The sequence below is a fragment of the Marmota monax genome, unplaced genomic scaffold (assembly GCF_021218885.2).
Source record: "Marmota monax isolate L192 unplaced genomic scaffold, Marmota_monax_Labrador192_F-V1.1 WCK01_AAM20220418_F8-fsc00012, whole genome shotgun sequence".
Classification (NCBI taxonomy): Eukaryota; Metazoa; Chordata; class Mammalia; order Rodentia; family Sciuridae; genus Marmota; species Marmota monax.
In genome coordinates this window covers 33,214,580-33,284,177 of record NW_026695227.1, presented here as the reverse complement: position 1 = coordinate 33,284,177, position 69,598 = coordinate 33,214,580, and the positions used below count along the sequence as shown (strand labels likewise).

General features: G+C 50.7%; 3 protein-coding genes across 3 annotated transcripts in view; all 3 read left to right on the top strand.

Moving 5' to 3' along the window:
• The window catches only part of Krt72 (keratin 72), a 12,441-nt gene extending 8,794 nt beyond the window's left edge, over positions 1 to 3,647 (top strand). Inside the window, exons 7-9 of the mRNA XM_046435589.2 lie at positions 1,519 to 1,739; positions 2,340 to 2,374; positions 3,100 to 3,647. Of these exons, the coding sequence (XP_046291545.1) occupies positions 1,519 to 1,739; positions 2,340 to 2,374; positions 3,100 to 3,290 (447 nt within the window). The 3' untranslated portion in view covers positions 3,291 to 3,647. The remainder of the gene's footprint in view (positions 1 to 1,518; positions 1,740 to 2,339; positions 2,375 to 3,099) is intronic.
• Positions 3,648 to 15,818: 12,171 nt separating this feature from the next.
• On the top strand, positions 15,819 to 24,798 carry Krt74 (keratin 74). The gene is made up of 9 exons (XM_046435588.2): positions 15,819 to 16,364; positions 17,008 to 17,222; positions 17,618 to 17,678; positions 18,212 to 18,307; positions 18,798 to 18,962; positions 20,457 to 20,582; positions 22,206 to 22,426; positions 22,877 to 22,911; positions 23,377 to 24,798. Exons 1-9 carry the CDS (start codon positions 15,894 to 15,896, stop codon positions 23,568 to 23,570), a joined length of 1,584 nt encoding a protein of 527 aa, XP_046291544.1. The 5' UTR covers positions 15,819 to 15,893; the 3' UTR covers positions 23,571 to 24,798.
• A 9,458-nt stretch (positions 24,799 to 34,256) lies between these two features.
• Positions 34,257 to 42,851, top strand: LOC124087011 (keratin, type II cytoskeletal 71). Its single transcript, XM_046435587.2, has 9 exons — positions 34,257 to 34,772; positions 37,062 to 37,276; positions 37,923 to 37,983; positions 38,438 to 38,533; positions 38,866 to 39,030; positions 39,210 to 39,335; positions 40,420 to 40,640; positions 41,290 to 41,324; positions 42,078 to 42,851. Exons 1-9 carry the CDS (start codon positions 34,326 to 34,328, stop codon positions 42,287 to 42,289), a joined length of 1,578 nt encoding a protein of 525 aa, XP_046291543.1. The 5' UTR covers positions 34,257 to 34,325; the 3' UTR covers positions 42,290 to 42,851.
• The last annotated feature ends 26,747 nt before the right edge of the window (positions 42,852 to 69,598 follow it).

The following is a 69,598-nucleotide window of genomic DNA, read 5'->3' as shown; positions in this document are numbered from 1 at the left end:
AGTCAGGCAGTGGGTTTAGGCCTGATGCCGTAGGTAAAAGGAAGCCTTTTTAAGGTTTGACATGGCTATTTCTTGTTGGAGGAAGGAGAATCTGCAGTTGATTTTGGAACAAAATGGGGAAGAAATAGCCTCCCACCCTAGACTCAGCCTAAGCCCCTGGTGGGGGTCTTCCTCACGGTGGTTACATGTGGCGGGCACTGCACTCAGTTCCCCATCTCTGGGATAGCACGATTGCAACCACACTTGTGCCACCTCACCTGTGGTTCTGTGGAGACCAGTTGTCCCATTTCCTTGCCCTTCACTTTATCCCTCACCCCTCATCCTGTGCCTGTGCACATGTATGAGCACACGTGTGAACACACACATATACACACACACTATTACTTCTCTGTGTAGTAGGCTCATAATGCTGGGAAGAAGAAATAAGAACTTAGAATTAAGTAAGAACTTATTTAAGTTCTTTGCTTAATCAAGATATATGTAAATGCAAGAAAAAATTGTGATGTTGAAGCTCCCTTGGCATTTGATGATGGTATCTAGCTGATAAAATGTTGTGTGCTCACAGTTGGGTGCACTTATTACCAGAAAGTGACTTTTTAAGATCAGAATGTCACTGTGTTCTGGGGGTCAGGGAAGATGTCTCTGTAGTAAACATGTGATATCCTTTGTGACACTCGGTCCTCATCAAGTCTCCTTTTGAGGGCCTTCAGTCAAGGGTCTTTCCTGCCCTGCTCAAAGAAGCTCAGAGTAACAAATGTAGCATTTGTATCAAAGAATGTCAAGATTTTAGACACTGCATTCATAAGACCTAAGCTTTTGATGTGCCCTGGGTTCATTCTGGGGTTCTTGGTCAACAAAAAAGAGCAAAGGACAGTTTGAATTCAAATGACAGAATTTATTATCATCCCCCAAATCACTAGACCTTCACAGTTCCAAGGATGAGACATGGTTTTCTGTGGTTAGGCAACTAGGTCCTGGGCATCTCCTCAGGCTGTGAGCTACTCACCCAAAATGCCATGGGAGATGGCATTCTGGGGGTTGCCTAACAGAAGAAGGTGGCATTCTAGAAATCCATTTTTCCTCTGGTTCAGTTGTTGTTTTTCTGGACATGAAGTAAACTTGCCTCCACAGAAAGGGGACACTCCACAAAGAAGCCTGATCCTTAGATCCCACCAAACATTAGCTGAGTGACCAGAACATGTCCATACTAAAAGACTCAAGAAGTCCCCGGAGGCTTTTACATGCATGCAGGCACACAGCCCCATCTGCAGTGTCCTCTGGCAGGTCACCTGATTTTACCTAACAGCAGGAGTTTGTCACATTAAAAACAGTACTTCCATCTTCAGATGCGGAGGCATCAACTGGGGTGAGCCAGGGGAAGGATGGATTCACCTCTAGTGATCAACCTGGAGGATCTCAAAGCATTTGCTATCAGTCAGGGCCACAGGAGGGAGCGATGTCCAAGCAAGATGTCAGAACTGGGCTCTGACGTAAAGTGCTAAATCTGCTTGCCACCAGTGCTCCAGTCTGGAGACGGCCATCGCTGACGCGGAGCAGAGGGGTGACTGTGCCCTTAAGGATGCCCGGGCCAAGCTGGATGAGCTGGAGGGCGCCCTGCAGCAGGCCAAGGAGGAGCTGGCCCGGATGATGCGCGATCACCAGGAGCTCCTGAGCATGAAGCTGGCCCTGGACGTGGAGATCGCCACCTACCGCAAGCTGCTGGAGGGCGAGGAGAGCAGGTGAGGGGCAGATACCTTCTGCCTGGGGCAGTGTTCTCTCTTCTTTAGTAGGCAGCCCAAAGGCAAGCGGGTTAGTTCTGTTAAGGTCCAACTGAATAAATCCTACAGCACATGGGCTTGCCACGTGGTACGGAAGGCTTAAGTTAGACAGCAAGAAGGACTGAGTTGTAAAAGTCCCAAAGAGGTCATGGAGCAGGGAGTATCAATGTCAGCAGTGTTAGAACAACAGAACATCTTATGGTCCTTCACCTGGCTTGGAGAGGAGGGACAAGATGGCCTCCAAGGGTCATTCAAGTTCAAGGTCACTTTGGAGAAACCTAGGGCCCAGTAAGGATGTGAGCTCTTTCTTAATTGTCTAAGACTAATGGCATAACTATAGAGGACTGGAGGCAAAGCTGTCTCACAGAAGAGATAATCCTGATGCCTCTGGTGGAGAATGACTCCCTACAACAGAGTTCACTTTAGTCCTCTTGACAGGTCCCCCTGGGATATGGGAAGAGGATGGGATGGGCTTGGAGAGCATGTTCTGAGAGAAGAGGTTAATTCACAGATGGGGCAATTGTTTATGAGAGATTTACCTGTTTTATTCTCCCTTTGCAGGATGATTGGTGAATACCCAAATTCTGTGAGCATCTGTAAGTACCTGCACATCTCAGTACCACCCTTCATCACCTTACTAGAAATCTGGCCTTTTAATCCCATGATATAAGACAGAAATCAGGGAACTGGCTTTAGTAACCACAGGGAAATGATGGATGGAGAATAACAATATTATGAAAAACAGAAGCGCAATCTACCGAAAAATTCGGTGATACCCAACAGTGTCTAATCCAACTGTTGGCTATAAGAACAATGCTTAATGACGACCTTCTTTTCCTATTGAGGTCAGGCCAATGTAGAAGTCCCAGATTTCAGGAAAAGGAGTTAAGGGGGACCTGAAAGCTGAATAATGAAAAAGAGCAGCTGAAACAACCCACTCTATGCTTAAACCCCAGGGAGAGGTGGGGAGGTGCTGCATTCGGAGAGGCAGGGATACTGCCAGCAGCCTCCTTCGGCATCAGCAGCGATCAGAAGGTCTCCCTCAGTGAAGGGCCTGTCATCATTTGGTTCTGTCTGTGGGGAAGTTCCTGAGAAGAGTCCTGGCTGCTAAGAGCTGAAATTCTGGTATTGATAAATTTTCGCAGACCACTAGAAAAAGCTTGATTATATGGGGCTGAGTACATGAAAAATGAAGCCACATATCAGAGCTCATGAAAATCTCTTAGTAAACTAAAGAGAGTGAAAAAGAGAGAGAGCATGCTGAAGGAGTAGTCCAGGGCACAGGGCCAACTGGGCTGGGGTCTTCTCTCTGCCCTTACAGCTGTCATCAGCAGCACCAATGCAGGCGCAGGAGGGGCTGGCTTCAATGTGGGCTTTGGCACCTCGACCAGTTACAGCTACAAACCTGTGGCTATGGAGGTCAAGACTAAAGGCAGCTGTGGCGGCGAGCTCAAGGATCCCCTTGCCAAAACCTCGAGCAGTAGCTGTGCATCCAAAAAGGCTTCCAGATGATGGGCAGGTGGTGGCTGTGTGCGGAAGGCTGCAGAAGCCATTCACCTCCTCCCTGTCCATCCCAGAGTCCCCTTTCCAACCCAGGAAATGCTTTGCCTGTCACCATAATCCCAGTCCTATCTTCTCCCCTGTTGTCTTCAGTGGGGCCATACTCTGATGTGGGGAGGCTAGTTCCCTCTGTCCTGGTGGCTTTTCATTGCTTAACTGCAGAGATAGTGCACACACCCAGGAGGCTGGTTCAAGTGCAAACCCTTTTCAAGTGGCTGTCTTGGGCTGTCACTGCCAAGAAGCTCTCTGTCCCCTGACTGGGATTGTGTCTGTTCCATGCTTCTCCTGCAATAAAGTCTGTTTTCTATTGCTATCACAGAATGGCTGAGTCTGGGTAATTTATATAAAAAAAAAAACAACACAGAGATTTGTTTTGACTTATGGTTCTGGAGGGCCAAGAGAATGGCCCCAGCATCTGTTTGGCTTCTGGTGAGGGCCTCACGCTGCGTCTCTGTGGCAGCCAAGTGGAAAGGGGAAGTGACATGTGCAGGTGGAGCACTTGGGTGAGAGAGACTGAGGGGAGATGCCAGGCTTCTTCACAACAGCCTGCTCTAGAGAGAACTGATCCATTCATGAGGGTGGTGCTCTCTTGATCTAGTCACATTCCAAAGACCCCACCTCCCACAGCTGCTACCATATTGGGGATCAAATTTCAACATGGTGTTGGTGGGGACACACCCTACCAAAGCCCTAGTGCCAGCTGGTTTTCCAAGTGGACTCTGTAACCTGGGATGTTGGCCTCTGCATCGCCCTAGTTTTTCTTGGTCTGATTCTTGCTTTCCTCTGAGTCCCTGGCCTCCTGTGGATCTTTGCTCTCTGGTTTTAGCCAGGCAGGTATTGGGCGATATCTGAACCTGTATATGGTTGAAATACACTGAGTAGGTTCAGTGGTCCCTAGGCACTGTGTCACCTAGTCTACATAATGGCCCTGTGAGACAGGTGATGGCACCTGCTACAGAAAGACATTTTGAGACTGTGTCAGAAGTTGGAACTTTTCTAAAAAAATTCATTTATGTTATTCTTTTTAAAATTCGTTCTTTTTTAGTTATACATGACACTAGAATGTATTCTGACATATTATACAGACATAGAGTACAACTTCCCATTCTTCTGGTTGTGAATGATGTAGAGTTCCACTGCTCATGTATCATATATGAACATAGAAAGGTTATGTCTGATTCATTCTACTGTCCTTCCTATTGCCAGCCCCCTCCCTTCCCTTCATTCCCCTTTCTCTAATCCAAAGAAAGAAGTTGAAACTTCGATGTGGCTTGTCACCCGGGTTTGAAGGCCCCGCAGTCTCCACACTCGCTGCCTGGAGTTGCCAGAGTAGTCTTCATTCTTTTTCCTTCCTCTCCCCCACCCACTCCCAGTCCTGTTCCCCCACAGTGGCCCTGCTTTCCTTCCCTAGGCAAGTTCTTTTTCACCCTCAAGTGTGAGGCCTGTGTGTCTAGACGCTACGGATGCATCTGCATCTGCTGTAGATGTCCCACAGTGGCTCATTTAACAACTGCTTGGTGGTGCAGGCATGGTTCAGGCACTCGGGACATTAGAATCAACAAAATTGGCATAGAACTCACAGTCTAGTGGGGATTGGAAAAAGATACAACTAACCAAGGGACATGTGACAGGATGTCAAGTGTGTGAACTGCTATGAAGAAAAGTTAAGCAGAGTAAGAAGCAGAGAGACTCAAGGGTGTCTTTTTAGAAACGTGTGTTTCTGTGAGATCGTCTGTCTTCGAGCCAGTTAGCACTGTTGACTTGAAGAAAGTTCTTAAGGGACAGCTCATCTTTCAAGGAGGAGCCTCACTAGAGGGTGGCATTTGGGGTACCCACGATGCCTTCTCTTTCCCTACCTTTACATTCTAGCCTTTCCTTAAAAAGCCATGGGTTTCCCACCTGTGGGCCTCTGCAAATAATGATTCCTCCATGATGGGTGTCCACTTATCAGAAGGCTGCTTATCCTTTGTGACCAGGCTGAAATGTCACCTCCCATGTTCACGTGATGCCTGGTCCCTCTGGGTGAAATCCATCAAGCCATTTAGCATGAAATGAGAAGCAACACTCAAGTTTCTGATCCAACAGTTCCCTCCATCCCCCAATTCTCTAGGTGAGAAAACTGGGACCCCAAGGGCTGAATGATGTGTTCACAGCCCTGGGAGCACCCGGGTCTGGACTGATAGTTGCACATGGCAGCACCATCCCTAACCTGTGTTACAGTTGGTGCTTGTTTACCTGGGATCATGGCAGCAGCCCTATTTCTGTCTCCTCATCCATGTCCTCATGTCCCCTAGTTCCAGGATCCTCCAATGTCCATTTGCTGCAGGAATGCGTGGCTGGGTGTAGCCCACGTGTTTTAGTCAGCTTCTTCACTGCTGTGACTAAAAACAGCTAAGGACAATGTTATGGGAGGAAAAGTTTATTTAGGGGATCACAGTTTCAGGTCTCAGTCCATAGAGATCTGGCTCTATTCCTCAGGACTCAAGGTGAGGCAGAAGAATATCATGGTGGTAGAGTGTGGTAGAGGGAAGCAGTTCATATGATGATCAGGAATCAGAGAGAGACTCCACTCACAAAATATATACTTAAGACTCTCATAACCCACTCATTTCTCCTCTAAACCTTCTTGCATGGTCTCACACATGAGCTTTTGGGGGACACCTCATATCCAGACCATAACATCACCTTCACTGGGAAGCAAGAGATCAGTGTATGCTTGGTGTCTTGATATCTTGGCATGCAAATGATGAGACACATATCTATGTTCATAAATTGCTGTTTTATATCCATTTGTGTGTCTGCAGTATGTATAATTTATCAACCAAACTGGGGCCCTTTTGTCCTGGACAGATGCTAAGTTGGATTCTTGGACAATAGACAAGGTCAGTCTGTCAGACAACAAGACTCTGGGTCTGGCATTTTGCCTGAAGAGTTGTACACATGACTTCAAGGTCGGATTCTTCTCCTAGCTGGTGCAAGATGGTGGTCTTGTAAAACAGGATCCTGCTGGCCTTTGTTGAGAGCTTTCTATATGCCAGGAACTCCCCTCACACCACCTAAGTACTTGTTTGGCAACTTGGCTAATTCTCAGAGGGTTAGCTATCGTTCCCTGGGATCATGCAGTGAGGAAATGGCAGAGGAGGAAGCTGAAGCCCAGCCCAATTCTGGAGTCTGGGCTCCCTGCTTGGACACCTATTTACTGTCAGAGAACTCACCAGAGAGGACATCTGCGAACTCGAAAAGAGATAATGGAAGAAAATTAGTACCCGGAATACAATATGCACATATCCACTGCTATTTTGATTACAGTTGTGCCTCACACAATGATGGGGACACTTCTGGAGAAGAGTGTCATTAGCTGATTTTGTGGTCATGCAAAGTCAGATTCTGTCACTTGGTCTGTCACTCAATGTGGTCTCTTGGCACAATAAGAGGTACAGCAAGCATGAGCTAAATGAGGAGGCTGTCAGGAGACTGTGGCATGCTGTTCCAGTGTTTTTTAATAAGTGCAAGTGGCACATTCTAAAAAAAATGATGGAAGGCATAGTTAGCAGATAAAGAATCTAGTAACATAGTGTTTATGACCATCATCAAGCACTCTGCACTGGACACCAACATATGTATGCAATAGGTGTGTTCTGCAATAGTGCAGTGCAGTAGGTTCTTTACACCAGCATCATTATGAACACCTGAGCAATGCCTTATGCTATGACCACTATCAGTTACAAGGAGGTAGGAAATTTTTAGCTCCATTGGAATCTTTTGATTCCACTGCGGTATATATTATCTGCTGTTCACCAAAAATGTTACATAGTGCATGGCTATATTTGTTGTTGTTATTATTATTACTTATTTTTGTTACTGGGAATTGAACCCAGGGCCCTAAACATGCTAGGCAAGCTCTCCACCGCTGAACCACATCCCCAGCCCCAGTTATTAATGTGTATTAGCAGGGCTTTCTCTTTGTGTTTGCTGGCTATGTACTGGCTCATGCCTGAGATGTGTGGATTAGCAGCAGGACTTGCCCAGAGGTCCAGTGAAGCTGTGCTAAGTGGGGGCCAGGATCACTGAAGCACATTTCCATCTAGACACCAGTTGCTGTTCATCACAGTGAGGACAAATCCTGAGGGATGCCTCTATTTTATGTACATCCTGCCCTCTGCTGGAAACTCCAGGTACTGCACCTCCCATCTTTGTGGGCCCTGGAGGAAAGACATGGATGGGCGGGTGCGGGAAAGGTATCCTGGGCAGGTTCCTTCACATGCAGAGTGCAGAGCAGCCAGCTGAAAGAGATGCTGTTTGGCTCCCCAGCATGCCCAGGCTGGCCCTGGCCTCCCTGTTGCCCGGGCCCTGGCTCTTGTTTCCCTCCTCTCCTTCCACAGGTGGGAGGTGGGCAGGGGCTGCTGGGGCTGCTGCCCCCTGAACCTTCTCACCTTTAGTTAGAGAGCTCAGGGTCTTCAGGTAGCACTTTCTCAATGGCTGCCTGAGAATCTTGGTGCTGCTCCAGAGGTCCCAGGAGTGAGAGCCCTGTCACTCAGCAACACACACCTGCTCTCCCAAGGCCATGGACACTGGCTGCATGTGGAGGCCACAGTCCTGGCTGCATGGGGAGCTCTCCAAGAACTCTTTCTGTCTCATGTGGTAGATAAGCTAGATACGGAGGCATTGGAAAGGCACAATCAAGGAGGAGGGAGGCATCAGAACTGAACACAATCTAGGAAGACTTCCTATAGGAGGAGGTAAAAGTCTTATTTAAGACAGGGAACTTCTTAAAATTTTGTAGGTCTCACTGGGCAGCTGTTTTGGGGCTTGAAGTGCCCTTTCCCAGCTGCCTGTACTTTTCTTTCCAGAGTTCCATCACTTCAGCCACCTGCAGAGTGACTGTTGTATAAAGGACCATCATTTTGCAAATCTTAAGTCCTTAACATTCACATTTGGCAAGTGTTCCAGAGGGCTGAGGGTCTCATTTCTTCAAATCACCTTCATCACTTTGTCCTATTGCTCCCCCTGGGGAGGTGTCCTCACTGCCTCCCTGTGTCGATGCAGATCCCTCCTAGGAGGCTCACGTCTACACCTTCCTTCCTGCTTCTAATCCCTCCATTCCCCCAGGAAGGCTGACCCGTTCCTACTAGACCCAGCTCTCAGGGATTCCAGAGGCTTTTTGCTGGAACTCCACATGAAACAGCAAGTTCTAGAGCAAAGGCGCTCCCAGCTCAGGGCCTGGTGGGTCCAGGGCTGGAAGGGGCAGTAGCACTCATTCCTTGTGTAAGGACACAACACTTTGCAGCAGGCCAGGGCGGGGGGTGGGGTGGGGGCTGAATCTTTGGTTAGTTTGTTTCTTTTGCTACTTACAATGAACTTGGGCAACTCAGCCTCCTCATTTGGAAAATGGGAAAAATATGAGTGTTTTCCTCAAGGGACCGACTCAAGGATGAAGTGAGTTAAAACGTGAACAGAGCTCAGCGGGTGACCAGCACGCAGCAGATCCCGGGCTCCATTACATGCAGTGAGAACCTGCCAGGCTGGCTCCCGGCTCCATTCCAGTCCCACTGCATTCTCCTTGGTCCTCTGGAAGGTTCTCCTCCGTGGCTGCTGGGTCCTCTGAGCCCCGTCCTTGGCTCCCTATTAGGACATGGGTCACCCAGCTTCGCTTCACGCCACCCCGGCAGCCCAGTCCTTGCGATCAGTGGTTCTTACTTCCAGGCCACTTGTTCCCTCGTATTTGTCACCCCTTCTCTGCTCTGCAGGCTCCTGGCTCATTTCCCAACCATCCTCCTGACCTCACAGCTGGTGTTGCAGCTTGTAGCCCAGCCATAAACCCCGGCTAGCCCCCTTGGGAACCCACCACACTGGAGAGATAGGGACTCGTCTCCCAGCATCCATGTCTCCTGCCTCCTTCTCTAGAGGGGAGGGGCTTAGCTGTGGTCTCAGCTTGGGTGGGAGGAGCTCACACTCTGACCAGAGCCCAGGTGCCAGTGTCAAGGGCCCCTTGGAACCCACCTGCCCTAACCTCTAATTGCACAGCAGGTTTGCTTCCCTGAGGGTGGGGCAAAGGGCAGGGAACGTCTCCACAGCAATGAGACATTCCCTGTGGCCAGTGGGTAGCCACCCCTTCCATGCCAGGCTGCGGGGAGATGTCTTTCATGAACTCTGGAGGGCTCAGTTCGCCCCCTGCCTCCAGCAACAGGGTGCATCTTCCGCTCTCTCTGTTTATAGCTCCTTCCCCCAGACTATCCTCTCCACTGACCCAGGCTTTATAGGCTTCTCCTTCCCTTAATACCCACTTCTTGTTTTTTCTGTTTCTTTCTTGACATCCTGCTTTTATGTTTTATCCTCCCAACTCCCACCCTAGTGCCTCTGCCTTGCCCAAGGGTGCCTCCCCTTCCCTTGTCCCCTTCCTAACTGCACTCCCGAGGGCCCGGCAGGCTCAGTTAGAGTGTGGACCCAGGGAAAGGCTGTCCATTCCCCATAGCCTAGGTAGGTGCCACCCCAGGCCTGGCCCACTACTCTGGCATCTCCCTAGGGATGGGGTGGGGCTGGGCTTCTCCTTCCTGTTTGGACAGGGATGATAGGAGATCGAGAGCATGTCATTAGTGATGAGGTGGCTTAATTACAGCCCGCTATGCAGTCTGGCTTGTTTACTTTGTAAATGGGCAGAGGAAGAGGCAGATCAAGCATCAAACTTCACAGTCACGATCAAAAGATTAAGGCATTTCCCCAGCCCCTTTGTTCTCTTTCAGAAAGGAATCAGACCATGAGCGGGCTTGGGAGTCAGAAAATACCTTACAAAAACCGTTTCTAGAAATGAAGGGGGTAGAAGAGCCCGAGATATGGAGATGATCGAAATAATATTCCAACAGGGGCCGGGTGGTATTTTGAAAGGAGGGGAGGGAAGAAATTTCATCTTTCCCTGAGCAAGACGGTGCTTGCCTGGACATACCTGCATGCGTTCCTGCTGGGGGGAGCTCCTGATGAGTGGGTGGAGCTGTAGAGAGTTCAGAGAGATTTTCTTTTTTCTTTTCTTTCTTTGTTTAAACAAAACAAAGCAAAACAAAACAGAAGAGAGAAAGAGGGCTCAAGAGGACTTGGTCTACGTAGTGAAGCTAGAGGCCTGGCCTGTGCTAAAGGCCTTCTGTGTAGAAGTGCTGTGGGGAGAAACAGGGAGAAACGGGCCCAGAGGAGCTTGGTGGGGCTCAGGCCAGGACTTACTGAAGACAAAGGACACTCGGACTGGGAAAAGTGAAAACTGGTTCACAGAGCCCCTAAGCCAAAGGCAAGCCAGGCAGAGCAGGGCTTGGATGACAGAGCCCTAATGGGCTGGGGACCATCACTTTCCTCTGGGGGCCCAAAGAGGAGAAGACAGGGGTGAGAAAGATAGAGCTCAGGCTTCCCTGCAGAAGCTTGGGGAGTTTGGGGGTCCAGGGGACTCTGAGGACCCTCTTTGGGCAGGAGGGAGAATTCTGACTAGAGGCTCCACTCACCTGTGCAACATGAGCCTGTTCTGGAGATTCAGCAAGGCTGCTCTGGAGGCAACTTGCAGGTTGTGCCCAGCACTAGGGCATGGTGAAGAGCAAGTGGGGGCTGTGACCCAGCCATGCACCCCGCAAAGGACTGCATCTTTACAGAAGAAGGGGCACCTTTTTTTACATTGGCACCAAGGCACTGAATGAGAAGAGAGGCATGTGCCTGTCCTGAGCTGGGCTGCCACAGAGGAGGACCGAGGGGCTGATGCTGGTTAGGGGAAGCCCTTGACCCAGAGAAGGGTGTCTGCAGAGAGGCAGCTCCCCATGCATACCCCAAGGGTGCTGTAGAAAGGTCCATGAGACCAGTAGTCATGAGGGGATGGCTGCCAGGTTCCAGGTCCCTGACCGTGATCTGTTTCATTTGTCATAAATAGATGCTCATGTGGGAATTTTGACCTTGGTGACTTCCTGTCTGGGATGTCATTCAGCACAGTATCCATAACAGAGTAGGCATCTAGTGGGTGTGAGTGGAAGTAAATTTAAATTGATGCTGAGCCTGGCATGGTGACACAGTCCTATAATCCCAGTGGCTTGGGAAACCGAGGCAGATGGATCCCCTCAGTGACTTAGCAAGCCTCTGTCTCAAAATTAAACAAACAAACAAACAACAACAACAACAACAAAGAACTGGGGATTTAGTTCAGTGGTAAAGTACCCCTGGGTGCAATTTCCAGTACCCAAAAAGAAATATTTTTATTTTTAAATGGGGATAGGGTGCCTCCTCGCATCCCTTCCCTGTCCTTCCTCTCCAATGCCCCAGATCAGATGGCAGCAGTTGTACCCGCTCCCTGGTGCATTTCCTCTCTGCCATGGGGCTGAATACCCCCAGGTTCCTGCGCGGTTCAGGTCAGGAAGATGGAGAGTTTGGGGAGGGACGCAGAGAGGACAGGGAGGAAGGCAGATGGACAGGGTTGTGTGAGCTAGCTAACTCTGGGTGAGGAGGGAACCTCCTCTCACTCCTGCTGGCTGGTCTTGGACAGGCAGTGGGTCCAATTTCTGCACCGAGCTCCTTTTCTAAGGGAAAGCAAAGAATTCCAGGTCATCACTAAGGTCCTGTGGTTCATCCCTGGATTGTGTTGCCCCAAAGTTAGCTCAAGAATCCTTCCAGCTGCTTCTCTTGTTTATGAGTGACCTTTTACCTACAGATTCTAGCCCTTCAACAGTTGTCCTGTGTCAGGGGCAGTCAGAAGGCCAAATGGCCGGAGAAAAATGACCTTCCTTATCCATCTTCACACCAAGCCTTCCTGACTTATGTCCATTTGGCATTGTCACAATGACCCATCTGGGGCTGCTTTCTATTTACCTCTGGTACGATGTGTTTTGTGGAATGTGATTCTTGCCCTCTGGGACTTTTCTAAACAAAAAAAGGGGATTATGGCACAGTGGACACAGCTTCCTCAGGCTCCCTGGACACCTGTTTCCCCCACTGCTCTATTCTTTAACCTAAAGCACAGGCTCTGTGCCGTTGCTTCCCCTGGGGACCCTCACCTGATTCTACACTCTCTGCAGGAGAAGGGAACCACCCACAGCCCACCTGGGCTCCCACTGCTTCAGGGATGCTCCACGTACCTGCCCAGGTTGGCCTACCTCCCACCCCTCACTCCAAACAGCCACACATCTGTCTTGTTCTGGTTTTGTTTGTTTGTTTAGGCTGGTGATGACTTAGGATAATCAAAAAGCACATTTTAGGCGATTTTTTAAAAAATCAGAATTTCAGTAATAGCTCATCGGAGTTACTCGTTTTTGTCTATAATCCAACACAGCTATGCAGAATGAAAACGATAACAATTACAATGGAACAATTTTAATGTGCTTATATTTTGTCTCTTCAGTTTGGTTAACTTCCTAGAGGAGAAAGACAGTATCTTAGACATCTCTCTCCATGTCTAGCATAGAACTGAACACGTAGTCATTCCTACCTATTGAATGAATCAATTTCTTCAGGCCATGGACAAAAATTAGTCCAATGAACTCCAAGAGCAGGGTGTAGTGTGTGGTGAGTGATGAAAGGGTAGCCAACATGGAGAGGGCTGGAACTGTGGAGATCTTCCTGCCTGGGCCAAACGCAGTTCCCTGCAATTGTGCCCCCTGGGCACCTGTTAGAGAGGGCATTTCTGTGTGGCCATGATCACACCACTGCTGTGGGGAAATCCCCTCCACCTCTGCCTAGTCCTTCTCTGTCACCACCACCATCAGTGTCATCCCCATCACCATCATTACGTCCTTGCTGACACTCCCCAGCACAGGGCCTGGCCTACGGGGGGAACTCAGTAACTGCCTCCAGCCCATGGTTTCTGAGCATGGGTGGGTTTAGTTCATGTTCCCACATTTTCATGGGCACCTGGAAATCTGCCTTGGGTTTATCCTAAGTCTTTCTCAATTTGAGGATCCAGACTTTCCTACTTTGTAAAGGCTCTGTTATGGGTCCTCAGTAAGAGGCTTAGCTCTCCCGCACATTGGGGCTCACGCTCAGCCAGGCAGATGGGATGCAAAAATGGGCCCAGGAGACTGCCATGATCAGAACCAGGTTTATTTCCCTTTGGGATCCTGGGGTGAAGGGCCAGCTACTGGGGCTTCTAGAATATGACAGCCCTTCAGGAAGGAGACTTTTTTCCTTCCCTCTGCCCACTCCTATTTTGGCTAAATTTGTCTCAGGACTCTGGAGTGATATCTAATCCTAAGCTACCACCTGTCACAGGCCCCTGATTCTGTGGCAGCCTCTCTTTCCCCTCACATCACACTTGACTCAAAAACCTAAGAGCTGAGTGTGGTGGCACGAGCCTGTAACCCCAGCGGCTCAGGAGGCTGAGGCAGGAGGATTGTGAATTCAAAAGCCAGCCTTGGCAACTAAGCAAGGCCCTAAGCAACTCAGTGAGACCCTGTCTCTAAATAAAATATTTTAAAAAAGGGCTGGGCATGTGGCTCAGTGGTTAAGCATCCCTGGGTTCAATCCCAGGTATCAAAATTCAAGAAAAGAAAAACATTATCAAGAGGGACTCATCCCACACTGCCATGCCTGCTGCTCACACCAGGAAGCCTCTGCCTCTTTGCCTCTGTCACATAGGTTAGGAACATGGGCTTTGACACCAGGTGTACTTGAACTCCAGTCTCAGCTCTGATTGAATAGCTGAGTGACCTTGAGCAAGCTCCTTAATGGCACTAAACATCAGTTTCCTCAACTGTAAATAAATTTAGCAATGTGAGGGCTAAATTATAGATACATGTATCGCCTGGCAGAATCCTGGCATGGAAATGCAGTGAACCATAGGCCTTGGCTCCTCTGTTAACACTATTACTGAGATCATCTTACTGCTGCCCCCACTGCTACTATCGCTGGAAGTCATTCTGTAACCTCTGCTCCTTTAAGGCAGCCCCTGTGATGAGCACTTTGGGGGATACTAAGCCCAGCTTTCAGGAGGCTCCTAAAACCCCATCCAAAGTAGCCACTCCTCCTCTGCAACCTCTGTTCCATAGTTCAGAGTGCCCTTCTGTGACTCTGGCTCTGGTTTAAGTTCTTGGTTCAGATCCCTCTCATTGGCCTGCAGGCTCCTTAGGGACTGGGACCATATGTCAATCACCCCCCTCCCCTTGGCTGAGGAATTTACATGATTTGTTGACATTGTCACATCAGAAAGGAGGCAAAGCCAGCATCTGCCCAGCAGGAAGCAAACATTCAACTGTGAACCCTCAATCAGGCTTAGAAAACCCCAAGCCACCATTTCAATTGTGCCCTCCCTGGCCCGAGGGTCAGGCCCTGCCAGGAAAGCTGGGAGGCAGGTCCACTGCTGCTTCAAGGATTGAAGGGGAAGTCCTCTGAAGCAGGTTCCAGCCTCCATATCTCCCTGCCTTGCTCATCCTTCCTGTCTGCACTCCAACAGTGGGAGCAGCTGTCTGCTATCTTCTGCCTGATGCCAACAGTCAAGGTCCCTGATAGAGTTATAGGTCGTGGTCAGCGTCCTGCAGTAGGACAGCTACCACATACCTAGGTTTGAAATAATTTTTAAACATGCCACTCCATCAGGACTACCTGAGCTATAAAGGGCTGATATTTCCTGTTCTAAAATTGAGTTGCTCCTGACAGTGATCAGGACATTGGCAGAGCAGCCCACCCTGATCCCAACAGTGGAACTTAGGGCTTCCCATAGGGGGCGTTCTACACAGGGAGAGATGAGCTGATGTCCAGCCCCTGCCTGGCTTTCCAGGATAGGACTGATAAGCTTATCCAGGAAAGAAAATTCCACCGGAGGACATGCTGGCTGTCGGAAAAGCTTCTCACTGTTAAAAAAAGCAAATTTGAGGTCACTACAAGCCAGACTGTCCCTGCCTAATACAGAAATCCCCAGACAACATCTCTGCAGGGGCTGAGGCAGCTGCTACCTGCTCCTTTCTACCCTCCTTTCTCAGGTCCACTCCATTGCCAGACAGCTGTGATCCTTAGCATGACCCTGAGAGTGGCTCTGTGGAGCTTCTTTCCAGATCTTTGAGGATGCCTTTCCAAGAAGAATCTCCTTTCCAAATCTTCTTTTCTCTGGCTTAAGAACCTCAGTTCCTCAGCAAGAATGGATACCAGGAAGATGGTTTCCTTTGGGAATAAACCTGGAGTGTCCAGATGAGCACTCTCTGGATAAAACCTCGCTTTCCTCCTGCTCCTTGATGATAGATAAGCAAGAAGGAGGCAGCGCTGGCAAAACAGAGCTGGGAGATCTCGGGAGGGGATAACTCTCCAGGCCCCTAATTAGGGAGCACAGATAAACTCCAAATTAGACCACTCCAGTGTGCAAGGGCAGCATGTTCCACTTGCTATCAGAAGGGCTTTGTTGCTGCAAAGGGCTTGGAGTTCTTTGTTCTGCAAATTGCCCATGGCCCCCCGGCCCTTCGGCAGGGGCAGGGGAGATGGCACAGAGCCGCCCTGTTCCGGGGGCCTGGGCTCGGCAGGGATAAAAGGAGGCAGCGCTCTGGCTGCCCCAGCCTCGTGCTGTCTAGCCCCTGGCAACTGAGTTTCTCCCACTCGGTCGGCTTCCTCTTCCCCACCATGAGTCGGCAACTGAACTTCAAGTCCGGTGGTGACAAGGGCAGCTTCAGCGTGCATTCTGCAGTGGTGCCAAGGAAGACAGTGGGCAACTTGGCCTCTTACCGCACTGTTGGCCAAGGGGCTGGGGCTGGCTTTGGCAGCCGGAGCCTCTACAGTCTTGGAGGGAATCGGCATATTTCTTTCAACGTGGCTGGCAGTGGCGTTCGGGCTGGAGGGTACAGCTTTGGGCATGGCTCTGGGTATGGAGGGGGCCGGGCCAGCGGCTTTGCTGGAAGTATGTTTGGCAGTGTGGCCTTGGGGCCCTCGTGTGCCTCTGTGTGCCTGCCTGGGGGCATCCACCAGGTCACTGTCAACAAGAACCTCCTGGCCCCCCTCAACGTGGAGCTGGACCCTGAAATTCAGAAAGTGCGCGCCCAGGAGCGGGAACAGATCAAGGCTCTGAATGACAAGTTTGCTTCCTTCATTGACAAGGTGGGTCTAACAGGAGGAGGAGAAGGTGGTTCAATGAGGTAGGAGAAATTTCCTTAATGCCTGGGAAAGGGCTGGGCAACACGGATGGAAGGGTGTAGCTGGGCCTCAGGAGGGGCTCCCTCATCATAAGGGACAGAGAACAGATTTGACAGATTTGCAAGGCAGGTAGAACAACGGAATGAATGAATGAGTTGTCTTCTTTGGGGATTATACAGAGAAGGGTGGGAAATTGGGCAGAGGGTAGCCCTACCTTGAGAAAGCAGTGGTGGGCTCCTGGGGACAGCTGGGTAGGTCCCCAGCTCTCCGAAGAACATGAAGGGCTAAGAGAATCAAACGCTGTTCCGAAGGAAGAACTCAGAGCACAGGAAGAAACACTTAGCTGAGATATGAAAAAGTATCTCTTGGGACCAGAGTAGGCAACAGAAGAAAGCTGTGGTGCCTTTGAGTTTTCAGGGACTGGTAGTCCAGAGGTGAGGGAGCGAGAACCTGTAAAGGGTCATTTTTGCAGCAGATGCCAAGGTCAGTGAGTCAGAACTGGAGACAAAGGACTTTACAAAAATCCCCTTAATCTGGAGAGTCAATGGTTCTCAGGGAGCCTGAGAGCATCCCTGTGGTTCCAGGTGGCCATTGGTTTGGGTTCCAGGTGCGGTTCCTGGAACAGCAGAACCAGGTGCTGGAGACCAAGTGGGAGCTGCTGCAGCAGCTGGACCTGAACAACTGTAGGAAGAACCTGGAGCCCATTTATGAGGGCCACATCAGCAGCCTGCGGAAACAGCTGGAGACCCTGTCTGGGGACAGGGTGAGGCTGGACTCGGAGCTGCGGAACATGCGGGACGTGGTGGAGGACTACAAGAAGAGGTGAGCAGGACCTGCCAAAGGTCAGGGGTCATGTACCTAATCTCTGAACCACTTTTTCAGAGGTGAGGGAGTCAATTCCAGGATCAGGAGCTCATGTCCCTTCTCTGGTTATGGGGGAAAGCCCCACCCTGTTTGGTGAGAAGGCCCTAGCTGGTGGATAGAGGGGCCTATGCTTATTGACCCAATAATTTGGAAAGCCCCATAGGCACCTGGGTATTTTCCTAGGGTGCAGCAGAAGCACAGAAGTCAGATAATCCAGGGGATTCTTACACCTACCACTAGCCTCAGTGCTCATCCCAGGGACTCTGCAGCCTGGGCATTTACCTGGCCAGCAGAAGAAGAGACTACTTGGCTGAGAGGGCTGAGCTTCTGCCATCTTCTCTCCCTGCCCGCAGGTATGAGGTGGAGATTAACCGGCGCACTGCAGCGGAGAATGAGTTTGTGGTGCTCAAGAAGGTGAGGAGAGAGGAGCCTGTGGTCTCTTCTGCCCCTATCTTAAGCAACTCTGCTCAGGGCTTCAGCCCAGGCCACCTGGAGAGGGGGCTGGTGTCTTAACATGGTTAGGGTCCTAGTTCTGGCCTCCAGCAAGTTAGAGAGGAAGGACACACACAGGAGACAAGATAGGGACAGAAGGGAGAGAATTCTGGGATGGGAACAGGAAGCCCTGGTTCAGCGTGCCCTTCTGTGTGACCTGAGGGCACTCAGCACCTCTCTGGACTTAGTGTTCTCCATACGCAGCAGAGGAAGTGCAGTCCCCACCCGCTTTGCCAGTTCCCAAAGATGCAGTGAGTCTGAGAAGAAACTGATGCTGAGTGATTCTGTTCATCAACGTGCTTCCCTGTGGGCAAATAATAATAATAATAATAATAATAATAATAAAATAATAATAATAGTAAAGTCAGGTGGCTTTGGGGACAGGGTCAGAGGAAGAGCAGCTTAGGTTAGGGTTAGGGTTGTATTGATCCGTGGCTGTGGCTGTCCCTCTGCAGGATGCAGACGCAGCCTACACGGTCAAAGTGGAGCTTCAGGCCAAAGTGGACTCTCTGGACAAAGACATCAAGTTCCTGAAGTGTCTGTATGACGCGGTGAGGATGCCCCTCCCCAGCTCTGCTCTGTCTCCTTGCAGCTGAGGGCTTCCCCTGACTCTTCCAGGAGAGGAAGGAGGTCACAATAGGGAGGGATGTTTTGGTGGCAAGGTGCAAATTCCTGCACTAGTTGACCATGAAAGTACAGCGTCCTGTCCCTGGAGTGCTGATAGGAGGCTGTGCACATAGGAGGCCGTTGATCTGGGCCATGGTAGTGGTCTTGCCCGCAGGCAGGAGAAATGACCCTGTGAGGTCCTACTAATGCACAGCTTCTTAGGTTGGGTGGAACTGTAGGGAATTCATTCTTCCTCCTGCTGCCTGCTGCTGCGAGCTGTTTTCCTTTGGCTCTTCAGACATCTTCAGCAGACACTACCCCACTTTGTCCCTGTGGAACCCAGTGACCCATTCTCCAGGGAACACAGGCCTAGAAGACTCATGGGACACAGGAAGGAAGCTGGGGCCTTGACTCTGTCCTCATCTCTCATTCTAGGAAATCGCCCAGATCCAGACTCATGCTAGTGAGACCTCTGTCATCCTGTCCATGGACAACAACCGGGACCTGGACCTGGACAGCATCATTGCCGAGGTCCGCGCCCACTATGAAGACATCGCCCTGAAGAGCAAGGCTGAAGCCGAGGCTCTGTACCAGACCAAGGTGGGCACTGGGTGGGTCTCCCTCCTTCCTGGGAAGGGTGATCTCCACCTGTGAATGTGAGAGGTGGCCTTCCCAGGACACTGTAGATTCAATGAAGAAGGGTTATAACCAGTGGGTTCAATGCTGAAAAGTCTCAGCAGACAGTATTATCAAAGATAAATCAGGAAACTGGTATGCATGGACGTACTCACTAGAGAGGGACAAGCAATCCTCAAAAGAGGAGAGAATGATGTGTTCTTATTGTAAAACAAATGCATTTTCAGGGTTGGGGGCATCTGCCATAGAGCAGAAGGAGAGTCACAAACACAGAGTAGCTATAGGCAAGCTGAGGTTGGGTGGGGAGTGAGAGCAGGGGAGGCCCTGAGCTCTTTTCTGATGGGTGTGGGAAGATGTTCAAGAGCAAGTGAAATTCTAGGAGTGTTCCAAATAATGAAATTATGTGCTGGGTAAGACTCTTTGGGGCTGTCTTATGGGAAAATCCTTACTGGAATCTCCTCCAGGGCCCCTGCTCTCATGCTCCTTTTCACACAACCATTAGATCCCACCTCTGCTAGTCAGCTTTCCTTCTCTGTGACAAAATGCCTGAGAAAATCAACTTACAAAAAGGGGAAAAGTTTATTTTGGCTCATGATTTCAGAAGTTTTAGTTTATGGTTACTCGGCCCTATTGCTTTGGGCCTGTGGTGACACAGTACACTGGGTGGGGGTGGGGTGGGGGTAGATAAGGCAAGGAGGCTGCTCATGGAAGCAAGCACAGAGAGGAGGGACAGGGGTCTCCATATCCTGCCAAAAGGCACACCCCCAAAGACCTAACTTCCTTCCACTAGGCCCCACCTTCTAACTCTTCCACACCTCAGTAGCACCAAGCTGAGGACAAAGCCTCTTGGGCCTTTGGGGACATTCCAGATCTAAACTATAGCACAATTCACAGCAAGGATGGGGGTGTCGGCCATCTGCATGTCTTATCCTGTCTCTTGTCCTGTCCATGGCCATGCCATTCCCTGTTTCCCAGAGGACTGGGCACAGGGAAGAGTGAAGCCACTAATTCCACCCATCCTGCACTGTGACCCCCTCAAGGGTACACGGAACCCTGGGCTTCCCTCCTCTCTGCCCCCATGACCAAGAAAATGCCACAGGAGAATGAAAGACTTAGGAGGATGGGGACCTTACCTGTCCCACTCACTGCTGGGTACCTGCGACAGAAGCTGGTCTTTAAGAAAATGCCTGTAGGCCTATGTGATAAATGAGAGAAAGCGAGGGACAGGGCTCTTCTCACGCTGGGAAGTGCTTAATAAATGTGAGTTGCAAGGGATTGCAGATAGGTTCTGCTTAGAGAACGGGGTGAACTTCTTGCTCAGAGCTGTAAGGATGCCCAGGTGCTAGCTTCTTTAGCACCTGCTCTAGAGTCGCCCTGGCTCAGCCTGGTGGGGGGGGTGTTTGCCCAGGACCCCTCCCTGCCTGTCTCATCACTCCCCTCCCATCCCTGGAACACTAGATCCAAGAGCTGCAGCTGGCAGCTGGCAGGCATGGAGATGACCTCAAACACACCAGGAACGAGATGTCAGAGCTAAACCGACTCATCCAGAGGATCCGCTGTGACATTACCAACGTGAAGAAGCAGGTGGGCAGCTACTACCCTGCAAAGACCACTGAGACTTAGTTTCCTTTCTGTGATGGAGATACTGGAGTCAACCTTTAAGAAGAAGCTAGTTCCCTCTCCTGGGCTTAGGAGCCCCTGGGACATTACGGTTCTTCTCCCCCACCCTGCCTTGTGTTGCTGTCATCAGGATTGGGAGGATTTGAGCCTATTCTTCCACTCCCCCCAGTTTACAGATGAGTCAAGAGGGACTGGAGGAATTGACTTGCCATGGGCCCCAGCTACTCAGTATTGGGGTCAGGATTCAAGTCCACGTGTCCGCTTATTCAGAATTTCTCTTGTGTCTAACACACCTGCCCACGAGTACTCAAGTATGCCCCTCTAGGGGTTTCCCATGTGCCTCCTGCTTCCACTGGGCATGGAACATGGGTGGGGAGTATGGGACATGTGTCAGGGCTCTCTGTGGCCATGTCAAGTTCCTGCCCTCAGGGCAGGGCATGGTCCTGGTGAAGGAGGGTCATGGCAACAAATGAATCCCTCCTGGATCCTCTTCCCTGTCCATGGGACCATTTCCATTTTACCCTGGGGGATCCTGTCTTATGTGAGAGTAGCAAATCCTAAATGCTGTTTCATAGGCTGATGACTTTAGAGGCAGAAAGATGCTTCTTGGGGCCTCCAGAAGAGGCCAGGTCAGCTGACAAGTGACAGTTAGCCAACAGGCTAGAGACCATTATCCTCCCTGTGCCCCACAACATGCATGCAATGTAGGGGGCTCAGGGACAGCTTTAAGGCCCACAGCTGGCTGGTTCACAGACTCTGTGAGGACTGCTCCTCCTCCCCTGCTAGTACCTGGCATTACAGTGCCCCGGGTGCTTGGCAGAGACCAGCTTTTGAGGTTTTGGCTGTAAGTTAGGGTCTGCTGTTCTAAGGGAAAGTGACCTCCCCCATTCAGGTCACATGCAGGAGCAGTTAGGCAGACCCTCCCTGCAGAGTGCCGGAGGAATCCAGACACACTCTTGCTGCTAACAGGAAGGAGGGGTCCAGCCACAGTGAGGGCCCTGGGCATGCTGCCTGATCATTAGGGGTGAACTGCTTGGAGACTTAGGCATGATTCTCCTCATCTGTTGTCCTTGAACCTATAGCCATTGGTAGCCTTCAACTCAGGCATTAGACAGCTTTTTCAAGCACTGAGTTTTCTTTCTGTCCTCTGAAATGCACCTGCTCCTGTGGCTTCCCAGGACAACTCCTTTAAACATTCACCCACAATAAAAAGTAGAGGAAACTGGGAGCAGTGGCACACACCTATAATCCCAGTGACTCAGGAGCTGAGGCAAGAAGATTGCAAGCTCCAAGGCAGACTTGGCAAGTTCAAGGCGAGCCTGGACAACTTAGTGGGACCCTGTCTCAAAATAAAAAATAAAAAGGGCTGGGGATGTGGCTCAGTGGTAAAGTGCCCTGGGCTCAATCCTCAGTACTCCCCCCCCACCCCCAACACACACACAAAAGAGGAGCCCCATGTTCTGGTGTTGGCTCTGGCTCTTCCTAGCTGTCACCTTGGGCCTCATCTGTAAAATGAGGGAGTCGGGCTCCTTAACCCTGTGATCTCAACGTTCTTTTATGCTGATCTCCTCTCCCTCTGCCCCTCAGTGCTCTAACCTGGAGACATCCATTGCGGATGCTGAGCAGCGAGGGGACAATGCCCTTAAGGATGCCCGGGCCAAGCTGGACGAGCTGGAGGGAGCCCTGCACCAGGCCAAGGAGGAGCTGGCCCGGATGATGCGTGAATACCAGGAGCTCATGAGCCTGAAGCTATCCCTGGACATTGAGATCGCCACCTACCGCAAGCTGCTGGAGGGCGAAGAGTGCAGGTAAGGGGCACAGGACAGCACTCTGATCCTGAGGGGGGAGGGGCTGTGGACTCTCCATCTGGCTGACGGGCTGCTGGGAGCTAGAAGATGAGAACGATAGTGCTGGTGACATGGCAATTGTGGAGGGGGGGGGGTTGCAGGTGGACTCAGCTACAGGGTCCTGCCGGGGTGTCAGATGTGGGTCAAGTGTGCAGGTGGCTGTGGTGTCTGAACAGAGCCCCTGGGGTCAGGCAGGCCTGGGTGCAGTGACTGGCTGTGCCACATGCCAGCTGTCTGATCCTGGTAAGTCCTTCCCTGTCTCCATTTTCTCATCTGTAAGATAGAGGTTGTAATCTCCACCTGAGTTGTTATAAGGATGGATTAAAATGATTACACATAAGAGCAAGAGCCCATTAAGGCATAGCTGAATCTAGACCCTGAGGTTTTATCCTTTATTTTTCTGTCTTGCAGGATGTCTGGGGAGAATCCATCCTCTGTTAGCATCTGTGAGTATCCTTGGGAAAAGGGGTTGGGCTGGGAAAGCCAGGGACCCTGAGACCCAGAGGTGATGGCACCTTTGCTTATTGTCTCATTTCATCTGGAAGTTTTTGTTACTGCCTTGTGAAGTTTCTCTAGCTTCAGAGCAGGCCTATTCCCTTTTGTCCCCTGACAGCAGTGACTGAAATCATGTCTACCCCTCCCTGCTGGCTCCTCCCTGTGGCACTATCATCTAGAGGAAAGGGTGGGAATAGGGATGTCTAGGAGAGCAGGGTCTTTGTCTATCCTATGTGTCCTCCCTTTACATCTAGCAGGTGACAGGCTCTCAGACATTGTTGTGTGTCTTGACTGAAGACCACTGTCGTGGGATTAAACAGGGAGTCCTCAGAGGAGACAGCAGTTACTGTAGGGGGTCATCCTTGGTTAACTGACACCTGCTCACCCCTCCCCTGCTCTTGGCCCTTCCTCCTCAGCTGTCATCAGTAGCAGCAATTACGGTTACTGTGGTTACCAACCCAGCTCGGTGAGTGCTGACCTTGGGGCCGGTAGTGCCAGCAGCACCAGAAGCAGCCAGACCAAGACCCAAGGGGCACGAGCGGGAGACCTCAAGGAGTCCCAGGGCAAGAGTGCCCCAGCCAGCACCCCAGCCAGGAAGACCACCCGATAAGCCCACTGCCCTGCTCACCTCAGCACCTGGAAGAAAGGATGCCTTGGCCAGAGCCAAAGATGCCTGTCACACCTGAATCCTCTGTCTCCGAGTTCTAGGACTGTCTATAGTTCACTCAGCTACCCACATCACACCTCATCTTACTTTCAAGTGCTTATCAGTGGTCACCCTCGTGTGTCAGTAGGTCCTGTGCAGACCTGGGGACTTCTCATTTTCCCCACTGCCTTCAGCTGGCAGGAGGCTTTGGAAGCCCAAGCCATGATCAGCTCTGAGGCTGATGGGGAATGGGGCTCACAACCTGAAATAGCTTTTAGAGGAATACACAAGCCATTGGCCTGCAGTAGGAAGGAATGGTCATGCAGAGAGGGGTGGGGGGAGGGAGGAAGATAGATTTTCTTCTGCGCTTAGGTCAAGTTCTCCATTGTCCAAGAGGTTTTGCTACTCCTGCCAGCATGGTGGGGTGAACCCCGAGCTGTGCGACCAGAAGGTGAGAAGTAAGGCAGCCTTCCAGTCCCTGCCCTTCTGGAAAGATCTTTATGGCATGACTATTATTTAGTAGAAAATGTATACATTCTCAGACCTCAAGGTGCACCCCTATTCACAAAGCCAAGTGAAGGAGACCTGGGGATTTTCCACCCCTGTGTCCCTGGGCCACTCACTGCCCTTTTAATCCATGGTTACGTCCATAGTCAGCACCTACTGTGCACCAGGCACCCTCCATGCGCTGCCTCTAGTCAGCCCATCCTTGGGGAAGGCACAGTCAACATCCTTGGGACAGACAGGGGCCTGATCCTCTGAGGGCTATAGAATTTGTCCCAGTTACCCACCTACTTGCCGGCTCAGGCCTGGCTGACTCAGGGGTCCATGCTCTTTCCATAGGATGTCACTGCCTCTTTAACAGAGGGAGAGTCAAGTTCATGGTTCTGATCAGGGCTGCAAAACCACGCTGCCTTTTGTCAGGACTGGGGTGTGATCGATCTTTGGTTCTTCCTCTGGGGCTGGGTCCTATGGTGGCTTCTGACTCTCAGTTCCTATTGCCATGAGTCTAGTGAGTGGACTTGATCTTGTCTCTAGGTGGTACCACCCACCCAGAAGTCGTGGTGTGTGACATAAATATTGCTAAGAATGGCATCACCTAGTCCCACTGTGTTTGAATTAAGGACTCTGAATTTCTGCTGTATATTCAATAAACTGCCCTTGAGTGATGTCAAAGGTGCACTCTTGTCAGCTCGTCAGTCTCTCCAAATGTCCTACCCTCTCTGATGATGGTTCCACCTGCCCAGGTTCCGAGCTGCTCAGTAGGTGACCTCAGGCTGCTGGGAGAAACAGGTGCACTGTACAAACCAGAGGAAGGTGGCTTAGTGCCACAGTGTTAAGAGGTGTCCAAATGGGGAGGCTAAGCAAGGAAGTTTCCTAGAAGAGGAGAGATTCATCAGTTCATCGGAAAATGGCCCTAGACTCCTGGAGGAGCTCTTCAAGCATGCCATCACTGCAGGCCTGGATGTGGGTGAGGGCTGGGAAGTCTCAGATTTTCTGAAATCAGTGGTGGGGCTGGGTGTGTTTCCAAGTCTCTCAGCTTTGGCTGGCAGAATTTAGCTTCCTAGTCACCTTTCTAATCAGTCTGTGTTACAAGAATGCTCAGAGGCCTTTGCTCCTACAGGCCTCTGGATGATGGTGCGGGCGTGAGAGGCAGGGGTTTTCTGGGCCCAAGAAGAGGCCTCCATTACCTCCTTGGGCCTTGGCATATTTAGGAATCCCTGAGGGCACAGAGCACAGGAATCTGGTGGGCTTTCTGCCCAAATGCCTCTCTTTGATGTCACTGCTGTTATCACTGTGGGTACTAGACTAGTGCCCTAGGGACTATGGGAGTTCCATCCAGCTCTGCCACTAGCTGGTCACCTCAGGGGTTCTTAACCTTGTGGGTCAGGGGCCCCTTTGGGATCTAATGAAAGCTCAGAGTGTAGTGAATCGTGTCTGCATGTTCAGAGGTTCATAGACTCCCACGGCCCATCCTGGCCTCCTTGAGTCCTGCACCCCAGGGTAAGGGTCTCAGGACCAGATACCCCTAGGGTCTTTACAGGACTGACACTCGGACTTTCCAAAAGACCAGTCTGTGACCCAGTAAGAGGGGCTGTAGTAGCAGGGGTTGTAAATGGGACTCACAACCTGAAATAGCTTTTAGAGGAATACACAAGCCATTGGTAAAGTCACTTCCTTGATCAGATCATCTCTTCTAAGGTCTCAAGGCAGGTATGCCTCAGACTACTGGCTGTACCTGCCCTGGTGTGGCTGTGAGGCAGGAGGGCTACATCCGGTGCACAGGGGAAGGGCCAGGGCTAAGTAGATGTGATGCCCTGTGTGCTCCCTTGGTGTTGAGGAGGATGGAGGGGCTGCCTCCTGAGCCCACCTAAACTACCTGCGAAATGGACACTCTTCACCATCTGGGCTTAGTTAAGGTCCTGAGTATAGAGTGACTGTATTCCTGCTTAAGGACTCAACTTGGATATTTCTCTGAATGTCAGGAGGAGAAAGCATGAGGCAGGACCAGAGGTGAATGTTGACTTCAATTCATAACCCACTTGAATCAAAGTGTGAAATATGATATATCAAGAACTATGTAATGTTTTGAACAACCAACAATAAAAAAATTTAAAAAAAATTAAAAAAAACACAGATGGCTATTTTGACAAGGATGCAAAGACTATTCAAAGGGACAAATATTCTTTAATAAATGGTCCTGGGACAATTGGGTATCCATGTGCCAAAAAAAACATGTTGTACCCTTACTTCACATCACATACAAAAATGAGTCACAATGGATTAATAATTTAAATATAAGAGCTAAAATTATAAAGCTCTTAGAAGAAAATAGAGGAGTAAATCTTCATGACTTTGGATTTGACAATGAATTATTAGATGTGATACAAAAGTTTAGTCACAAAAGATAAAATGGATACATTGGACTTCGTATCCATGAAAGGACATTGTCCAGAAAGTGAAAAGACAACCTATAGAATGGAAAAAAATTGCAAATTATTTATCTAATAAAGGTGTCTCCAGAAAATATAAGGAAATCTTAGAATTCAACAAGAGGAAACAATCCAGTTAAAGAATAGGGGAAGAACTTCAATAGACTCTTATACAAAGAAGATGTACAAATAGCCATGAGCACAGGAAAAGATGTTCAAGGTGATTAGTCAATAAGGAAGTAGAACTGAAACACATCAAGGTATCAATTTACACCCACTCGGCTAACTATAATGATAGTCAAAAAAATAAAAAATAAATAAATATTGGTGAGGATGTGGAAAAGTTGGAACCCCTTTATGTTGCTGGTTGGAATATCAAATGATCAGCCTCTGTGGGAAGTAGTTTAGCAGGTCCTCAGAATTGCTACATGACCCAGCAGTGCCACTCCTAGAGATATATCCAAAAGAATTAAAATCGGATGTTCAAACAATAAACACACACATGTTCAGAGAAACACTACTCCTCATTGCCAAAGATGGAAACAGCCCAAATGTCCGTCAATGAGTGAATGGCAGGAAAATCGTGATACAGTATATATATACAATGGAATATTACTTAGCCATAAAAAGAATGCCATATTGATACATTCTACATTGATAAAACTCAAAACTATTATGCTAATTGAAAGAAGTCAGGCAAAAAAATCACATTTTGTATGATCCATTCATATGAAATGTCCAGCTGAGACAAAGTCAGACAGGTTGTAGGTTGGCGGTTGCAGAGGTAGGCAAAGGGGTGGGTGGGGGTGGGTTACCAATGGGTGTAGAATTTCCTTTGGGGGTAATGGAAATGTTCTGGAACTAGACAGAGGTACTGGGACAATGTTGTGAATATACCAAATGTCACTGAAATATTCAATTTAAAATGGTTCGTTTTATGTAAATTTCATCTAAATAAAAAATAAAAATAAAATTTGGAAGGATAGCAGAGAAGAGGCCAGAGAAGCCATGTCCCTGGACTGTGTCCCCAGCCTTTCCTATATGGCACCTGAAAACCTGGTATAAGGATAGGTAGAGCCATCCAGAGCCAAAAAGGGACAGAGACAACCTACCCTTTATTTGACTGGCCCAGGACAAGCCTGGAAGTCTTGGGGGCCTCTGAGGAGCTGGACTTCTAATGGCCAAGAGCTGCCCATCCTCTGGACATCTCTGTGTGGCCCAGATAAGTGCAGCCAAAACTCCGCCAGCAAATGAAGGGCTTGTTTAACTAACTGCTGTGTCTCAGGCTTTGGTCATGGAGAACCATTCACAGCCCTGTGTGTCTAACATCATCGCTGTTGATGGATGTTGGTTGTTGAGTTGAAGCAATTGAAGCCCAAGGAATGGCAACATCCCTTTCCTTCAACTCCTAAGGTCCTGGCCTCTGCATTACTTGGACCAGGATTTTGAATATCTATCTTGCTGAAGATCCCAACCCCACTCTATCTTGCTTTCCAGCTAAAGTGGGCACAAAACCCAAATGTTGCTAGAACCTTCTCTCCACCTGGGATTGAACAAAAGCTACAAGTCTCAGCAATGGCAGACCTCTAATCATGGAGAAATCCTTGAAGCCAGCCTGTGCCTTCCCCTGTCCCTGTTTGCGGCAGGTACTGGCACAGAATGCAGCTCAGCAAATGTTGAATGAACACAGAAGATGCCTAGTCACAGCACTGTGCATGGTCCCCTGGAACCTCATCTATCCTTCTTGCAGCTTCTCCCAGTGCCTCCCCCTCGGCCATGGTCTTCCTGTTTTCTGATCTTACAAATATTCTCCATGTTTCAAACTTAGGGTAGCAGGAGGCTTTAACTGAGTATCTGAATTTGTTGGTGGAGAAAGTCTCATTGAAAAGTATCTTTTGTTAAAGAAAATGTGTATACACACACACAATGGAATATTACTCAGCCATAAAGAATAATAAAATTATAGTATTTGCTGATAAATGAGTGAAACTGGAGACTATCATGCTAAGTGAAATAAGCCAAAAAACAATAACAACAACAAAAAAACCCCCAAAACCGCCCAAAACAAAAAACAAACAAACAACAACAACAAAGAAAGTCCGAATGTTCTCTCTGATATGCCTATGCTAACACACAATAAATGGGGAGAGGGAAGAATAGAAGTTCATCAGATTAGACAAAGGGGAATGAAGGGAAGGGAGGGTGAATAGGAACAGGAGACAGTAGAATGAATCGGACGTAGCTTTCCTGTGTTCAAATATGAATACACGACCAGTGTAACTCCACATCATGCCCAACCACAACACTGGGATCCTAATTAGAATAAGTTATACTCCATGTAGGTATCATATGTCAAAATACATTCTACTGTCATGTATATCTAAAAAGCACAAATATTAAAAAAAAGAAAAAGAAAATCATCTTTTGTGATCTTGAAAAGTCCCCTTGTCCATCCTCCTGCCTTAGAGAAGGGATGTGCTCTCAACCCAACTAGTCACAAGCTCTCCTGCTTTCATGGCGTCAGGGACAGTGAATGAATGAATAACTCCCTCACTCGGCCCTTAGCTGGAGTCCCTGCATTCCACGGCAAGTGTTGTCCACTCCTGGGACAACCAGGAGTCGGGGGCACGGGCACTAGGGGGAGGGAGCCCATTTGGGATAGAGAGTGATGAGCTCAGTGTTTTCCACTATGGTTCAGGTGCCAGAGGGACATTGGAGAACGGAATTCAGAGGCTGTGGAAGGACAGGTGGACGTGTGCACCTGGACTGTGGCAGGCACTGGCTCTCTATGTTTATGCACCAGGAAGTCAGGACAGCTAGGACAGTTGGTGGCCAAGAAACAGCCCGCAGCCAGACTGCCTGGGTCTGAACCCTGGGTCAAGCACTAGCTGTGCAACCTTGAATACATTGCTTCACTTCCTTGGGCCTCGGTATCTTCATCTGTAAAGTGGGGATAATAATGGTACCCACCTCCTAGGGCTGTTGTGAGGATTAAATGAATTAGTCTACGTGAAGGGCAGAGTGAACATTGCCCAGTGGTAGCTGCTACCAGCAGCCGCAGTGTCATTATGGTTATTTATAAAGCACCTCCCATCCTCCTCGGGAAGTAGGTGGAGCAGGGGTTGGTGCCCCCTTCTTAGAGATATGGAAACAGAGGCTTGGGAAGGTAGCAGACCTGCCATGGTCACACGGTTCCTGAGTGACTGAGGCGGGACCAAAACCTGGTTCTCGGGTCCCAAGTCTATACCCTTCAACAGAGGTCGGGGTGGGGAGGAAGGAGATGACTGGCCAAGTCCAAATGACTGGCCACCGAGCTAAACAAGGCAGAAGCACGGGCTGCCCCCAAGGCAGCCAGATGCAGCAGAATGGGCATGGAGCTGAGTGCCTGGCGGGACACTCCCCTGTCCTTACACCCCAGCTTCTGTGGATGAGCTCACCTTTGGCCTTGTCAGGAGCAAACCTGCTGCCAAGCAGCTGTCCTGCCCCAGATGAGTGGCTCTGATGGTGGCCAAGTCCCCCAGGAACTGCAGTCCCCCCAGCTGGCTTGGGTTATGGGCACTTCCTACCTGAAGCTTCAGGAGGATGTGGAGGTGCAAGGAGGTGGACTTCGGGAGGAATTGTAGACAACATGCCGTGTCCTGGGTCCACGTGCTGAGGAGGGCTGGCGGGACCTGGGCTGTGTCATTCAAATAGCTCAGCTCATTCTCTCTAATTTTGGAGACGATTATTTTGCTCAGAGAACCAGCTGCTTCTCTCTCAGTGCCTCCAGCCTCTGCCCATCCACCATCCACCAGTCCTACCCACATGCCAGTGAGATTCTGCTTCCTCAAACATGGACTGCTTAGGTTTCCACCGGCTCTATAGCCCTCAGTGGCTCCCCGTCACTCACCCTGTCACATGAACAGTTGGGATTTGGGGTCACTCAAGGTCACCCTTCACTCGTGATTGCTCCAGTCTGGGGGGATTTTTCTTCATAAATGACCTGCCTCCTGACGGCCCGGGCTTCTTTCCTATTTCTCACTTCCCGTCCATCCAAGCCTCATCTCTTAAAAGGCTGGAATCCGAATCCCCTCCTCCAGGCAGCCCTGGTGGGTTTATTGTCCCCAAGTCTTGCCTCTTCTCTGTGCTTTCATCTTTCCCGAGCAGTTGCCCTCTTGTGTGGTACTGGATTCTCTTGCCCTTTTGCCCTTCTTTCTCTAAGGGCCTCTCCTGGAGGCTCCTGGGATCCGGGAACACCGAGCAGGTAGAGCAGACATGCCAATCAGAACCAAAGGATCATAAACAAATGTGTCCAAGTGGCCGTCATCACAGGTACAGAGACACAAAATTACAGATCTTGGCTTTGATTCTCTAATTGACACTCCGCCTGTGACCTATTTACAGAGTAAAACTGGGGCTCAAGCGTGTCCATGCTGGGTCAGAAATTGCTCAGAATTCCATTCTCACATAGCCATCTGTGAAGGGCAGGAGGGACAGGAAGCTGCGACATGGTAGCTCACGTGTTGTCTCCACCAGGTCAGGAGGCCTCCCAAAGCAGGGACTCTGTCACCTCCTGTCCCCAATATTTCTAGCTCTAAGTTAAAACAGGGGCTGAGGCAGGACCTTTGTAACCTTGGTGAAATGGGGCCTATCCTGGTTTTCTTGCCTCCCTCCCTTTTCCCTCCAGCAAAACACAAGCATCCCAGGAGCCCTAGGCCAGGTCCACCCTTCCTGTGGGTGGCCCGCACTCTCCTGCTCCGTCCTCTATCATTGTCCTCATCAACAACACGGGGTGGTTCTTTCCTAATGGCCAGTGCTGATAACTAATTCATACTAGAGTGTTAATGACTCGTTAATAGTCAGATGAGCTGCTTCTTCCAGGGACATCTGCATTGGAAGGGTCACAGAGACTAAGTTCTTTTGGGGCAGGAGATTTTGGATTGCCCTCTTTTGTACTTGATAGGTGCTCAGTAAGAATTTAATAAATGGATCAATACTATGGATGTGAGGTGTGTCTATGGGGAACTTCCTATTGAGCTTTGTGCCTGGCAAGCACTTACTAGACAGTGGCTCTTGTTATTGTTTCTTATGGTGCATTATCCAGTGTCAGGAATGGTCTGAGTGGAGAGCCTGGGGCCTGTGGGGACACCACCCCTTCCCTGTCCTCAACATCTGATGCCACTGTGTGGGAATGTGCTGATCCAGATGCCCCCTGGGAGAGGAAGGAGGGAGGAGAGGCCAGGCCAGTGCTGCCTTATTTCCTATTTTTGGTCATTGATAAAAGTTATTGGACATTAAGTATGCACCAGATACACAGGGAGCACTTGATGTGGATTAACATGGGTCATCGTTATAACCACCATATGGGAATTCATTGCTCCATTGATAGTTGGGGAAGCTGAGGCTCAGAGAGGCCATGCCAAGCCCCTCTGCTGAGTGATGGCATGGAATTCAGGTGCCTGGAGCCCGGGCTCCCATGTAGGTGAACCATCTCTGTTTGGCTGCTTCCCCAACAAAGAGTTTCACAGTGGGATGCTCAGAGGCTGGAACTGGACTCTGAGGGGAAGCAGAGAGGGAGTCACCACTGGGTACGTGGGATCTCACCCAGACCCCAGCAAACACAGTTTCTGACAGGCAGGTATCAATGGACAGAGGAGTCGGGGCAGGGGAGAGGGGATGGGGCAGAGTTCAGGGTTTTAAGCAGGATTTCAGAGGAGCCGAGGAATTTGGGTCAGAAGAGATGGTGAGAGAAGGAGTCTGGGCTGGATAGGAGCAGCTTGGCAAAGTGAAGCAAGCCCAGTGGGTGAGGAGTCCTTAGCCAGGCAGGGGGCAGCAAGGAAGGGGGCTGCGCGATGGGGCAGGGGCAGGGGCAGCAGCTGCAGGGCATTGGTGGCTGCCTGGGATGCTGCCATGCATGGCACAGAAACATACGGCCAGCAAAACCATGCACAGAGGACCACCATGCCAGGATCGTGGCCCAAGAGGCCTAGGGCATTATTCCACAAACTTCTGTGCTGCCAGAATGGGGTACAATTCTGGGCACACCATGGACCCTAAGGGAAGGTGTGCCAAAGGGAGAAAGGGAGGGAGGGGGAGGGGGAGGAGTGTACTTGGTGGGCTCTGGTCTGGAGAAGCTTCCTCCATCCTTAACAGAGGAAAACTAAGATGGCATGTGGTGTGGCCTTAGAGGTACATCACAGGAGCTGAGCACAGAGTCACCGTCCTTCCACACATCCAAGCACAGGCTAAGGGCTGAGGAGGTGAGCAGAGCTAGTCCCAGAAGACCTGGGAGGAGAGCAGGAAGTGGGGTGAGAGGGAAGGATGGATATGGAAGTCGGAAAGGAGCAAATAAAGAGGGATGGAGAGAGATGGTGGAAAGAGAGAAGGGAGGGAGAGAGACTTCAGTAGGAATGATGAAGGCAAGATGGCGGGCGGGCGGGGGGAATGAGGAAGAGAGGCAGAGGAGGGGAAGGAAATGGATTCCAGGCCTACCCCAAAACAAGTAAGAGAGAGACCCAACCCAATCTGTCTCTGGGTCCTCCTCCCTACTGTGTCCCAGCCAGCCAAGAGTGGCAGACCACCATGGGGTCCCAGCAGGGATCTTTGAGCCAGGGCAATCTCCAGGGGCAGAGCCCACTGTGGTGATCATGAGGGGACTAGGGCCCATCACAGGAGCCAGTAACCCAGGATGGAGCGGGCAGCAGGCAGAGCCTTGAGGCAGGCACCATAGGACTGCCTGGCAGGTTGGCATCACGCTCACTGGGTCACCCCCACTGAGGCCTTCACTGAAGCTTGGACTCGTGGGGAGGGCCCCATGAGGCTTCCTTCTCAGCTCATGCAGCATGTGTTTGAGCTCATGTTGACAGCAGCTGAGGACAGGTGATACCTGGACAGGTAGCTCCAAGCCTCATTAGCCAATACACTTTGTAAGAGAGACAGAAACAGTGGAATGGACCATTCCGGAATCTTTCCTTGAAATCCCCAGGCCACGGGCTGGCTGCTGACTTCTCTGTCTGCCTTCTAGCAGAGTCTCTGCCCAGCTCCATCCTCCCCTCCTCTTCCTCATTGTTCAGTGCATGAAGGGCTTGCCCCTGCCCTAACCCCCAACCTGCCATATTATGGGTGTTGGAGAAGTGTGAACATCTGGTCTAGAAGCTCCTGGCTGCCATGTGCCCACGGCTGGCTCTGACATGGGCTGCTTATGTCCCGTGTCAAGGACAGGGTCTCTCCACCCCACCCCCAGCTGAGACAGTTGCTGTTCTCTGTGGGTTATGTCTCCGGGATGCTGGGGAGGGAGAACACCTGAGTGATCTTCCCTTTCTGGACACAGCTGTGGTTGGAGCCCCCAGACACAAGGTGGCCAGCCCTGTTCAAGGAAGTGCATCCCTTCTCTGTTCCCTGAGCCCCCAGGAGGAAGCCAACCATCCAGGGAAGATTAATCAGAACAGAGATGGTGAAGTACAGGTGACGCCCCCCTGGAGAGGCTGAGGCCTGGGGCAAATTACCCTATAACAGCAGGTTAATTAGATAAGACCCAAATTACATGAGCAAGGCTTGCAAGCCCAGCAATTTGAAGGTTTCGTGTTGTTTCAGAGGTGGGGAGGGCCTGATCTCTAGCTCAGCATAGAGAAAATGACTTCTTGCTCCCAGGCAGGCCAAACCCACGAATTAAGCCCTGACTGCCCATCCACAAGCCCAGTGCCAAGCATATATAAAGGCACCTGCCGGTCCTCAGCACAGCCAGCAACGCCTTAGCGGGATTCTGCCTTCTTCCCTCCTGCATCCTCGCTCCATCTCTACCAGCAACATGAGCCGCCAGTTCACCTGCAAGTCTGGAGCTGCCTCCAAGGGGGGTTTCAGTGGCTGCTCGGCAGTGCTTTCTGGAGGCAGCTCGTCCTCCTACAGGGCAGGGGGCAAAGGGCTCAGCGGGGGCTTTGGCAGTCGGAGCCTCTACAGCCTGGGAGGCACCCGGAGCATTTCCCTCAACGTGGCCAGTGGCAGTGGGAAGAATGGAGGCTTTGGATTTGGCAGAGGTCGGGCCAGTGGCTTTGCTGGCAGCATCTTTGGCAGTGTGGCCCTGGGGCCTATGTGCCCAACTGTGTGCCCACCCGGAGGCATCCACCAGGTCACCGTCAATGAGAGCCTCCTGGCTCCCCTCAACGTGGAGCTGGACCCCGAGATCCAGAAAGTGCGTGCCCAGGAGCGGGAGCAGATCAAGGCACTGAACAACAAGTTCGCCTCCTTCATTGACAAGGTGAGTCTGCTAGGACCTGGGGAATCTGTGAATGGTTCTGCTCTTCCCTTCTTGAACATGAAATTTGGTTATAGCAGAAGCATTGAGGTTAGATAAAAAGAGGCACTTATTGAGCACAAGGCAGGTATATTCCAGCATCAGGGTGACTTTGGAGTCCCTGTGTTAGAGTACGTTAAGATTCTTGGTGTTGTCCTCTAAGAGAAAAAGCAGAGGCCGAGGCAATTTCTACTGACAGAGGCTGATGGAGGCACTGGCAGGAGATCCGAAGGTAAAAGACCTGGTTCTTACTCTTGAGGGCCAGCTTGCTGCCAGTGCTAAGCCTAGGGTCATTCAGGCTGTGGTCAGGAAAGGCCAATTGTAGGGCACCTGCCTGTCTTCCTCCTGTACCATGCTGACCTTGTCACATGATCAGTGGATCAGAGGCATTAGTGTGTGGTCATTCCAGGTCCTCTGCATTCACGGATGTCTCTGTCATGGGCATTTATTTCAGTTGAGGACCCTCTTGAGAGGCAGAACAGGACCATGGGGAAGAGGTTTCCATCGTCTCTGGAGTCAGGCCTGGCCTCTCCCCAGCCCCGTTGGTGACCAGCTGTGTGGCTTTGGAAAGTTGCATGTCCTGTCTGAGCTTCCATCTCCTCATCTCTAAAGTGGAGATGATGGCCTCCCTCTTGGGGTTGTGTAGGGTTTAGAAAAGAAAATACACGTGAGGATCTTGGCACGAGGCCTGATACAAACGAAATACTCCCCAAACGGTGGTTATCACTGCTATCTTTTTAATGTCTAGAAGCTAAGGGAGGGGTGCTGGGGAGCAGGAGAGGAATCCTAGATCTGGAAGGACCTCAAGGGATCCTCCAGTGCAGAAAGACTCCTGCCTTTTTATGAGTCAACAAAGGCTGGGAGATTACGCCATGCCTAGGGCCATTTGGAGGATGGGAAAGGCAAGACCAGACCCTCAGCCTCCCACCTCCAGATCCAGGGGAGGAGACTAGAGGGCTGGTGGCTCCATGACATTCAAGCACCAAGGACAGGGCAGCCCAAGTCCAAGTCTGGGCCATGTGGCCATTAGAGCTGACCTCGCTCCTGCCTTCCAGCCTGGCAGGGTCCCTCCTGCCCTCTTCTCAGCCTCAGGTGCCAGGGCTGGCTCTGCAGCTTCTCAGTCCTCCAAGCTTTATTTAGAAGATCAAGGTGTTCTGATGATTGAGGTCTGATGGCCTGACACTTGGCTGGGCTAGTTGAATCCTATGGAGGGGGAATTTCTGGAGATATTGAAAGAAAGGTGGACAGGAAGATAGTCTTGTTCACAAAGCTGGTCTGTTCCCATGGGGAAGGAGGCACAAAACCTGGACAGTTCCAGAGTAATTTTAGTCCCAGGAGGAGATCAATCCCTTCACCTCAGACTGCCAGAGAAGATGGGCAAATCCTCTCAGCAATCCAGATGGGTACATGGTGTGCATGTAAACTCTGGGGTCCTACATACGTGGGTTTGCTCTGTGGTTCAGTCTTGGGGAAATACACAAAGAATTCAGGATTCGTTGAACCAAAGCAAATGCTAGAAGACCTTCTAGGAACAAACTGGTGGACAGTCCTATCTCAATGCTGAATCCCAGGCAGTGTTCCCATGTCCTGTGTTGTGATTTGGGGAACACAACCTTATTTAGACAGTAAACAGATCAAGATAAATATCCTTTTGAAAGTGGGGTCCCCCAAATCATACAAGAGGAGTGTATATAGATCAAACTCCCCGTGGGGGCCCAGCTCCATCTGTCCATCTTGTCCCACTTGCCATGCTTGCTCTAGGGAAGGTGGACAAAGGAGGAAGAGAGAGGCTAGAAGGAAAGATGGTGTTTGGGCCTGACTGAGGAACTTTAAATATCTTTGGCTGAAGCATCATTGAGCCTTGACGTGATGAAACGAAAAGGAGACTCCCTTCTACAGAAAGCTCAGCCTTTCAGAAAGATGCACCTGTCCTGCTCTGTCCTACTGTTGCCAGGCACACCCATGCCCTGCACTGGTTTGGTCATGGTGGGCTCTGGGAGATTGGATGGATAGAGTATAGTGTCTGGGTTCAATTCTGGACTCTACCAGAAATTAAGCTGTGCAGCTATGGAAAGAGGTGAGACTTCTCCGTGCCTCAGTTTCCTCTCTGTTGAGCAGAGCTGATTTGCCCACCTCATGTGGCTGTAGTGAGGTGAAGGAGAATATGCAGGCAGTGTGCTTTGCACCAAGCCCTTGAGTGACAGGTGTGACTCTTTCTGTGGGGCCTCCACAGTAGCTGGCTTTGGGTTCCAGGTACGGTTCCTGGAGCAGCAGAACCAGGTGTTGGAGACCAAGTGGGAGCTGCTGCAGCAGCTGGACCTGAACAACTGCAAGAACAACTTGGAGCCCATCCTCGAGGGCCACATCAGCAACATGCGGAAGCAGCTGGAGACCCTGTCCGGGGACAGGGTGAGGCTGGACTCGGAGCTGAGGAATGTGCGAGATGTGGTGGAGGACTACAAGAAGAGGTGAGTGAGGAAGGACCCTTTGTCACTCCCTGGACACCAGACCCTGTCCCTCTAAGGGACCTTGGTGGTCACCCCAACTTAAAGTTTTTGAAAGTGGGGTAGAGCTTGTGATCATACCAAATAGAATCCCCCTCCAAAAACATGCTCTCTGCCACCCAGCCTCTGACCTGGCACTTAGGGCAAATGTCCAGTTAGCTGGGCAGTGGTCAGGGAAACCTTGGGTCAACCGCTAACATTCTCTCCAAGCTCCTAGGTCCTCACCAGTAGGAGCGGGGTCCCAGCCTGCTCTGAGGAGCAACCCTAGAGCCCTTCCCGGGAGCCCTTTATCATTTGTAATGCTTTGCCCTTATTTTGGGGAGCAGCTTGGTTGGTGCTTCCTCTCAGATTTCCCACAGGGCTTTTGCTCCACAAGCTTCTTCCTTATTTCCTAAGCTGGATCTTCAAAGATCCTCTTCTTCCAAACTCGATTGCATGCACCTCCTCCAGGAAGCCTTCTGTGCCCAGCTGTCCCCACTGCCCAGTCCTCTGTGGCCTCCCAGTCCTGCGCCCTCCAACGGGCACTCTGCTCCTCACTCGGGGTCTTCTCTGGGCACAACAAGGGGCTCTCTGTGAAATGCATGAGCCAATGAGCTGTGGCCTCTTGCAGGTATGAGGAGGAGATCAACAGGCGGACAGCTGCGGAAAATGAATTTGTGCTGCTCAAGAAGGTAGGGGAAGGTGGCCGGCATCTGGGGGCTGACCTGGCCCAGGGATGCTGAGCTGGCAGCATGCTCTGCCACCTGCCCCAAAATGAACTGATGCAGAGACAGTGAGGGGAAGGCAGGGGACTGTGATGAAAAACTGTCCAGGAAGAGCAGTGTGGGCCAGGGAGGGCCGCCATGACACGACCTGACACCAAGGAGTTCCCCTGCTGCATGGCACCTGGCCCAGAGGCCACAGGGGTGCCTCAGACAGTGGCCTGGCTAGGGCTTCCTTCCTGTATTCCTGCAGTGGAGCGGGTTCTCCTGGGGTAGGGTGCTGAGGCGTGGCTCCTCTATCCCCTTCTCCCTGAGCCACCAGGAAGGGAGGGCGTCTATGTCCCTAAGGGAGGCCCCTGGGTTGGGGTGGCCATTTCCTTCCCAGCTGCTCCATGGTGACTGGAGATGGATGGGCATTTTGTAGGATGTGGATGCAGCTTATGCCAACAAGGTAGAGCTCCAGGCCAAGGTGGACTCCATGGAGCAGGACATCAAGTTCTCCAAGTGTCTCTTTGAGGCTGTAAGTCTGTCTCTCCACTTTACTTCTTTCTGAGGGCAGCCAGTGGGTACAACTTTGCTCTGGGGGCTGGGGTGACAGAGGCCCAGCTCTCAGGAGACCTCCAGATAGTCATCCATCTCCCACGTCAACTCTGGGAAGCTCCTCAGCCTCCATCCTCTGCCTGGGGAGGGAGGAGTCCAGCCTCCCTCCATGGTGGTGGGAATCTGTTTGGACCCCTAGGGAACTGACTTTGCCCAGAGACATGGGTTCCAGGTTCCAAGTTGGCACCACTGGCAACTCGCTCACCTTGCCTGGGCAAGCTTGTTGCTGAGAGACCGCTCTTTCCCCTGCAGGAGATGGCTCAGATCCAGTCCCACATCAGTGACATGTCCGTCATCCTCTCCATGGACAACAACCGCAACCTGGACCTGGACAGCATCATCGACGAGGTCCGCGCCCAGTATGAGGAGATCGCCCTGAAGAGCAAGGCTGAGGCCGAGGCCCTGTACCAGACCAAGGTGAGCGGGGCTGAGGCTGGGCTGGGTGGGCAACACCAGTAGGCATGGGGGTGGGGCTTAATGGTGCCCAGAACAGAGGCAGTGTCCAGGTGAGAGTCCATTGTGCCCTGGTCCCATGACATCCACAACCTGGAAAAGCTCCCCATATTCATCTGCAACTCTGTGCTTTGGGGCCCTAGTTCCAGGAGCTGCAGCTGGCAGCTGGCCGACATGGAGATGACCTTAAAAACACCAAGAATGAAATCACAGAGCTGAATCGGTTCATCCAGAGACTCCGCTCAGAGATTGATAATGCAAAGAAGCAGGTAAGGGACGCTGGCCCGTGGTCAAGGGCAGGGGAGCTGACTGGGTAAGAAGTGAGTTGACTGAGAACCGTGGCCTCCCAATCTCTGCCACACAAAAAGAGGAGGCCAAGGAGGTTGCTGCCTCCAACACTTGGAGGGTCTCTGGGGCATTTCTTCTCTTACTCCAAGCACCTGTGCTTTGAAGCTCTGTCACCCCGGAAGCCTCCTTTCCCCCAGGCTGGGCTGGGACCTCCTCCAACAGCCACATGCTCTCCAGATGTCTGTGCTTCACTGCCCGGGTTCATTCCTTCTGGAGTTTTCTGACACCTATCCTCCCACCCCCACTACACTGAAAGTGGGCAGGGAGCTGGCTGCTTTGTCCCTCCCCAGATTCCAGCAGCAGGCCTGCACATAATAGCAACTTAATAAACATTTGTTGTTTTAATGACCCAGAAGGAGAAATAGTCTCAGGGAACACCCACTGAGGATTTACCCAGGTGGCTCCCAGGAATATGGGAGGAGCCTCAGCATTAGCAGATAAAGACAAAGATGCACACATGTAATAAAATAGTAGCAGCATCTATCATTTTTTCACACTTAATTCTCATGAAGACTCTGAGGGGCATTAGTTACCATCCCTGATGTTACAGATGGGGAAACTGAAGCCCAGAGAGGTTGAGGGGGTTGCACAGCTGGTGAGTGGTAGGGCTGTGCTTTGAACGAGGGTCTCCTGACCAGGAGACTGGACCTCCTGTTCCATGCTCTTTCCACTCTCCTCTGGGACCTTGAAGAACTCAAAAGCTGAAAGTCAATCTTCTTATTCCTTCTGTGTCCTGGAAATAGTATGGCTCTAAATGTCTTGGGAACTGAGTGGTGCTCAGATGGTTGCCATCCCAAGGTGAGCAAGATGCATGATTTTCCATCACCACAAACATCTGAGTTCAGGGCATGGAGCTAGATCTCAGGAAGGACTTCCGACCCTTCTCCAACTAGAGCAGGGGTGTGGAGGTGGGCATCTCTGTCCTGAGATCTTAAACAATGGGAAGGATTTGAATGGAGATGATGACTCCTTCTAGTTTCCTAACTTCTCTAATTCTTTGTTTAGGCTTCTAGCCTGGAAACAGCCATTGCGGATGCTGAGCAGCGAGGGGACAATGCCCTTAAGGATGCCCGGGCCAAGCTGGACGAGCTGGAGGGAGCCCTGCACCAGGCCAAGGAGGAGCTGGCCCGGATGATGCGTGAATACCAGGAGCTCATGAGCCTGAAGTTGGCCCTGGACATGGAAATCGCCACCTACCGCAAGCTGCTGGAGAGTGAGGAGTGCAGGTGGGTGGACGTGCTCTGGCAGGAGGCCCCTGAGGGTTTGGGAAGAACCAAAGGAGAAAACCCGAAAAGATCTTTATCCAGAAAAGTTGAGTTCTCAGGAAGTGATGGAGTGTGGGTGATAGAAATAACAATAGTAATTAATAATACCATCCATATTGTATCCACTCATACCATACTTATTTCATCCCTGGCAGTGCTACGTGGATTAGCTCATTCAATCCTTGCAACTTCCCTGGGTCTATCTGGGAACATCCTGCTGCCCCTTAAGCCCATTCCTCTATTAGCTCTTCTTGTTCCATCCTCCTCACCTGTCCAGGTGCACCTTGAGCTTGTTGGAGGTGTGCTTGGCCTGCCACTCCAGCTTCCCCAGTGAGTTAGGGAGATGGGAAGCTCTGTGTATGGGCTGGACACTGGCACCTCTTGCAAACTATTATTTGACTGAGGTCATTGCCTGGCTACTCTAAAGATTCAGGGATGACCCCCAAAGCTTCTCAGGTTCTGCTTGTGTCAAAGAAGCACTGGAGTTTCTGCAGGTATCCAATGGGCTCAGAAACCTACATCAGTCCGGGGGGGGGGGGGGGGGCGGGGGATAGCAGCTCTGAAGACTGGAATGGATGACATGCTCTTATTTCACTTCTCTCCCTAACAGGATGTCGGGAGAATATCCTTCCCCTGTCAGCATCTGTAAGTACTTGTGTGCTTTGACCTTAAATTGTGACTGTGCAGGCAGGGAAGGACCTTAGTCACCCCTCATGTGTGCAGATAAGCCATTTAAGAACCAGAGAGGGAAAGGCTTGCTGAGTTCCCAAAGCCAGAGGGTAGACCCATGGCCAGAGATCAGGTGTCCTGACTGCCTACCCAGGTGTCTTTCATCTTTATCATGTTGACTCTCTGTTCCCAGGGGATGGCAGCAAGAGATAGCTATTGCCAAAGGCGGGGTTGGGGGGACTGTTCTATGATGCATGGGTCTGTGTGAGGCTTGGGAAGCTGAGTTTGTAAATTATAAGTAGACCTGGGCTGGGATATTAGAGAATGGGGATCTTGGAGATCAAGCTGACAGTATTGGATCTCTGGTTTTCTCAGCAGGGCTTAGAGTCACACCAGAACATAGAAGATCTTCTGTCTCTCCCTAGCAGGGGAGAGAGGTTGGAGGGTGGAAGATTAGCAAAGAGGTTAATAGGAGGGGCAGTGAGTAGGTGTCCAGGACAGGTGGGCACACAGGTGCCTGGACCAAGGAGACAGGCCTCTGTGCATTAATAGGGCAAAACTCAGCTAGATTGGTTATAAGCTGAGAAAGCTAAGGACAGGAAGTGGGGTCAGGTGCCTTTGGAATATTCTTCCAACTGTGAGCTGGGCCCCTAAGAACCCTGTGTGTCCTGGGGAGAGGAGACCCCAGCCCTGCCTGAGTGGGTGCTGAGCCTGGCTCTGCCTCTGCAGCCATCATCAGCAGCACCAGTGGCAGTGGAGGCTACGGCTTCCGTCCCAGCACAGTCAGCGGCGGCTATGTGGCCAACAGCACCAGCTGCATCTCCGGAGTGTGCAGTGTCCGCGGTGGGGAGAGCAGGAGCCGGAGCAGTGCCAACGATTACAAGGATACCCTGGGGAAGGGCTCTAACCTGAGCTCCCCCTCCAAGAAAGGCAGTCGGTAAAGAGGGCAACCCGTGCCCTCCATCACCCAGGACCCCAGCTCTGGCTTCCACGCTGTGTGCCACTCCCATCAACCCCTCCTCCACCCTGCTGGTCCTGCTCCTGACCCCTGCTTCTGGCCTTGGCTAATTGCTTCACTTCTTCTGCCTGAGCCTGCTGAGCCTGGCAGGTCTGGACGGCCAAGCCCAGTGCAATTCCTTCCAGCACACCCCCGGACTCACCATCCCCCAGCTACTCCAGCCTCTCCTCCTCTGCCAGCCTCTGTCTCAACACCACCCTGGGCCTCAGATGGAAACACCCTCACATGCTGGACTTTTGTCTCAGCTCCTGCCTCCGCTAGGAGGTGGCTCTGTGTTCAAGAGGAAGAGGACTGAGAACAACTGACCAAGAGTGGCCCAGGTCCCCACCTCCCCGCTCAGTCCCATGCTTCATTCTGAATGGGACCAAGCACAACTCCGGGTCTCCTTCTTCACTGTACTCACAAACAGAGAAGAGGAGACACGGTTCCCTTCTGTGTTCTTTAAGACCCTTCCTGTTGCATCTCAATAAACAGCACAATCTGAAGGCTTGGTCTCTGAGTGTTCAAAGTACACACACATGCCACAATTCAGATGCTCACGTGAGCATGCACACACATGCACACACGCACATATACATGCAGCACAGGCACATAAGTGCGCCGCCGTGTTGCCTACACAGCCTGTATTTGTATTTGATTTTCTCTGCAGAGCAGCAGAACAAACTGAGCATGTATGTGACAGAGGGGAGGGAGCCTGGTTGGGGCAGCAGGCAATGGAGTATGGAGCACAGTTTGAGAGGAGGGCTGGGAGAGAAGGAGGACGAGGTACAGAAAGGCTGTGCATGCAGCCTGGTTGGTGGCTTTCTGTTGAAAGGGTCAGGATAGGCTGCAAGTTTTAGTGACTGTGCAGTTGGCACCTCCCCAACACACTCCTGTTGGCCCACTGACAAGATGGCCAGTCCTGCCTGTGAGGAGGAGTGCAAGAAGGATGGACAGACAGATTCCTCAGGTCTCTGGTTAGAGAGAGGTGGAGGGAGAGGAGGGGAGGGAGTCTGTGGGTGATGGGAAGCCAGAGTCTCTACAGCCAGTGGGCATGAAGCCCTTTGCGGGGCAGCCATGCTAATGGGCTGTTTGGGGCAAATGTTAGGGTTTCAGTTACAGAGACCAGCAAGAGGAAGCCGAATTGCCCATGGAGGTGAAGGGCCAAATGGGCTGGGCTAGTGGCTAGGACATCCAAAATAGTGACTGTGGCTTGGAGCAAGTTCACAGAGCCTGGCTCGAAATCCCCACCACCCAGTGGTCATCACCCTTTGGCCATCAACCAAAGCCTTCTGCTGGCCTCAAGCTGGAAGCCAGTGCCAGTAAGTAGAGGTGGAGGAGGGTGAGCAGATCTGACTCAGTGACAAGTTTGCTTCCTCAGTTGGCAAGGTGCATGAGGAGTGTGTGCACGTGTGTTTGCACATGTGTGTGTGTGCATGTGTGTTTCCAGCAGTGGGCACAGACCTCGCCATTTCCCAGTGGAGACCTCATATATGCCTCACTGCCTCTGCTCCCCTGTTCCCTTTACAGTAGAAAGGAATGCAATGGGATAGCAAGAAGAACTTTCCAATCAAAAGGCTTTAAGAAATGGCTAGATTCTCAATTTAGGGACAGAGGCTTCTCTGAATGCATCTGGTTTATCATCCAGAGTTGGGCAGGGAGTGAAGAATTCTCCCACCATCCTTTACGACCCAGGGCTCCCATGGGTTCTCTGAGTGGGGAGGGTGATCCTGGGTTCTGAGTCTGTTTTCTAGAGCCAGAGAGACTGAGTGGAGCTTCCTGCAAGGGGCAGTGAGGAGCCCCCATGGAGCCTGTGGCAGGTTCACCGATGAGAGGACTCAGCTGGCTAACAGACCAGGCAGGATTTGGTGGACAATCTGGGGAATAAATCAGGGCACTGCAGCGAAGGAACAGTGACAGGGACTCAAAGGCAGGGAGGCCACTGTGTTACATCAAGCAAATCTCCATGGCCACTGGAGTGTGGCTGCCAAGAGCTGTGGTTGTGACCTTAAGGATCCTTTGGTTGTGTCTGGATCCAGAGGGAAAGAACAGAGTGCCAGATGAGGACTGCCTGGCATGGTCTCTGGTAGAGGAAGACACAATGTGAATTTGTCCTCTGGTGGGTGCCTATCTGTCACTTTGCAGCTTACAAAGCACTGTCACATCATTATTTGAGAATGGCACTGGGACAGACGGACTTGCTACTGCCATTTTACACATAAAGATTGAGGGTCAGAGTCCCTGACTATCAACAAATACCCCAGCTGGAGGGACCCCTGAGGTACCCTGCCTATTGCCTGCCTTTGACAGGGAGGAGGAAAGACAGCAGCAGGCTCGGCTCCCCTCACAAGTCTGAACAGGAGCTTGTCCTAGGCAGTGCTCCCACCTGCCTGCCCCTCCCACCTGGCAGCTTCCAGAAGACCAACCGCAGGGTAAATGAGGAAGAGGACTTGGCACTACCCTGAGGTTCCAAGGTGTGGTGGCCTCTGTCATGCACAGCAGGAACTGCTCTGTTTATTTCACCGGGATAGCAACTGTGACATAGAGACACTCAAGGCCTTTGTCTAAAGTCACCCTGTGCTTTTTCCAACACACCCTTGTTAGGACCACACCGGGCTCCTTCAGGGGAGAGGGGATCAGGTCCCCAGGTTGGATGGGAGGCACAGGGATCTTGGAAGCTTCAGGAGTAGAGGCTGGTAACCTCTCGGGAGCTGGGTGCTATACAACACACAGGGTGTTCAGTGGGGTGGAGAGGGGAGTGCAGGTGAGGGGGGCAACCCAGGGAGGTGGGAGGAGTAGCAGCCCTAGAGGAGACATAGGACCATCTTCCCAGAAGCCCACCAAGGTTGGCCTTGGGACTTGGACTTGCAGTGGAGCCCGTCCTGGTCTCTCCCTGGAGGACACGGAACTTAGGGTGCTCTCTGAGTCAGGCATCGCCTGGTTTTCTTCTGATGCTTGCTGCATCCATCTCCTCTACCTCCAGGACCGTGTGCAGGGGCTGGGCAAACTTATGCTCTGTTGCCACTCAGAGGTGCTACAACTGAGCCTCAGAAAGAGCACGTGAAGGAACCTGGCCCAGTCTCTGACCTTAAAGCCATCGTGCCTTGTGTTTAGGCCTCTGTCACAACAATCCCTACCAGCCCAGCCAACCCAGCTAGTATGAGGACCAACAAGGCAAAGGCCTTGGAGTATAAAGTGCCATTCTAAGGCAGGGAGTCAGGAGAGTCTCAGTTAGGACTGAGTGTCCCATTGTCTTGCAGGAGGTGCTACACTGCAGGCCTGGGCCTCAGACATGTCCAGCTTCCTGTCCATGAACAACAACTAGCTCTCTGAGCTGGTTGCTTCATCGAAAGCCACATGCCAGTGGGAGAACATGGCCCAGGGGAAGGAGGCCAAGGCCTACAAGACCTACAAGACCAAGGTCACTCTGTAGCACTCTCTGGTTGGACTCCCTTTATCTTACAACAGCTCTAGGTCAAAAAGCGCTAAGTGCCAGGCATGGTGGTGCACGCCTATAATCCCACGACTTGGGAGGCTGAGGCAGGAGGATCATGATTTCAAACCCAGCCTCAGCAACTTAGCAAGGCCCTAAGCAACTTAGTAAGACCCCGTCTCTAATAAAATATAAAACAGGGCTGGGAATGAGAAATTGTGCTCCATTGGTGTACAATGTATCAAAATGCATTCTACTGTCACGTGTAAGTAATTAAGACAAATTTTAAAAAAGAAAGAAAGAAAAGGGCTGGGGATGTGGCTTGGTGGTTAAATGCCCCCCCCCCCATTTCAATCCCTGGTGCCAAAAAAAAAAAAAAAAAAAGGAAAAAGAAAAAGAAAATGCTATGAGTGCTAAAATCCAGACCTAAAAGAGACCAAACAGAGATTAAGAAAAATCATTGAGGGAAACTCACAGTAATGGGATCTCACTTGTCCTTCTGAATGGCTTTCTATGGGTGGATTGCGAGGGTATTGGTTGTAGGTGTTGAGAGGCACGATAGGGAAGTAGTCAGAGATGAGAAGTGGAAAAGCTGGAGATACGGGTAACATGGGGGAACTTTGCAATGGGGGACCTGATAGACAATGCTCAAGGTGGCATGGGCTGCTTTGGGAGACAGGCCACTGCCCATGCTGGAGTGTTTCAGAACAGAATCAATTTCTCTCGACAGGTATTTAGGGGCTCAAGAGGTGGGTGGGGGTTTGGATCAATTGGATCAAGATCAATGCTTCCTAAATGTCACCTTGCATATGAATCTTCTTTGTGACAAAGCCTTTTCTGGCTCAGCAGGTCTGGTGGGGCCTAAGTCTATATTTCTTACAGGCTCCCAAGGTGTTGATGCTGCTGGTCCAGGGACCTCACTTTGAGTAGCAAAGGACACAATGATAATGTCCAAGCTCCCTTCCAACTTGAGAACATGGAATACTCCAATAACTTAACTATTTCTGCCCCAACTTAGTTACAAAGACCCAGCAGGGGATTTCACCAAGAGAGACAAACCCTGGGTAGAGGAAACGAAGGCCATTTGCATCTGAAGCGGGCTTTTCAGATTTGGGTCTCCTTTTCCTTTAAGCTTCATTGGACCACCTCATTGGGGCAGTTGAATATTTTTCATGAGTCTGGGACTCAGCTCAGGGAGAGGTGAGCAGGCAGAGGAAAGAGCAGGAACAAAGGCTAGGTGGCCTGAAGCTGCAGTTGGCAGTGACTCAGAATGACTGACAGTGACCTTCAGTCGAAATGAACCTGGGAAGAGAGATGGGGCAGGTTCACAGACGCCTGCTCCACAGTGAGAAGTTTGAACTTGATTTATAAAATGGAGATGGGAGGGAATCCCTTTCAACAGGAGTAGAGCTGTCTTTCAGAAATCTCACGCTTCCTCGAGGGTGAGTTGGAGGGACTGAGATCAGAGGCGAGAAGCCTGGCTGGAGCCGCAGAGTGATTGAGACCACCAGGAGGCATGTTCTACACTGCCACTGTGAGGGACAGGACCAGGGGAAAGGAGGTCGGAAGAGCTATGGGGGAAGCCACAGGGGTAGAAGAGGCTGCTGGTTATTATTAACAGTCTACGTTAACCACACCACAGAGTGTCTCTGGGCCAAGAATCCAGAAGCAGCCCTTCTGGGTGGTTCTGTCTCAGGGCCCTCATGCCAAGGACTGAGGGGCTGGAGGGGCCTCTTTCAAGATGGCTCCTCACCTGGGCCTCTCCATAGGGTTCTTAGAGTGTCCAGAGTGAATGACCCAAGAGAGAACAAAGGGGGAGCCACAATGACACTCATGACCTGGCCTTTGGAAGTCACATTGTCATTTCTACAATATCCCACTGGTTATGCAAGTCAGCCTTACCTGGGGTATGGAAGCTACACAAGGGCACAAATGTCCGTGCCAGTGGGTGGTGAAGGAGTAGGAATCGAGAAAGACACTGAAGCATCCAGCTTAGGTGGCTGGTGGACACCAACACCATTCATGGTAAAGGGGAATCAAAGAGGAGGTTCAGCTTCTGTGGAAGGGCCATGATTTTTTGGGATATCCTGAGTCCAAGTCAAACAAAAGTGTTCAGTATGTGGTTGAGTTAAAAGAAAATCATCTGCTTCCTGGAGAGTGTGTGAGGCCTTCGGTGACACCAAGTGCTCTGCTGCAGAGCTTGCCAGGTGCTGGCTTGAGTTGCCAGGAGCTGTGTGGTGGTCCTATCACAATGACCCCTAAGGCTGGGTCCTGTGACCAGCCCAGCCTGGCTCTGATCTCTGTCATGTCGCCCATCCCTACTCTCTACACGGCTTGACTCCACTCCCTGGTTGACTCATATCAAGGCCGTCATGGTATGATTTTGACTTCTAGGGATTTAATTAACTACTTTCATTGTTTTAAAAAATAAATGAGTTCTGGGTTTGGATTTGGGAGGCATCAACATTTGTGGATAAAGCATGCGCAAGGTGAAGTGATTCAGTTGCCTAAGCAGAGCCCGGGGACCCAGGCAGGTGAAGAAAGAGCATCCAGCAAAGGAGACTGAGTCAGAGAGGTCAGAGCAATGGCTAGAGAACCAGCAGGGGGACTGGGGAACCCACAAAGGAAAAAAGGTTCAAGAGGAAAATGTTCACAAGGGACACGTTACAGAAAACTCAAGCAAGGTGCAAAGAGTGCTTTGGATTTAGCAATGGGTATGGGTAGAAAACCTTTGTCCAAAGCTCATGAGAGAGTTGGTTGAAGTAGGAGTTGAGCAGGAAGGCAGAGGATGGGATGGCGTGAGGTTGGCTGAAGATGAAGGGAAGGAGAAAGAAGGGGTAGGAGGTAAAGGGTGATGGGATGTAGAACATGGCTACTGAACAGAATTGGTGGAGAGAGGGAGGTTGAACTCTATCAAATGTAGCAAGAGAATAGTGATGGGATCAAGGGATTTTTGAGGGTAGGATGAGCTCTGACAGGGACATGGGGTGGGGCACTGAGAAAACTCTCGACTTCTGAGTCAAAGGCATGGCCATGTGCTCAGCGTGTGGTGGTGAGGAATGGAAGGGTGAAGAGTGAGGGGCAGGGAAGGGAGCTGATCCCAGCGGTGTAAGAGGTCATGGTCAGGCAGGCTTCAGGTCCTGCCTCCACGTCCGTCCCACTGTGCTGCCTTCCTCACCTTCCTGCTAAGCTGTGCTCTGTCCAGTGAGCACAGGAGAAAGAGAAAGTTGAATTATAGTCCTTGCCTTCAGGAAGTTTCTGGTTCTACAGGAAAGAGGAGCCACTCTGGGAGGGTACAGATAGAGGAAAAACGGGTGCAAATGGAAGGAGTTTGTGAGGCACTCACAGAAGCTGAATCCAGAATGGGAGCCTCAGGGTGCTGCAGGCATAGAGCTGTGTCCCACCCCAAAGAGCCAGAGCCAGGCTCTGGGTCACTTAAACAGGCTCCTATACCTGGGATGAGCCTGGAACCTTCCACCAAATCTCTGGCAACAGAGAGGACCTGAAATGTCAGTAGGTCAACCACCAGGTGTGATGGAGATGCTGGGGTGTTTCTTGGGCTGAAGGCAGAGACTGGTCCAAGACAGAGCTCAAAGCAGCCAGATGGCTCCATTGGGCAGGAATGGGTTGTGCAAAAGGAAGCCTGGAATGGGGCTGACGGGCAAAGGCAGGGCTAGAAGCATCCGAGAGGGGACTGTGGTTGCCATGACTACAGGAGAAGAGAAGAGGAAAGTGGTTCTGGCTTGTTCACTGCACAGTCCCTTCCTCAAGTAGATAGTGAAGGGCTGTGATGCTTGACATGCGCCCTCTGCTTCCAGAGAGTTCTTTCTGTCCATCTCACTTGTCTGGTCCACTTAGTCAGCTCTCCTAGTACCCGTGGCCAGAGACTGAGCTGTCTCCTTTGTGTTTCCTGCCTGGCACACCATGGCACCCAGCACAGCCTGGTGGCCTCCCTCCCCTCCCTCCAGGGCTCTGACTCCAGGCTGTCATTGTGGATACTGATAAGAGCCAACCCTAGGGACAGCTCACTGGCAGGCAGCCCACAGCTGGCCCAGAAAGACATAGCAGCCATGCTGGGGCGACTGGGGCGACTGCGTCATGTGCTCATAGACATGTAGGTGGGTACCCTCAGGTCACCTGGGGAGGGTGAAGAGAACAAAAGAGGTCCCACAAAGGAGGCAGCTGAAGGTCTCTCTCAAGGACCCTGCTCGCCTCCTTTCTGCACCTGTAAGGCCGTGTCCCCACAGCCGCCCCCTGCACCCCAGGCCCTGAGTGCCAGCCAGTGGGCTGGAGTTGATGTTGTGGAGCCCTCCCGGGGCTGGCCCACTGCACCTGCGTCATCTTTCTGAGGTGGGTGTTCTATTCCCAAGACAAGCGGAGCCAGGATCAGGGAGGTCTGTCTCTCCAAAACCCACACCCTCTCCACGTCACCACTATGGGAAAGGACAGCTCCTGCCCACCCAGCTGCTCCCATTTCCACCCTCCCCTGACACCCTGTGGGCTCCCTGACCATTTTCTGTTAGAACTTCTAGTATATTCTGTCTCCAGGTCCTGGGCACTGGGCTGGGCACACTTTTCCCCAGGTCTCCTACTGCAGGCTGCCTGCAGAGGCTGTGGCCAGTTGCCACCACTGGGCATAGAGGCACATCCTGTCAGTGATGGGGGATGTCAGGGCAGTTCCCGGCTCCCAGCTACACTTTTGCTCCCCTTGAAGCCCTGGTCCAACTGGTCAGGGCTGAGGAGGCAGCGCTGGCCTGAGCAGGAGCCAACAGGAGGGGAGACGCAAAGGAGGCTGGGAGGAGGGGATGGTGGTGGGCTGCGAAGTGGGGCTGGTGGGGAGCTCTTGGAAAGAGAAGGGCTGAAGCTGGCCAGAGCATTTTAACTGAGCTCTGAGAGGAGAAGTGCCAAAATGAGACCCAAGACCAGCGAGAAGGAGCCAGAGGAGCAGGAAGGAGGCGACTCCAGCATATGACCTCTTCTGGGTGCTGTTCTTTTTTTATAACTAAGTGAGGAGGCTGAAGTGTGGCCGCTTTGCAATGCCTTGACAGAAGGCATCTCCTTGAAGACAACTTACATCTGGGCCTTAGGAAAGTTCTGCCTTGTGTCTGACCTCCACCCTCCAGCTATACAGGACCTTGCACCCTATCATTCATTCACCATACTGCTCAGCCAAAGGCTGCCTCATACCCTTCATTCCTGAGCCTTCCCAGAAGCCTAGAGTCTCAGGTCCTGTAGCCTGACTGCAGCAGCCAAGTTCCCTAGGGCCCCTCATTCAGTGTGACCTCACAACAGTAGCTCAAGGACACATGACTTCTCCAAGTCCAGTTTTCTTTCCGAGCTATTTTTTGGTTCTCTCCATTCTAGACTTGAATATGATTATGGTTCATTGTCAGTAATAGTGGAAGAGGGGAGGACCCAGGACTGAAGGAGGGGGCCACAGAACAGACATTTCAGGAGCAGAGATGACCCAAGGGCTCTTTGCATTCATGAGAACTGGGAGACAGCTTCCTCTGGGAACAAGTTGCTCTCCCTCCATCCTGACTTTGAATAGACCTTTGATGGTCTTGGAAACTGGCCAGATCAGGAGAGAGGGACCTCTGTGTTGTCATGGAAAAGTCCCCAAACAAATAGAAGGTGGATGAATCATAGCATCCACAGCCCCAGGGTGGATGAGACAAGGGTGGGTGGTGGGAAGATTCTTGTTCCATTTCCCCCCCAAGCAAGCAAGGGGAACTAGGGAAAGGGGCCCATGGGGGCTCAGGCAGGTTTGGAAAAGAGATTGGTGGGGACACCATATCTTTTCTTTTTTCTTTTTTGGTACTGCAGAATGAACCCAGGGGCGCTTAACCACTGAGCCACATCCCCGTCCCTTTTTAATATTTTATTTAGAGACAGGGTTTCACTGAGTTGCTTTATGGCCTCGCTAAATTGCCTCAGCCTCCCAAGCCTCTGTGGTTACAGGCACAGGAAAACACTTCCCCACCAGGTTGTGCCCACCAGGGACCTTGCGGATGAAATACACACGCTGACCAAGACTACAACTAGCAATCTTGTTAAAGCAAATCACAAACTAGCAGCTGTCCACATCAGGAGCATGGCAAGGTTTTAGGGAGTGATCCAGGGGGTGGGTTCAGAGAGATGCAGAGGGGGAGTTGCGCTGTGATGGGGAGAGATGGAGAGGGAGACAATGGGCTCTGGAGCTCTAGATCTGGGGAGGCAGTTTCTGAAACATGGGCCAAAATATATTAGTTTGGGGCACAAAATGAAGAGGAGATGAGCAAGCATCCTAGTTGCTGGGAAATGTACTTAGGACCAGGGTCCCCAGCGAACCCTAAAAATTACCCATAGTTCCCTGGATAGCTGTCATTGTATATAATAATAATATTATTATATTGTAACAATACATTATTCTAATATTATAATACAATTATAGTTATTAATATTTATATATTAATTAATTATATAATTGTGCACTTCACATGTTCTGAATAGGATGTCCCCTTTGCATTCCCCTGGAATGTCCAGCCTAGCCCCACATCTCCTTGGGTCTGAGCCCCTTAATCCATAGTCATAGGTAGGAGGGCATCTTCCCAACTCAGTGGGAGGCAGCTGGCCCACTTCCTTCGAGCATCTTGCATAGTCTTCAGGCAGCATGGATGCACCTAAGTACCTGCCCCAGCCCATCCAGGTATGCAGATAGCATAGCGTGCTGAGCAAGCCCCAGGGGGGCACTGGGCCACTAGGGACAGACCCTGAGCCCACCATCAAGTAGGTTTCAAACCTGATGGTGAGGAAGCCAGTCTTTTTTTCTCCAAAATAGTACACTAAAAATGCAGTAATTTCCACTGACTACCTTCATCATTTCATAAAAGGAAGGGACAATTTGACAGTAGGAAAAACATACACGCTCTCTGAGTGAGTTCAGTCCTTTGGAGGGTCAAGTTACCCTCTTGAAAACCACCTGAATTACCCTGTGTCCCCTCAACTGCTCCAGATGAGTGGCAACACATTCATGACTGGCCCTGTCTCAGCTTTTATTGTGTCGAATCTTTACATCCCAGTGTCCCTGCCTAAGCAGTGGAATAAGACCACACTGTCAACTCATGAAATTCAGAAAATCACCAAGAGGAACAGTGGAGGGGAAAAAATGCAGAAAGACACAAGCTGACCAATGCCAGCAGTGAAAAGACCAGTGGGGGCTGTGGACGGGTTGATCCTGCAGAGGCAGCGTTGGGAGTATCGAGGGCTTGGTCTCTGGCCCCTGACCCGGCAGGGCTGCCACTCTCAGCAATTCATCTACCTTTCTGTGTTTTCTTCCTCCTCTGTAAAAGTGAGGATGGTAACAACAATGAGAAGAATAATTACCACTTCCTGGCATTGCTGTGGTCACGACAAAGAATGTCAGTCACAGAGTCAGAGCTTGATAAATGCTAGCTATAATTATAATAATGATAATTAATGCACAATTATATAATTAATTAATATATAAATATTAATAGCTATAATTGTATTATGATTATAATATTAGAATAATGTATTGTTACAATATAATAATATTATTATTATATACAATGACAGCTATCCAGGGAACTATGGGTAATTTTTAGGGTTCGCTGGGGACCCTGGTCCTAAGTACATTTCCCAGCAACTAGGATGCTTGCTCATCTCCTCTTCATTTTGTGCCCCAAACTAATATATTTTGGCCCATGTTTCAGAAACTGCCTCCCCAGATCTAGAGCTCCAGAGCCCATTGTCTCCCTCTCCATCTCTCCCCATCACAGCGCAACTCCCCCTCTGCATCTCTCTGAACCCACCCCCTGGATCACTCCCTAAAACCTTGCCATGCTCCTGATGTGGACAGCTGCTAGTTTGTGATTTGCTTTAACAAGATTGCTAGTTGTAGTCTTGGTCAGCGTGTGTATTTCATCCGCAAGGTCCCTGGTGGGCACAACCCGGTGGGGAAGTGTTTTCCTGTGCCAAGTCCAGACAGAACTGCTATAGGATGAATGAGGGGCTTGCAGTGACAGTGAGAACAAGAAACCCCCAAAGCCAGGTCCCCAGTGCTCTGAACCCCACCCCCAGGCTCCTTGTTCCCTCTCTGTGGCTTGGATGCCCCTCTGTCTTGCTTCAAGCCTATCTTTGATGGAGCTAAGAATGGCTGGCAGACAGGCGGGGGACGAAGTCACCAACTGACATCTTGGGGCAGGTGAGGCAGCTGTCACGACCCAGGGGCAAGAGCAGGCAGGCTAAGAGCCAAGCCCAAGGAAAAAAATCTCTGTGGCACCATAACTGATTTTCCAGGGTGGGTGACTAGAAGCTGGACAGGAGCCAGAGCAGGTGAGGGAGACTAGTAAAAGGTGTGCCGAGTGGAACAAAGGCAGGAGGGGGAGGGGAGGGGAGGGGGCGGGGCCTTGGCTCCACATCTCCAGGTCCTGCAGACTGGGAGAGTGAAGCATGCAGAGGGCTGGTCTGCCAGTGTCTCAAAGAGCAGCACCTGGGGAGTGAGCTGAGAGGAAGTAGGAGGGCTGGGGACAGTGGGGTGCTGGTAACTCAAGTGTGCTGGTGAGCTCGACAATCAGCTCCCAGGAAAACTGTCAGCTGTATACAGGTAGTCCTTGACTTGGCTGTATTGTGGTGTGAAAGAAATGTGCATTCAGTAGAAACTATAATTTGAATTTTAAATTTTATTCCTTTCACAGCCTAGTGACAGGCTGTGAATATAGCAATACTGCTGTAGTTCAGGTCTTGTCTATTCCCCAGAGGGGCATGTGTTATAGGCATGGTCACCAGCCTGTGGTGCTACTGGGGGGGCGGGGGTGGAACCTTTAGGAGGTGGGAACCACTTGGAGGAAGTTAGGTTACTGGGAGGAATAATTACCTTGGGGAGACATCCTTGAAGGGGATACTGAAACTCCTGCCCTTTCCTCTCTTTCTCTTGCTTTCCTGCTGCCATGAGGTGAACAGTCTTCCTCTATCACACATTCCCACCTTGTCACAGGCCCCCCAAAGAACCAACCAACTATGGCCTGAAATCTCCCAAACTGTGAGCCATAATAAACCTTTCTTCCTTATAAGTTGATTCTCTCAGATATTTTGTCACAGCAATAGAAAGGTGACTGACATAGATCCTCTTGTGATGCAGGGTAGTGACAGTGAGCTGCAGCTCCCAATCAGCCACATGACCAGGAGCTGATACTCTTTGGTGCACTTCACTGCCAAGTTATGACGTTTGGTAGGGTAGGTGTATTAAATGCAGTTTTTATTTAAAATATTTTAAACTTATAGTGAGTTTATGGGATGTAACCCCATTATAAATAGAGGAGCACCTGTATGTGTATATACATGTACATATATACAAAATCATATTTATGTACAAAAATTTACAGAAAACAAAATATTTAATACATCCTACTGCAAACTCTATAAAGTCAAGTGATATCACAAAATGCTTTCAATTGTTTTTCTGCCAAACCTATATCCCCAGCCAGTCTGTGGTTGCAGCTGACAAACGAGTACAGCTCCCACATGGGTGTTGGCTCATGTTTTCATTTTAACAATTAAGATGAAAGTACAACAATGAAGATGAATGTTGGACTTCACTTGTTCCCTTACGATGTGAGTAATTTCTTTGCTGAGTGGGATAATCATTTGTGAGTATTGGAAGACGACTTTGTCAAAAACTCTTTTTGACTATTCGCAATGTAATGGCAGCAGACAAAACACACTTAAATTTAATCTACATTATTAACATTCCACCATGACTGAAATAAATCTAGACAGAGCTGTCCAATAGAAATGCAATGAAAGCCGTAGATATTATTTTCTTCTAATAGCCACACTAAGGAAACAGGTGAAGTTAATTCTAACAATAGATAATACTTGACATACATACAGAATATCATTTCAGAATATGTAATGATATAGTTTACATTCTTTTTGCCATACTAAGTTTTCAAAATTCAGCATATAATATACATTTATTACATATCTAAGTTTGGATGAGTCACATTTCAAGTGCTCTGCTTGCTACATGGGCAAGTGCAGCTCTCGATAATCAACAAACATAAATATGAAGCTCTGATTCATAGTATTTGCCAATTCCCTTGGTGTAAATATTTTCACAATGATGATTTCAAGCTACCAACATGATGTCACTGATCACAGAGATAGGAAGAGATGAGCAGCATTTCTACTGTACATTATTTCTATTGTACAATATTTGTACTGAATAGATTTAATGGATGTAAATTATCTCAGGAATGTGGATGATAATAAAGTGTAGTCAGATTAGAAAGTGATGAGTTTTAAGCATATCTTCTCTTTGTTTTTCATGTAGTTATATAATTAATTTTAATTATGGCTAATAACAAGCTCATAATATTCTTGGTAATTTAACAATGGGCTCTTACAAGCCCGTTGACCTTGTTCCATCACAACGCTGGTCAGAGATAAAGACATGGGCAGGTCTTCAAATGGGACATCTGGGTTTGGGGCAGAGATCAAATGGAATGTATCTTTGGGTAAACTTAACAGACATTTATTGCAGTCCCATCTGACACAGGGACTGCGTTGATGCAGAAAAGAGAGAGAGAAAATGAACACAGTGTGATTCTGGCCCTCAATTTGGTCTAAAGGAGGTGTAGATGCCCACAGCAGCAATAATATGGGCAAGTTAATGGTGACCTGAGGACTGCAGACCCCAAAGGTGGCAACATCAAAAGGTCTTTGGGTTCTAGATCTGGCTCTGTCCCTAAAACACTGCCTATTTTCCTTGTCTGTTATAGAAGAGGGTTGGGTTTGGTGAAACTTCAGCCTCCCTTACAGCCAAGGTGGACCTTCCAGTATGGCGAGTGAAGGTGGTGGCTTCTTAGATGAAGTGACATTTGAACTGGACTTTAAAGAATAGCCTTCTAAAGGGATAAAGCAGTGGGAGAAGGTAATTCCAAGTATCAGGAAAGGTGAAGGTGAAAATCAAAGGACCCACAACATGAAGAGTTGGGGGAAGAAGATATTCTGGTGTGACTTCAGAAATAGGAAGAGTAAAGAGGACATGTACCAGTTTTAAGGGTGGGAAAGATTTAGAGATTTACTAAGCCAGGACTTCAGGTGGGAAATCTTGGCTCAGAAAGGTTAAAATAGCCTTCCCAAGGCCACAGAGATAGCTGGGTGGTTCTATGTGACTCTACATGGATAAGGATATGTGTTATTTGTGCCTTATGTCCAAATTCCCATATTCATGTGGTTATACCAGACAGCAACTATTTCTAATATTTGGATCTAGGCTAATCATTGGTGAAAACAGCCTAACGTCTTTTACCTTATATGAAGATGTTTGGGCCCAGGACTCTAAAAGGGCATCCGGAGAAAACTCAGGGAATATGAGGTGGATATCATGAAAATCCTAAGAACAAAACCAACAAAAACTGAGGAACAATTAGCTTCCATTTACCTCTGAGAAAGGGTCTAGTTGGGCCCAGCTTTGCCTCACTTGTCCTTGGGAGACAGCCCAGTGACTTCTTCTCTGCATCTCAGTCCTCAGGCCAAGGGGCCCGAAGCACTAAGCAGAACCCAGCAAAGAGAGCCCCAGACAGTCCCAGGCTGCTCCCACCCGTCAGTACCCTGAGACAAAGCTCCACTTCCCAAAGGTCTCCAGGCAGGGGTGCTTCTGTCCCTCCTGGGTCCAGGCTCTGGGTCTCCACAGCTCACCTGGCAGTCCAGGCATTAATGGAGTACTTATTCTTGGGCTCCTCACATTCCCAGGGCTGATCATAGCAGGACAGATGGAGATCCCAGCTCTCGGCCCCTGGCTTTGTCCTCAGGTTAGACATCTAAGCTCTAAGCATAGCCTGCACATAGCCTAGAGCTGTGCTCACCAGGGAGGCCATCTGCTCTGTGGAGGTATTGAACCCTGACTAAAGAAAAGACCACCCACCGACTCCAACTTTAAATCAAATTAAAGTAGGCTTGTATTTGTGTACACAAAGAGAGCTGATCAGAGGCTGTCTCTCCTAACACTCCTAACACAGGCTAGAAACCAGCCCCCACCCCCAGCTTTCCAGGAACAAGGATTTATAGCACAAAAACTTGCAAAGGGGGATGTCTGGAGAACTTACAGCTAACAGGATTTTGACAAGCATAATACAAAGGCAGATAGCAGGGTAATGATCTACCTGGCATGATATTTCAAGGTAGGGAGTAAATTCAGATCCCAACATCAGAATTTATGAGGCGCCACTAAGGTTTCAGAAAGGGTTGTCATCTGGTCAGGGAAAGCCAGGCATGGGTGAGTTCAAGGAATTCCAAACAAGTTTAGAAATCGCAGTAATTTATAGTAAAACAGAAATTAACTTTTCATGACTTTGTGATGCGAGACGGCTCCCGGTCTTAAGATGGAATTAGACCTGGATGAGGCCTGAAAGGCAAGTGACTCACCTGCGAGGGAAATTCAACCAAGAGATTTTATTGGGGGGGCTGCCCAAAGGAAAGGAGAGAAAGAACAGAAAAGGAGAGGAAGAGAGCAGCAGCTTGAGCCTGCAAGCTTCGGCTTCAGAAGGGTTGCTTTAGCAACGTGGCGGGTGTTGGTTGGCGGGGGGACTCAGGAATAGGCGAGTGGACACTGTGTCCTGCAGAGATTGGTAGAGAAAACTTTTGACTTTGGCGCCCTTTGGCTTGGTGCCCTTTGGAGAGGAGTGGGAGGGGTAAAGGATTCCATGACGCTCTTCTCGAGAGAGACGGAAACTTAACTTCAGCCAGGAGAAACCCCCTGGGAGATATAAAACCAAAATGCAAGGTCTCCCACACACCCAACAAGGCCTATGCAGACCTAGACTTGGGCTGGGGTCTCTGGGAGGGAATTCTGGGGTTGTATTTCCCTGAGGGGCTCTAGAAGTGGGTGTAGCTCCAGGTAAGCTGTGACCCTGAAGACGGCTCACTCCATGGGGAGAGGGTATCTGGGAGGATCTGGGGTAGGGCCCTGTGGATATAGCACCCACACTCACAGAGAACATCCAGAGAAGAACTTGGCACCTAGGCCAAGCTATAAGTGTCAAAGACCAGGAGGATGACATAGGAAAGGAGAGGGTCACAGCCCATCAGGGAGATGGGAATGGGAGAAACTGAAAGTAGGGCAAATGAGAATAATTATCGCTTATCGGTGGCTTCTTCTGTGTCAGACCATGACGAGGCCCATTAAAGATATTTCCTGATTAAATCCTCTTCAAGAACCCTATTAGCATCCCCATCTTACATAAATAAAGGGCCAGAGGGACGATGAGACATGCTTAGCGTCTCCGGCCAGGAGCCTACATTTTGCCACCCTGGTGGTAAAGAGGGCAGAGAGTACAGTTTCCTCTCTTTCTCTTAGGTCTCACGTCTGGTACCTAATGTCACAGAATCAAGTCTGGGAGCAGTGAGAGCCCTTAAGACACCCAGAGGAGTTGGGGGCTCTGTGTGGGATCAATGACAAGGGCCTGGGATGGGCAGGGTGGGTGATCTAGACTCAGCACTGTGTACTGGGCAGGGACTGGGGCCCCACTGGGGCCAAGTGGGGCTCAGTAACTAGGAGAGGTGAGTGCCCTGAGGTGAGGTGCTTTCCAGGAGTTTCTCCTGGGTCTTGCCGACGGTCAGTGAGCGTGCTTTCTAGAGCCCTAGTAGGTGCTTCCTACAGCAGGTGGCTCCTCAGCCACCATCCTCTTCCCGACACACCCCTGGGCCACCCCCCACCTCTACCGCCTGGTTGTTTTGACTGCCTGCTCAGAGGCTGCCTTAGCTGCATTCACTCTCTCACCTTCTAAGGACTGTAATTCGACTTTCTAGGTGCTCATTTGTGGTTTTCACACACTCGGTCGTATAATTACAGAAGCACACACGCCACCTCCCTGACCGTGGGCCAGAGGTACCTACCATCCATCCCAGTTTGCAGCTGGATATTCCTGGCTATAAAGCAGCCTAGACACTGACCCTGCCCCCATAGGCCACCCTTCTTCTGAGTGCTGCAGAGGGGGACCCTTGCTTGATGGGAGAAGGCTGAGATCTTAGCATAAGGCTGGACAGTGAACACAGGACCCAGGAAACAGAGGATCCTCTTCCTCGGGACTCCCCAAAGAGGAAACCGGAGCCTGCTGGGCAGGAGACAGGGGCAAAGGCTTGGGGAGGGGAAGATGTGAGTGGAGACATGGTAAAGTAGTGTTTCTGGGAGGGGGACACACAGCACTGCGGGCACATGACATCTTCTCAGGCTGAGTCACAGCCTATTTCACATGGAGTTATTTTGATCTACCTTAAGAAAGGTGTAATCCAGTAGTTAACAAAGTTTACTTCCAAAACAATTATACTAGATAGACACATAGCTAATTTAAAGAGAAACGACAAAGATAGTAATAGTACAAGTGGTCTGTAAATATGGGCCAAATACTAATTGTGGTACTCAAATGACGTAGCTTTGGAAATATTTAAAGAATGATATAAATATTAGAGGAGGCCAAAGGGGCACCCTCTGGAGAGGCCAACAGGCCCAGGCCAGGGGTGTTGGCTAGGAGGGTGGCACACTGCTCCAGAGGGCTGTGAGAGAGCAGTGGAGGGCAGACGCTGCAGTTCAGGTAGCTGGGAGTCTGACCGTGTTATTATCCCTCAGAATCACTGTCCTTGGAATTGAGGGTGATGGCTAAGAAATGTCCCCAAACATCGGAATATGTGTCAAAGGGGAAGACGGACTGATTGCTTTTTGCCTAGCCCCACAGAGCAGAACCATGATGTAGAAGTGGATGTTGGAGGAGGCTGATTTTGGCTCATAACAAAGCACTCAGCTGGTGTCTAGAGAGACGAGGGCCAGGTTCCCAACCCCCTTGCTCCCAGGTAGTATGGCAAGAGGAGGGGAAGGAGATAGAACCGCTGTTCTCACCCCCATGCTGAGGTCTGGGACCAGGTAGCTGGCTGGCTATTGTCTCTGAAGGGCAGCTTTGCCCCTGATGGGAGACGCTTAGGAAGCCAATCAAAGGCAAGTTCTGCGTCTGGGACCAGGATGAATGAGAGCACGGACTGCAGACTCCAGGAAACCTTATAGGAGGCGACCTTCTCTCAGCCCTCAGGAGAGTTAGTTTTAGATGCAGATGGAGCCTAGGACAGCTCAGGATTCCTATGCATAGAAAACAACTGCAGGCTGGACCTGAGAAGACCAGTTATGTGACCAGCCTGCAACCCAACCCAAGGCTGGGCACAAGCCCTGGTGTCTGACTGAGGCAGAGACTTCATGGTGCTGCAGGCCTTCAGAGGCCTTGCCCAGCTGATTCATGAGCTGGCCCCAATTTGATCTGAGCCTGCTATTTGGGTATTAGAACATCCATGCTGGATGATGTCCTCAGGGAGCAAACTCAAGTTATCACTCCACTCAGGGACTATCCTCTGCAGTGGCAGAGTCAAGATCCGCCATGTTCATCCCCCTGGGCCTATGGGGAGGATGCAGGTGTGGGAACCCTCCCGAGGGTGTAGAGTCAAGTGGAGGGTGGGATTCATGAGCTATTTCCAGCTCATGATCTTGTCTGGATCTTGTGCTCTCAGCTGACAGTCACCAATTTATCAGGCAAGGCCCTTTTCTCCTCAAGGAGGAGTCTGTGCACATTCTAACACGGTGGGGAGGGGGGGTGGGGTGGGGGGGGCTATGCTCTGTCAACAAGAAGGTAATGGTTCTTGGGAAGGTGGATAGAGCCCATTCCCTCTGGGGCTCTTTGGGTAAGGAGGGGCAGAGTTGGTTTCCACTGTCTCCCCACAAGGGGCAGTTCCACTTGGGAACACCTATGCCTCTCCACCAGGACAACATCCTCAGGGAGATGCCAGCCAGGTGTCATATTCCAGGAGAGACTTGTCCCTGCAAATAGACCTCCTGCCTTCCTGGCCTCACCAGGGTGAGAAACTGTGGTGGCAGATGATGGAAGGAGAACATAGAGGGGACAAAGGCTGTCATGGACAGTCACTTGGTCACAAAACAAGGCTATTGAGTAGCTAAGAGACCAGTTTCCTCAAGGAAAAGGCTGGCAAAGTGGGACACTTTTCACCAAGGAGGCAGGACCCACCACTAGTGGCAAGACCCCAGGTGGATGGTTCACTCCCATCAGAGGGCGCAGAGGGTGGGTCCTCCTCCAGCCTCTGTTCCTCACCCTCACACAGAAGGAGAACTGAGCCTGTACATCAGCTCGGGCACAACTGCTGCTGACCCCTGAGGTAAGGGAATTGGAGGGGTGTGGAGAGAAGGTCAGTACCAGACCGGAGACTTGGGGTTCTCAGTCTGAGACCAGCAGAGGAAGCACCAAATGCATAGAGACCCCAGGGCAGCAGACACACATCCAGCTGAGAAGCCTTGTGGATGGCAAGGGTAGCCTCCTCCTTGTTGTTCCTTAGACCTAGGCCAGGGCCTGGTGGAACAAAGTGGGGCCTGTGACACCTGGGAAGATCAGCAGTAGAACTTGGCAGGAGGGTAGCATTCAGGGGCGGGAGTGAGCCATGAGGAGAAGAATTCAGGGGTGGGCAGGAGAAGTGACCTTGAAGCTTGAAGAAAGTGACTTGAGTGTGGAGGATAAAGACCAGGCTCGCTCGCTGTCTCTGCTGAAGCAGAATCTGTTGAGACATAAGGATCTAGAGATGGTTCCCCATTGCTTCTGGAACAAATGACCCCAGGGTCAGTGATAAAACCACACAATTTTATTATGTCACAGATCTGGAGGTCAGAGTCTGGGACAGGTTTCTCTGGGTTAAAGTCAGGCATTGGCAGGGCTGAGGTCCTGGAGGCTCCAGGGGAGAATCTGCCTCCTGGCCTTTTCCAGTTTCCAGAGGCTGCCCAGAGACCTTGGTCCATGCGCCTTTCCTCCCTTCCTCAAAGTCAGCAGGTCAAGTTCCTCCCACAGGGCAACACTCCAGCCTCCTTTCTTGCTTCCCTCTTGCACATTTAAGGCCCCTTGGGATTATACTGGGCCCACCCAGATACTCCAGGATCATCTCCCTATTTAAAGTTCAGCTAATCAACAACCTTAATTCCACCTGCAGCTTTAATTCCCCTTTTCCATATGACCTAACATATCCACAGGTTGCAGGAACAAGGATGCAGACACCTTTGAGGGCCACGATTCTGCCTATCATTGGTGGAAGGAAGGATAGGAAGGAAGGGTGCCCAGAGGAACGAGGAGTTGGGCTCAGTGGGAGCTACTGTACGTTCTTGAGGCCTCCACTTTGCCAAGGGACTGGGGATAACCTTGGTTCTCAGGGTTAGCGTGAGATCATTTTTCAGACTCCAAACAATGGAGCCATGTTATGTCTGAGGCCTTTCAGACCATAAAGTGTTATTGTTCTCTGCTGAGGGCAGTGTGCCAACCTGTAGCAGGCCATGGTTGATGCCAGAATGAGGGGGCCCAGCCCTCGGGGATGCCCAGGTCAGCTGGCGGCTGGAGATTGCCCAAGAGGACTGGACAAGTCATGTCGTCTGGCTGCTGAGTGCCTGCCCAGCTCTGGACACTGAGGCTATCCCTTCCGGGAGGGCCTGGAGGATGAGGAGGCTGATGGGTGGAACAAGACCTCAGGCAGACTTTGAAACCAGTTGGAACTCTGAGGCGGGCAGCTAAGCAGGGAAGCAGGGCAGGTAGGGGTGGGAGGGTCATTGTGAAAGGAGCTTTTGTTCACTCTTTGGCAGGGCCCCTGCCTGGGAAGGCAGACAGGCAAGTAGAGCGTATTTGGGCCTCATAGGTCTAGGGAGTCTTTCATCTTGCAGGGGATGCAGTGGTTTGGGGGTCCTTATGGTAGGGCTTGGGCTTCGAGGAGGTGATCTGGTTAGAAGGAGGCAGTGGGCCCACAAGTGTGTCTCAAAGCTGGTTTGCATAGGATGTGCTATTTTTGTTTAGGGGGGGGGTGCCATTTGGGGCAGCTTTGGTATAGGGGCTGCAGATGGAGATTATAGGATTATTTGGCTCCTCCAGGTCCCCTTGACACCCCCACCAGGTGCTGGAAGAAGCTATACCTTGGTTCCAATTCCAGTCATGACATTTACTATGTGTGTGGTCTTAGATAAGGCCTATTCCCTTCTGAGCTTCACAAGAGATAATAATGCAGTGGTACTTGTCTCCTAAGGGTAATGTGGAGTAGTAAGTAAGGCAAAGTGTGTCAAATCTGAGCCAGGCACAGGTAAGTACTCCATTCACTTCAAAGGGCTGAAGGAACTCAGGTCTTGTGTGCAAATGTGAATGAAACGGGGTTAGCTTGTTTTCTAAGTGGGGCAGCCTCATGCAAGGAGCTGGCGAGTCTCTGTGAGGCCCCGGGAGGTGTGTTCAATTCCAAAGACCAAAAATGCCAAGTCACACCCAGGTGCTGGGTTATCCCATCTCATACCTTTGCTCATTCTGAGGGAAGTTATGGAGGACCTATGAGGGTGTCTTGGCCGTAAGTGGTTGTAGGGTTTGGAGAGTCGAGAAATGGAAGGGATGGCTAAAGATTGGACCATTTCTTAGGTCTTGGGGTCACTTCTTGGCTATCTGGAAGAGAATGTTCTAGGAGGCATCTGGACCTGGGCCCCAGGTCTGGAGCCAGAGCAGTAGGTGACCCCCAGCTTCATGCCCAGGGGTGTTTGATGGGAGGACTCCAACCCCCTGGAGGCCTATGCCTGCCTTGCTGCCTCCCCCTGGGTTCCGGCAGTTGCAGAGGGGAGGGGGATTCCCAAAAGTCTCCCCTTATCTCTACTCTCAGACAGCAGTCCCTCTCCTCAGGGCTGCTGGAAGAAGCTGGCTCACACTGGCTGCTGAGTGGCAGCTATGGCCCTCTGAGTTTGCTGCACTCACAGGCTGGCCAGAACCCAGACCTCCACTGAAACAGTCCTCTTCACAGTCATGCACCAACAACCTGTGTGTCCTCCATGGTGAGGACAAGGGCTTTTGGAGCCATGCTTGCTGGGTTCACACCAAAGCTCTGTCACTAAGCAGCTACTTACTCTCTTTAAAAAGGTGCCCCTTTCCAAAAGACTCTTGCCATAATTAAGCTTCTCTTTTTGTCAGAAAGATTTTTTTTTTTTTTACAAAAAATGTCAACAGAATATCAGGGGGACTTCTGCAGAGAGCACTGTGGTTTAAGCTTCCTCTTTCTTATAAATGCCAGGTTTGCAGACAAAAGATGGGATAGAGTCTGCCATCAAGATTGTTGTGCAAAAAGATTTTACCTCTATTTTCTTGGTAAAAACTTGTAAAACCCCTGTCTGGCCTAAGACTATGGGACAAAGAGTATGTTTCCTCCCACTATCATGCAATCATCCGAGATTTTTAGGCATTAGCCTCTCTGAACCGCTATAGTTTAAGTAAACTGGCCTCTTGAAAATTCCTCAGATGTCCAGCCTTATCTGTCCTCCATCATTCTCTGGACATTAGCTTTCTCACCTGTAAAATGGGGATAATAATAGACCTACCTGGTGAGGCTGACAGATTTAAATGAGTTAATACATCAGAACCACAGCTGGCCCAGAGTCAGTGCTATCTAAATGTGGCTCTGGTTCTTAGCTTCCACCATGACACAAAGCATGACTGGGGCCTTGGCCTTCCCATGATGTGAGCAGTTTGGGGATTATGGAAAGTCCAGAGCTTCAGAGCAAGCACCCTGTCTAGCAGTCATCACACACATTTAACCCATTTAGAAGAGACTCCCTGGGAGGCATCCAGGTGTTTGCCTCATGTTCTGGGGTTGGGGAAGCTCTGAGGGGGAGAGGGAGAGGGAGGGCTCCACCAGCACTCAGCATGACCATCCCTCAGTAGATGTGGGATGGGTGGGCCCTGGGCATGTGAATGGGTCCTTCTGGCTGGAGGGAAGGGTTGAGCTGGCTCTGGGAACTCAGGGGCTTGTGAATGGACTGAGCAAAGATGGGAGCCCTGGAAGGCAGTCTCAGAGGACAGGGATTCAGAGGGGAGCTGGCGCAGGGCATGGTGGGTTCTGAACGGGGCAGATGGAGTCGTGTTGTTTGTATCCTTATATCACACAGTGGAGCAAGGGCTGCGGAGGGAGGCAGGACAGAAAGGATTCCATCTTCCCTTCCTCTGTGGTCAGCACTGCCCACAGGTGGGTGGCACCTGGGGTCCTGGTGTGGCAAGTACTTTCATGCTGCTTTGGCTCAGAGCCCTCTCTTCCCTGGAAACCCAGGTGCCAGAACTACTCAGAGCTCTGGACAGGGAAGGGGCAGAGAGTAGTAAAATCACTGTCAGTCTGCCCCCTCCGTCCTTACAGCACTCAGGAAATTGTTCTCTGAAGGGGACAAGAGACTGCAGCGTCAGAGTAGAAGAGAAATGGGCCTTTGCTGAGGCCAGGCATGGCACCATAGGACAGTAAACAGTGAGTGGGGAAGGCCAGGGACTAGACCTGTCTAATCCCAACTTGCTGAGAGCTTTGGGGCCACGTCTTTACCTCCCTGGACTCAGCTTCCTCCTCCACAGATGGATCACTGGGGGACTGAGATTTTTAATGAAACCAAGTCAGGCAGGATGCTCTGACCTAGCCTTTGCACAGCCAGCCATGTTGCGAGCTGTGTGTGTTAGGGTTCTCCGGAGGAGCAGAATCATTCGAATACATACTGGCTTGGCTTCCATGATCAGACACTAAGGAGTTCTGCACTGGAGCTAGACATGGTGGCACACGCCTACTATCCCAGCAACTGGGAGGCAGAGAGTGAGTGAGGCAGGAGGACTGCAAGTTCAAAGCCAGCCTCAGCAACTTAGTGAGGCCCTAAGCAACTGACTGAGACCTTGTCTCAAAATTAAAATAATAAAAAGGGCTGGTGATGTGGTTCAGTGATTGAGTGCCCTGGGTTCAATCCCTGGTTCTCCCCACCACCACCCCTGCCTGTCCCCCAGTACAGTTCACACTGGCAGCCTTCATGCTGGAAAGCAAGGCTGCAAGCTTGGACCAGCCAGTAGCGGCTCAGTCCAAGAAGCTGGAAGTGTCAGAACAAGAGGGACTGAAGATGCAGTCCGTCTGCCTTTAGAGGTTGACAAATCTGGAGTCTGATATCTATGGGCAGCGCCAGCAGCAAAAAGAGCCTCCATTCAAGAATGGTCAAGCATGTGCAGAGTCCCAGCTACCCGCTTCAGCTTTTTCATTCTACCCCAGCCCCCAGTCTATTGGACAGTGCTATTCATGGTCAGGGTGGGTCTTCTCCACTCAGTTGGCTTACGCACATGCCAATCTTCTCACAGGCACACCCAGAAGTGTCCTAATTGATTTGACAATGAGGATTAGCCATCATAGGACAGTGTGGGTTACTATCCTGGGCCTGGCAAGGAGATCCAGGGAAGAGACTTGGCCCTGTCCTCATCTGGCTTGTAGGGAGAAAATGGGGGAGAACAGAGACAAACAACCAAAGTCCAGAAGTGCCCACTGCACACCCCACATTGCTCAAAGCATACACCATCCAATGATTGTCACAAGGCTTTGTGCATGCTCTCTTTCCTCAGCATCTTGGACATTGTGTCTCTCTTGGGAAAAGCCTTAACCTGTTTTCATTAACCCTCGACAATGACAATGGTCCCAGGTGGACAGTGAGCAAGTTCAGTCAGTGGTCAAACTTGTGAAATGTGCAAACGAGAGCTGAGTGAGTGCGGAGGGCAGGACCACGGCTGGCAAGGTGTCCATCTGACCTGAGAGCTGCCCGCACTCTCGGGTGTTTCCTGGGACCCCCCCCCCCCGGGGAAAGCTACCATTTTCACCCTCAATGCTGTCGTCTGCTGACCTTTCTTCACTCTGCGATTATCACTGTCTGTACTTACTCAACCACATGTCACTGGAGCTCATCCAAAATGGAAGGGAAAGCCACACGGAATCGAGAGTCTGTCCTCTCTGCCTACATCTCAGGACGAGGAAGCGGTGAGCCAAGCAGAAGCCCCAAGAGAAGGCAGCTCCACTTCTACCTCTGTCTTCCCATCCTGAGCTGCAGCTTCTGGGAAAGGAAGGAACATGGGGCAGGTTAAGAATGGGGACAGGCCTCCTTCCATGCTTCTGACCCCATGGGGACACAGCCTGGTCCAAAAGAAGTGTGGCCTTGCCTCCCCACTGAGGAGGAAGGCTGCAATCCCAGACTCCCAGGTGCAGTTGGACCTACCTGTGAGGACCAGAGCAAATCCTAAGAAAATGGTAAAGCTCTTCTTTGCAAGTTCACAATTACAGATGTATCAATGACGTCAGGGCAGTGCCTGACACATTGTAATTCCTATGTGTTTGTCTAAAAACGAAAACCACCCTGTATGAAAAGCAAAGCCCAGAGGTTTTTGCTGTACAGGTATATCCTTTTTTTAGTCTCTCTGACTAATTAAAGTATTTGTTGATTTCCAGCCCATAGTTTCAATCAACCAAGGGGGATTTTCAAGAACTTGGTATGTCATTGGCAAAACACCCTTCAAATGAGAGAAGAACATTCCGCAGACCTGCAGGGGCCTGTTGAAGGGAAGCTGGGAGCTCTGCTCTGCAGCTCTGGCTCCACAAGCACCGGCTCCTGCTAGCTCTGAGGGATGGGGCCAAGGCAGTGCCCCACAGCCCTATGTGTGTTCACCCCACTGTCCCAGCTCAGCCCCAGCCAGCTCCAGGGTAAAATCCCAGCCCACGCAGCCTTTCCTTCTATCTGTGGATCACAGGGAAACTGTGTAGTGAGAGCCCAGGCAGTGTGACTAGGGTGCCCTGGCATTCCAGAACATTTCGAGGATTGGCTTAGGACTAAGACAGGGCCCAGAGCGGGATCACAAGCTTTTGTATCTGTGCTGTGACCCACATTTACGTGACACACCTGTGTGAGAAAACTCAATCCCTGCTTTCTACTCTAACTCCAATAATGGCAGCTGGGAGCTGCCTCCAAAGCCCACCTGAGCCGAGACGGAGTGGTTGCTTTACTTCTGGAATCTGTGTTTCTACCCAGGCCTGTTTTCAGACTTGGAGCCTGAGAGTCCTAGAGAGGCTGGGTGTGGTTCCCAGCACCCTCTGGCTACCTTGGCTGAATGAGGGAGGGGTGGTACATCTAAATTCCCAGATCCACAGAGGGGCCTGTCCCCCCAGTTCCCCACAGTCCTGAGAACTCAGCTGAAATTGAAGCTGGGCCCGAGTTGGGGTAGGGGCAGGACTCCTGTAGCTTTGGGTGGAGATAGGAAAATTCTTCCCTCAATTCCTCCCGGAGGGTAGGGCTTTGTGGAGAGTTGTCTGGGGCTGGCACACCGCTTTATCTGCCCTTCCCCATCCTGCAAATCTGGCTCCAGGCTCCCAGATGGGGTTGCCAACCATAGCCCAATGAATAGGTGACTCACAACTCAACTATTGTTCCTCACTTTTTGTGTGGAACATACATAGGGTAGAAGAACTGCAGAGATAAGGACATTACTGCTTTCTTTCTTCCTGGGAGGGACATTGAGGCAGGGACTAGACACGAGAGCCCCCAGTGGGCTTAGATGAGGGATGCTGTCAGGTCGGGGATGGGAGAAGGATGGAGGGAAATTCAAAGAACGGAGTCATGGCCTCTGTCATCAGAAGGTGCTCAGTCTGAAGGGGACAAAAGACTGGCCCTGTAGACTGGACCCAGACAGAAGCAGGTGAGCAGGACTCTGGGACTCAGCTAAGCACTGGGGATCTTGAAGGGAGGAGTGGATAGAGATGTCTGTCCATGCAATTCAGAAAAGTTTTATGGATCAAGACTGGGCTGAGTGTGTGTGTATGATGCCAAGTCCCTAACCTTGAGGACTGTACTGTTTGGGCAGGCCTGGAGGACATCTGCAAAACCATGATCTTTTGAGTAGGTTCTATTTATTGTTTTCTATCTTCTATCTTCCACCAAAG

What these genes read in the sequence shown, in the direction of transcription:
- Krt74 (XM_046435588.2), top strand. Translation starts at nt 15,894, where the DNA reads ATGAGTCGGCAACTGAACTTCAAGTCCGGTGGTGACAAGGGCAGCTTC. An exon ending in TTGCTTCCTTCATTGACAAG is followed by an intron (nt 16,365 to 17,007) that starts GTGGGTCTAACA and finishes TTTGGGTTCCAG; the next exon opens with GTGCGGTTCCTGGAACAGCA. An exon ending in AGTTTGTGGTGCTCAAGAAG is followed by an intron (nt 17,679 to 18,211) that starts GTGAGGAGAGAG and finishes GTCCCTCTGCAG; the next exon opens with GATGCAGACGCAGCCTACAC.
- LOC124087011 (XM_046435587.2), top strand. Translation starts at nt 34,326, where the DNA reads ATGAGCCGCCAGTTCACCTGCAAGTCTGGAGCTGCCTCCAAGGGGGGT. An exon ending in TCGCCTCCTTCATTGACAAG is followed by an intron (nt 34,773 to 37,061) that starts GTGAGTCTGCTA and finishes TTTGGGTTCCAG; the next exon opens with GTACGGTTCCTGGAGCAGCA. An exon ending in CTGGAGAGTGAGGAGTGCAG is followed by an intron (nt 40,641 to 41,289) that starts GTGGGTGGACGT and finishes TCTCCCTAACAG; the next exon opens with GATGTCGGGAGAATATCCTT.